The sequence below is a fragment of the Phocoena sinus genome, chromosome 5 (genome assembly GCF_008692025.1).
Source record: "Phocoena sinus isolate mPhoSin1 chromosome 5, mPhoSin1.pri, whole genome shotgun sequence".
Taxonomy (NCBI): Eukaryota; Metazoa; Chordata; class Mammalia; order Artiodactyla; family Phocoenidae; genus Phocoena; species Phocoena sinus.
The window spans coordinates 52,661,723-52,720,453 of record NC_045767.1 but is presented as its reverse complement, the minus strand read 5'-3'; the positions used below and the strand labels follow the sequence as shown (position 1 = coordinate 52,720,453).

The 58,731-nt window shown below is 37.9% G+C and overlaps 1 protein-coding gene across 4 annotated transcripts; it reads right to left on the bottom strand.

The window, feature by feature from the left end:
* Window positions 1-7,367: 7,367 nt before the first annotated feature.
* Window positions 7,368-56,014, bottom strand: ZCCHC4 (zinc finger CCHC-type containing 4). Of its 4 annotated transcripts, none has more exons than XM_032633369.1 (13): window positions 55,852-56,014; window positions 54,953-55,071; window positions 53,947-54,029; window positions 37,141-37,416; window positions 36,535-36,615; window positions 28,536-28,608; window positions 24,202-24,352; window positions 22,539-22,639; window positions 15,200-15,321; window positions 14,879-14,954; window positions 13,137-13,188; window positions 12,481-12,625; window positions 7,368-8,053 (listed from the first exon to the last, which is right to left on the bottom strand). In XM_032633369.1, exons 1-13 carry the CDS (start codon window positions 55,976-55,978, stop codon window positions 7,918-7,920), a joined length of 1,542 nt encoding a protein of 513 aa, XP_032489260.1. In that variant the 5' UTR covers window positions 55,979-56,014; the 3' UTR covers window positions 7,368-7,917. The 4 variants fall into 4 exon arrangements, 3 of the variants coding, with proteins under 3 accessions (XP_032489260.1, XP_032489261.1, XP_032489262.1); XM_032633370.1 differs by lacking the exon at window positions 55,852-56,014 and adding an exon at window positions 37,515-37,596 and having other exon boundaries at window positions 54,953-55,013; XM_032633371.1 differs by lacking the exons at window positions 54,953-55,071; window positions 55,852-56,014 and adding an exon at window positions 55,802-55,820.
* Between the last annotated feature and the right edge of the window lie 2,717 nt (window positions 56,015-58,731).

Here is a 58,731-nt window from a genome sequence, read left to right as displayed (position 1 = left end):
AGTAGAAAGGAGGCAGGATCTTCAATTTGCAACAAGCCCCGTCTTCCTGCCCTCTGTCTGGATCTAGCCCCTGGGACGAAGGTGACAGAGGTAGACTAATGCATTCAGCAACAAATATTCGAGGCACTCTTTTGTGCCAGGCGATTTGTAACTCCTCATATTTACCCTGCTTCCTGAGATGGGCTTTTTCCCTTGCCTTTTCTGCAAACAATTTAGAATGTCCCCCAAATTCACCCACAGGCAATATCCTAAGGTGAGAATGGACTTAGCTTTGTTATTCATGAAATGCGTTTTTGGGTATTATTTAATGTTCTGGGGTGGTGTGTGATTGCTAGCACAACTGATGCCACCTTGGGCACGTACAGTTCCTCCCGTCCTTCCACTGCCCTACCCAAGACTGTACTGTGCGGTAATCACTTCTCTGTCAAGGGCATTGTAGTTAATTGTTTAATAATCATTAGGACCAGGTGGCCTCTATGCTCTGTTAGTCCCCAAGCAATGATGAAGACCTTCCCTGACATATTCCTGGCACCCACAAGACTAGTTACCCATTCATAAATCTTGACTTAACGAATGCACTTCCTGTTTCTCCAGGTGAACTATAAAATTGTCCCAGTGGTCCTTTGGCGATGCCGAGTGCAGCTGTGAATGCTTCCAGACCGTTGTCTGCTTGATCCCATCCTGTAAGTTACTGGATAAGCGTATCCATGGATTATATAATAGCTTCCTGCCTCATAGTCTGATCTCAAGATACCTTCTCCATCCTCCAACAGGTGGCAATAGATAACCTACATGGTGGGGGTCCAATATCTTTATCCACTTAACAATCTTATGAAAACTGAATGCCATTTTCCTGAAACTTATCCTGAATATGAACCCTCATACAACACATGGAAAGGACTGTTAATAGAACTATACACTCAGTGCTACAAGACAGAGAGTAACTACCTGTATATTATGAAACCTTCACAGAAGAGTATGAATTACCCAGAAGGCATGTATAACAACACAGGAAACAGCATAGGTGTGAAGTTCCAGATGTGGCCATAGCACCTCATGCGTGTCAGTGGGAGTGGGTGCCAGGGATTGTTACTGGAAATGATCCAAAGTAGCCATAGGACAAGAGCTATCAACACACGGTATCTCCAGCCTTTTCTTTTTCTCATTGCCCCATAAAGGAGACTTTGGCTTTACTCACTCCATTTCTTTGCCTTCCCCATTCTCTAAAGAAAACACTGCTTAGTCAAATTGGTTTACTTGTGCTTATGTGGCACAGGATCAAAAGGAAAAGGGGGAAAGGCCCCGGGATCAGGCATTGGTGCTTTTTAAGAAGGCAAAGACGGGAGATACAAATGTGCAGAGTGGGAAGTGGGAAAGGGGTGAGGGAAATGAAGAGAAAATAGACTTTAAGAATTCCCATGATGTATATTAATGTATCCTCTTCCTAGTGCTTGAAAAGAAAATGCAGTGGCTAGCTCTTTTGAAATAACTTTTTGGTAGCTAGGCTGTTTCTTTGATCACTACACCCCTTGGGCTAGCTCACACCGACGGCACCTTTCCACGTGTTATAACGGTGTGGGGTTAGATTCTGAAAGGCAGGAAGTTGAGAACAGAGGTTGTTGGCGGTGGGGTGTGTTGTTGACGGCATCACACTGGTTCATCGGTCATGCAAGACCTTAATTCTTGTGCCAAGGCTGATGATGGGTTAGAAAGGAAGGAAGACTAGTTGGGTAGAGGCGGAGGAGGGGAGACGGGGGTTGCAGGAGGTGATTCCAGAGACATTTCTGAAGTAGGATAACATGAACAGATTATTGATTAGATCGGGGGAATGAAAGCAAGGGAGTAGTCAAGACAGGTTGGGATATTTGGGCGCACAGACTCAGGGAGTAGAGAACTGGTTGTTGTTGGGTGGGATATGAGGGAAGTATGAGGGGAAGGGAGGGAAAGCAGACCAGAGCAAAGGAGTTCAGTGGGGACTGAGCAAAGTAGACCAGAGCAAAGGAGTTCAGGTGGAGGTGTGGTGTGAAAATCCATCTGTGATGGCCAAAAGGCAGCTGAAAAGGCAGGTGTGAAGGGGAAAGCTCAGGGCCCGAGCAGAGATGTGGGACTCACAGTGTACAGGGATGGAAGATGGAGTTGTGTGGGATGTGACTGATCTAGGCCAGGTGGAAAGGCTGTTATTTTGAGAGGCCTATTTTGAAGTCAAAAAATAAGTGAAACATACAAAATAAGCAAATTAACTGGATTTGCTGGAAAAAGAAATAAATGTTAGTGATAGACTCTCTCTGCCCTGCCATGGTCACAGTGGCACAAGTAATAACTAGAATGTGTCGGCTCATGTAAATTACAAGTCCAGTCATGGGGCCAACTTCAGGGCAGACTAGATCCAGCAACTTGGAATCACCAGGGACCCAGCTGAAGGTGTGCACTACCATAAAGCTGGCTCCCCATGTGTTTGCTGGAAGACTGCCGACAGCACCTGGAGCCGCAGGCTTCCTCATTCAGAAGGAAGAATGAGCGTCTCTTCACCAGTCACAAGACTAAAGTACTGAGCTGCGTTGTAATTAGACCAGCCCCTATCCTGAGCCTCGCTGAAATCACTCACAGGTAAAGGGGGTGGAATTATGCCCTATAAAAAGTCCTCCCCAAGAGCTGGAGCGGATGTCAGTCAACCCTCCCCCAAATCCCACAGCAGGCACACGATGGAACGGGTGGGAGTGACGGTGGCGAAGCGGCCCATCCATAGTGTTCAATATGACAATCAATCATTACTACTCAAAGGGTGGTTTTACGTTTGAAGCGCGTCTGGGAGATGTGGGTCTAGACTATCAGTTCGTGGTGCTTTGTCTCCCACGACCACTTCAGATGCTGTTCGGAGACCAACTCATGTGACTCCCATCTGGAAAAAAAGTTCTGAGAGCTACAGAACCAGTATTTGTATATATAGGAACTTACCTTAAGGAAATAAGAAAAAATTTGAGTATAAGTATGTTCACCATAGAGTTGTTTACACTAGTGAAAAATGCAAACAATTTAGATGTCCAACCATGAGACTGATTAAATACAGTACATGCATACTGAAGAATAATACCGTTGTTATAGGTATAAATTGATGTTCACAACATGTTTATGAGGAGAGGATTACAAACAGTATATTTTAATAGTTCCATTTTTGTGGGGGAAATTTTAGAGCGTCTATATAGCTTTTACACGAGAAACAATCTTTGGAAGGACACACACGTAAGTGTGACAGCGGTTATGTCTGGGTGGTAGAATTAGTTACTTTTCATTTTATTTGACTCACCTGGCTCATGTATTAATGGTAAAGTTAGCAGGCAGCAACTTCTCCTTTTGTCCTCTAAGCATGTGGAATGTTTAGGCTGTCTATCTCTAGTTTTCTCCCTTTCCTCACCTCCACATTTTCAGATGAAGAAGCTGGCCCATCTAATCAGGCTTTGTTTCTTAGAGATCACCGGATGTCACACTGCCAGTCTGCAGGGCTACTATAAGCAACACAGTAGTGTGAGAATCTTGCAACACAGTAGTGTGAGAATCTTGTGACTGTCCAGCTAATGGGATAAAACTCACCCCTCAGATCTCTGCGATCTGCTTGCTTATTTTTGGTGCTTTTTTCCCCCTCAGTCTTGCTGAGTTAACATTTATACTAAGTCACTTGAAATCAAATAGTAGAGTTCTTATCTTCACTTTTTTGCAGTGACCTTCTAGCTAACCCTCAAGTAATTTAACCCATGTCCTAATGTTCCAATTAAAACCGCATCAAGTAAGTCAAATTGGATTTTCCTTTGCATTTTTTTAGGCTTTTCTTCCTTGGGGAGCTCTAAGTGTATTAGCGTCTTACTGTCAGGCAGCACAGTTGGGTTTGGAGGCGTAAGTGGCCATCTCCATTCACCCGGTCCGTATTTAGGAGCAGCTTCTACTTGGAGGGTGGAGAACGGTGTTAGCCTGGGCGCCTGCTTCCCAGGCTTGTAGGAGGAGGAATGAGGCCATGCATACTGCAACTGGTTGTCTCTGATATCACCATGTGCAAGACACAGGCTCTGGGAGCCAGTGAACGTTCACGATGATGTCCACAGGCCCCTGCCATCAACGAGTTTCTAATCTACACAGGGGAAACAAGCACAAAGAGTTGTTCTAATGCAGGACATGATTTAAGTACCTGAAAAGAAGTAGAAATGAAAAGACACACAAACACACACCTATTTTTATTTCACTGGTAAGAGACGTACTGTTCCACTGGAGACACCAACAAGGACATCATGAAGGAGGTGGTATCAGACAAGCACCTTTTTATAGGCTGTGATTTTATATTTAAAAATTAAATATCTTGTTTTATTGTGCTTTGTAGATATTGTGGTTTGTTTTACAAATTGAAGGTCTGTGGCATCCCTGTGTTATGAGATGATGTTTTAGCATTTTTTAGTAATAAAGTATTTTTAAATTCAGGTATGTGGATTTTTTTTTTTAGACAATGCACACTTAACAGACTACAGTGTGGTATAAATGCAACTTTTAGATGCCCTGGGAAACCAAAAAATTCATGCGACTCCCTTCACTGAGATACTCAATTTATCACGGTGGTCTGGAACCAAACCCACAATATTTCTCTGATGTCTGCCTATAGTCAAGCTTCTCCCAGATGCCTAGTATTTTATAAATTGCTTCAAAAAGGGCAGAAATCAACTTAAGTGTTTTTCTTAAAATAACCTTGAAAGCTGAATTATTCTAAGTTTAAAGACTTCCAGATAAGGCTGCCGATCTCGCTCACACAGCACATCCCAACATTTAAACCCTCCTGTTGGCTCTGAATTCCTCCCAGTATTGTTTAGGTCTGTCTTCCTTTTTTCAGTCCTTCTGAGAAAGAGAAAAAAGCAAGTCCTCTCCATATCTTAGGCATGCTTACTGTTAGGGAATGAATTGTGTCTCCCCAAATCTGCATGTTGAAGTCCTAACCCCCAGTAGCTCAGAGGGCGACTGTATTCAGAGACAGGGCCTTTAAAAAGGAGATGACAAGTAAAATGAGGCCATTAGGGTGGGCCCTAATCCAATCTGACTAGTATCCTTATACAAAGAGGAAATTTGGACACAGAGAGACACCAGGAATACACACACATAGAAGAAAGACCATGTGAGGACACAGTGAGGTGCCATCTGCAAGCCAGGAAGAGAGATCTCACCAGGAAATGAATCAGCAGACACCTTGATCTTGGACTTCCAGGCTCCTGAACTGTGAGAAAGTTAATTATTGTTGTTTAAGCCACCCAGTCTGTGACTTTTTGTTATGGCAGCCCTAGCAAATGAATACACCTACCACCTGAAAACCTCTAGAAAATTCCATGTTTTCATCAACTTTTTCCTAAGCACCTACAATACATAAGAAAGACATGAGAGTGTAAGAAGTGGGTACTGACCTGAAGAAACTGAAACCTTTCGGGGAAACAGAATCTGTCAATATAATCACAGAATAATACATGAAAAGTGCCTCAAATGTGGCGCAGAATAGCAAGGGGTTTGGAGAGGAAGGTACTGGCTGCTATCAGGGACTCATGTGAGGCTTCCCAGGAGAGAGTGGGACTTGGGCCAGGGCCTAAAGGCTCCATAAGACTTTAACAGACGGCTGTATGGAGGGAAATGTTCCAAACAGAAAGAAGAGAATAGGATGAAAAGATTGGGGCACACTGGAGAGATAAATTAGTCTAACTATCAGACTAAATGTAGGGAAAAAAACTGAAATCCGATCATCCAGGGCCTACAAAGTAACTTTGTATTTCATTACATTTTATAATATAAACAAGAAGTAGAATGAAATTTAGCTGTAGTTATTTAAGAAAAATGTCCTTTTAAAAAGCTTAGAAAGTTTTATCTGTCAAATTTCAGGAATTTTCTTCTATTGCTATTTTGAGTAAGTATCTTAATGTTCAGATAGGCAGATTTCTAATTAGAACAAATGACTTCATCTCCCATCACACTTTACCTCCCAGAGACATTTTTACATTCTATTAGTTTATCCTCTGAGAAAAGAAAGGGATTAAGTCCTTAAAATTAGTATTAATTGAACAAAAAAAACCAGAACCATCAAATTTCCTATTTTTAACTCTCTAAGGAGGTAATGAAGTTTTTAAGTACAGAATTCCTGATTATAAGTAATACCCTATTTGCTCAATACTAAGATGGACATTTTTTTCACATTTCAATATTTCTGAAAAAGAGACATCTAAAATTTAATATATACAATTAATGAGATAAAGGTGTTTTCTCCCTGAAAAGCTATGATTACATCGAAAATGCATTTTACAACTGATGGTATCTTAAAACTAAGAAAATATGGTGATGATAAAAACCATTGGCCATCAGGACCCAATTCTTCAGCAGTCATGGTCCCGCAGCTGTCTGAGTTTCGGAGGACATTTCAACAGATTTTAACCATGGTATTGTGGACACCATGAAAGTCAGGCAATGTCCACATCTATGCCTGAATCAGAGAGGGGAACTCTCACAATGATTGTACAAGGTTCATATCTCATCCAATCACATCAAAATCTGCCCCTCCTATCACCACAGGAACCCATGTTAAAGAGGGGGCAAGAGAAGAGTTTTCTGATGCTTGTTAAGTCCAGGAGCTTAGCTCATTTTTTGATATAGCCTGATCTACCAGGACCACACTGATCAGGGCCACATGTGCATATTCCACATCAGGCAACAAACCATCCTAACTTAAATACCGGGTGGAATTTAAATACCAGATGGAGTGCAGTTCTTCTACCTTTACTCTCAGGGTTCTAGCTAAGCCCAAGCAGAGATGCCTCCAAACCTGCTCTAAAGCAGTCATTTGGGAAAGAGAGAAGAGTCATTGTGCAAATGCAAGCCATTCTAAACTACTAAGTCTTAAGGAGACGATGAACTGTTTGTTCAAACTACTCCCTTCCATGCTACAATACCTGACCACCCGGTGATTACCATTAGTGCTCGTAGCCATCTTCATTTGTTAACATTTCTCACGGGTGGCAGGAGAGCTGAGAGCCAGGGGCATGTGCCTCATTTAATTTCACCACAAACAAACCTGAGGTCTAACTATTATTGTCCCCATTATAATAACGAAGAAACAGTAGCTTCTAGAGAATGAATGACCTGGCTAAGGACATACAACCAGAAAGTGTTAGAATAGGAATGAGGACCACCAAAATGATCACCAAAATATCCTGCCTTCTGCTACTACTTGTACAAAGACAGAAACATACTGCCTAGGTTAAAAGACACTAAGATGACAGAGCACGTCATAATTCTAAAAACCTCGCTCATTCAACAAACATTTAGGTGATTCTATATCATCAAAGGAAAACTGCAAAAAGTATTTGAAAAATAAATATTTAATAATGTAACCATAATCATAATCTTTATATCTTTAGACTGCCTTTGTCAAAATTCTTTCCATCATCTTCAGAGTCTGTCTAAAAAAAAAATTAAACATTGTATTTCTCTTTACAAGTGGGGTTTAAGCCATTGTACAATACTTTAATATTTAAAACATCGAACTTAACATACTCTTATGTTCAATGTAAACAAAACCTCAGGTTTTCATTCTCATTTTCTTCTTTCTTCTAGCAAAAGGACGCTTTATGCCCATTTTTCAGATAAAAGAGGCTAAAATAATATGACTGGAAGAGATTTAAAGAGAGAAAAAAGGCACTGAGAGCTGGCAAACCAGCTAAGGATGAAACAACTCCCCAGGTCTCCAGAGGGGCTGCTGGGGGTGAGGAGGTCTATAAACCACCTGCCTACTTTCAAGCTTAGAGAGGTGCATACCTTTGAAAGCAACAGAATTTAAGTCCAGTGAGGCACTTTCAGAAAATGGCATCAAATAAATCTATAAATCTTTCTTATTCGCAAGCCACTGGACATTTAAGAGCACAGATATTGATGAGCTCTTTCTCTTCTTTTCTTCTTCCCTGTAACAGTTGTATGATTCATGGACTGTCCTTTAGTGGTCTCCATTTTCATCTTATTGCTCTTTCTTTGCTTCTGTTTTCTGACAGCTCTGAAAAACAAGGTGCTAAATTATTTTGTAGAATGAGCACAGTGAATTATGTAATTATGTTGAAGTTTAATTAACTAGCTAACCAAATAAGAAAACAGAAGGGGAAGAATTTACTGTATTATAAGCATAAATCCTCAGAATCCTAACCATAATAACAAGGAGATAGAGTCCTGACCAAGCAAAATGTTTGAGAAAAGAAATTTCTTTGAAACATGGTGACTACAAATTTAGAACAATCTATTCAGGACAAACACGCCACAGAAGTAAATAGTCAGGCCAATGAGTTGGGAGGTTTTTTGGTTGGTTTTTCTTTCTTTCTTTTTTTTTTTTTTTGGTACATCTGTACTGCTCAACTCAGCACTTCAATCTCCAAATCCCTGAATTACATTTTTCAGAAAAAAGACCAACACACTGGCAGTTAGCAGTGGTAGAAAAATGAAATAGCACAATGGAAAAAACTGAAAAGACTTAAAGAGGCCCATCTTATAGTCCTACAGCTAATTTTCCTTTCCTCAGTAGATCTAAAAGTCCTGACAAGTGCCATACAAGATGCCAACATTTTGTGGTCTCTTCTTGAAGACTAGCTTCAAAATGAACAAGGTGAAGCCACTATGTAGAACAGTATGGAGGTTCCTTAAAAAACTAAAAATAGAACTACCATACGACCCAGCAATCCCACTACTGGGCATATACCCTGAGAAAACCATAATTCAAAAAGATACATGTACCACAATGTTTACTGCAACACTGTTTACAATAGCCAGGACATGGAAGCAACCTAAATGTCCATCGACAGATGAATGGATAAAGAAGATGTGACACATATATACAGTGGAATATTACTCAGCCATAAAAAGGAATGAAATTGAGTTATTTGGAATGAGGGGGATGGACCTAGAGTCTGTCAGAGTGAAGTAAGTCAGAAAGAGGAAAACAAATACTGTATGCTAACACACATATATAGAATCTAAAAAAAAACAGTACTGATGAAGCTAGTGGCAGGGCAGGAATAAAGATGCAGATGTAGAGAATGGACTTGAGGACACAGGGTGGGAAGGGGAAGCTGGGATGAAGTGAGAGAATAGCACTAACATACATACACTACCAAATGTAAAACGGATAACTAGTGGGAAGCTGCTGCATAGCACAGGGAGATCAGCTCGGTGCTTTGTGATGACCTAGAGGGATGGGATAGGGAGGGTGGGAGGGAGGCTCAAGAGGGAGGGGATATGCGGATATATGTATATGTATAGCTGATTCACTTTGTCGTACAGCAGAAACTAACATAACGTTGTAAAGCAATTATACTCTAATAAAGATATTTTTTTAAAAAATGAACAAGTTGAAACTCACTCTCTAAAAAACATTAAATCACACCAGGAAAAAAAAACACCCAGATCGGGCTTCCCTGGTGGCGCAGTGGTTGAGAGTCCACCTGCCGATGCGGGGGACACGGGTTCATGCCCCGGTCCGGGAAGATCCCACGTGCCGTGGAGTGGCTGGGCCCGTGGGCCATGGCTGCTGAGCCTGCGCTTCTGGAGCCTGTGCTCCGCAATGGGAGAGGCCACAACAGTGAGAGGCCTGCATACCGCAAAACAAACAAAACAAAACAAACGAAACAAACAAACAAACAAAACCACCCAGATCCTTTGTTTCAGGTGATCTCTGAACTACATTACAGGCAATCTATAGCTGAGGAAGATTACTGCTCTATCCATTCACTTTCTCCAAGCTAGCAGAATCATGCCATTTATCATATCATGAACGAAGGGATGGGCTGGGGCTGCCAGTAATGGCAAACCTGGGCATTTCCATGGCTTCCCAGCAATATCAATTGTTAGATTCACTTCTCCTAAACCACCACGAGTCCTAGGGAAATGCTCCTTCTTGATCTTCCCAGAACCAAAACCTGGGAAAGGAGCTTCATAAACAGTATATAATCTCCTATATTACTACCAAACTCAGCCTCTCCTTTTGTTCATTCCATATACATGTTAAGTGTTGGGAATACAAAAATGAATGGACAAAGTCTTTGACTTCAAGGAGCTGGGAGACTGAGCCAAGGCAGATGTCACCCTTCCCTTTCCTTCCCCCCCCCATTTTTTTTAGGGGAAGAAACAGAGGCTATGAAATCATCCATGAGAAAGTGGCAGAACTAGTTTGATTCAGGAAATTGTGTTCTTAATTACCTTGATACTACATACTCTACTATAAATTATTCAGGTATGTAAAATGCTAAGCATACAGTAATTAATAAATAAATATTAGCTATTATTAGTAGCTCCACATGACTACTACTCAGAATTTTGCTTGGCAATTTTATATTTTTCCATGTTTAGAATTTTCACCATGGACTGGGGTATCCTATAAGTTCAAAATAAAACAGTCATCTTTATACTCTTTAGTGCATGTTACATAAATCTCCTTTCCCTCCAGCCATTTTTTAGAAGTAGGATAATGTCCTGATAAATGATGATTTAGCAAATTTTTTCTTTTTCTTTTTTGCGGTACGCGGGCCTCTCGCTGCTGTGGCCTCTCCCGTTGCGGAGCACAGGCTCCGGACGTGCAGGCTCAGCGGCCATGGCTCACGGGTCCAGCCGCTCCGCGGCATGTGGGATCTTCCCGGACCGGGTCACGAACCCGTGTCCCCCGCATCGGCAGGCGGACTCTCAACCACTGCGCCACCAGGGAAGCCCAGATTTAGAAAATTTAATGAAGTATAATCTCTTGATGGCAAAGTCAATGAAGCTATGCATGTCTGTATACAAAATTTAAACAAATTTTCTTTGGTTTGTCCACTCAGAAGAAGAACTAAACGTGAACCAGATTTCACTAGAAGATACAGTAAACAAAAACAGAAAGAAAATGTTCATTTGTAATATGAATAAACAAAACTTTCCAGAGATAAAGTCTCTCAACAGTGATAAACTGAGTATAATAAACTGATTGTTTCATTTTGCCTTAAAATTAAATTGACCTAGTATTTGTCCTCTAAATTATAGGTATTTATGTAACTGATAAAATGAGCTCTAACCACAAGAGGGAGCCAGCATCATTCCAGATCACAACCACAGGAAAATTAATACCAAGGAAAACCAAATTAACATGACAACTATAAAACATATAAGATGAAAAGATCTTTTATGCCATATATGCTAAAAAAGCTATTAAAATTATTTTTTACTATTATAAAGAAAAAATTTTGCATTGTCAATTTCATTGTAAAATTTTTTTGAAAGCAGTATCTGAAGATCACGGTTCACAGTTTAGGAGTCTTCTCTGAGAGAAGAAAGTGGTACTATTTAATAACTATCAGGTATACCACATCCTAAGGAATTTGGTCTTGAATTAAAATTGATAAAATCAAAAAAAAATAAAATAAAATAAAATTGATAAAATCTAGTACTAAGAGATACTACATGATTTCCCTCAATGAAAACAACATATTACTATCAAATAGACTAGTCAAGGCTATTTAAGAACCAATAAAGAGCCTACACTGTATTACCAAAATGCAAATTCAGTTTCCACGTGTCATAAGATCACAGAATCAAAGGCTGAGCATGTTGTTTGCAAGGAGAATTACATTGTAATAGTGCAACAGCCCCAGATCGATCCTTTATTAGGTTGTATTCTATTCTTAAAGCTTTATAAAAAAATATTTTATAAGACTCTTCAATACACCTCTTTAATTAATTTTTAAAATTCCACTTCTACCCTAGATTACTTAGTGGAAATAATTATTTAAAGTAAATTTGATAAAAAGTAATGGAAAAGGTAGTTTAAATACTAGGCAGAATTCAAGTGGCTGGGCTTTAACGGAAAAAATGATTTCTACTGACCAAAAAAAAAACAAATGGAAAAGAATTCTAATACAATCACAAGTAGCTACTAAACCATCAGATACTTCTAATAATAATAGATTTTTTTTCATCACAAGTCATATGATAGCTCAAAATTTTTATCCTGATCTCAAAGGTCATATAATGTTAGACTTGGCTATCTGGTTTTCACATCAGTAAAACAAGAGGACTCAATAGCTATAATCCCTTCAGTTTAAAAGGAAAAAAGTGTAACATTCAAGTTAGCCCAGTTGAAATACCAATAGTTTTTCTAAATATACTATTGTCATTGGTATAACTTTGCTCTGAATTACACAGCTATATTACACAAATATATAGGAAGTGAGTCACTTTCTACCTTATATTTTGGTTATTTTCATGCCTTACCTGTAAAATTTTAAGCTCTTTGACTCACCTTCATATCCTCCCTCTCCCCATCTATGCAAACAATACCTAACAGTGAAAGCAACAATTAATTTAGCATTTAGCATTTCTGGATCCTCTGATTATTGTGTACTTCGGTGGATTGCTCTGTACAAATATACAAGGAAAATTTTTTCTTGTAAATAAAAGAATTCAACTAACTTGTTAACTTTCTTAGATGTAAAGATGTTAGGACAAGTACTCCGTTTATGATCTAATTCACCACAAATAAAGCAGCCATCTTTAGGGCCGTTGCAAGAATGATCTGGAAGAGCACAGTGATTGCAAATGTTACAGTGGATCCAGGCTGTAAAATAAAAATTAGGTATTAGAAGAGGTTCATTTAATATAATTTTTCATTTGATTAACCTTTATAAGGAAGCGTGAATAGTGTTTACTTCAAATATTGTGATTGCTTTGCATAGCTAATTATAATTTGGCTAAAGAGGCCAAGGTTAAGAGGTTGGAATTCCATGTAAACCAGCTAACTTCTTTCTGATACATGGCAACAAATTCAGCCCTTCTGCCCTGAGTCATGAGCTTAGAGCCACTGACAAAATGGGGGCTGGCTGAGTGATACAAAACCCTGTTAAAACAAGCCAAAGCAAATGCAACACTGAAACAGGGTTAAAGTCATGTCTCTCTTTGAAGGAGAGAACGTACATTTTGGCAAGTGTAAAAATTAAAAAGCAAGTAAATTAAGGCAAGTCTCTATTATTTTTTTCTTTTGTAAATACAGTTAAATAAAAACCCTATTTAGATGAAGAAAAAGTCAAATATTTTCAGAAGATCTCAAACACTTAAGTCTGAATACTTACAAGGCTTTACACACTTTTTGCAGAGAAAGCAATGATTCCATTTCCTGCCATCCTACAAAAACAATTTTTAAATTATGTTTAACTTGTCACTAAAAATCAAATTTCCACAATTAAAAATTAAAATGTCTTATTAAAATCTGTGTAAATTATTCATTCCTTATTTCTCACTTTCCTGGGCTTTACTATTAAATACTTTGATTTTAATTTATGCATTTCTCTACTCAACTCAAACGCCTCCTTGATGGGCCCCAATTTCCTTAACTCTAAAACTGGAGGATTTATCTAAATGATCTTGAAAGTCCACTCCAGATCGAGCAACCCAATCTGCATAAAGAAGGACTCAATGAAAATTTCAAGAGAATTAATGATTCATAGTTTTTATGTGTCTAGCTGGTATAATCCTTAATAACATTCATATTTGAGAACTTAATGTAATTTACAAGGATAGAGATTACTATTTGAGTAATTTAAAAAACTGTGAAATAAAACATACCTAAAAAAGTACATGAGATGCATATGTCCAGTTTAATGAGTATTATAAAGTGAACACTGATGAACCCAACAAGTCAAGAGAAAATACCATCAGTACTCTAGACACTTCCCCACATGCCCCTTCCCAACCCAGCATTCCTCCTTCCCCACTGAGAAACACCTATCTTGGTTTTTGTGATGGTCACTTCCTTGCTTTTGTTTATTTTTTTCCAGTTACGTGTGCATCTCTAAATAATAAAATTTTGTTTTCCTCATTTTGTACTTTGTATGATCTGAGCATAATTTTTTTTAATGAAGAATACAGATAATTTCTAAACTAATTGGAAATATAAAATCAGATGTGTTACCATAGTTAAAAACCAGTATAACCAGTAATATAATTATAAAGTTATAAAAAATGTACTTTCCAATAGTTATAAAAATATAGCCTTTCGGGCTTCCCTGGTGGCGCAGTGGTTGAGAGTCCGCCTGCCAATGCAGGGGACGCGGGTTCGTGCCCCGGTCCGGGAGGATCCCACATGCCGCGGAGCGGCTGGGCCCGTGGGCCATGGCCGCTGAGCCTGCGCGTCCAGAGCCTGTGCTCCGCAGCGGGAGAGGCCACAACAGTGAGAGGCCCGCGTACCGCAAAAAAAAAAAAAAAAAAAAAAAAAAAATATAGCCTTTCCTCTGGCGAATAATATGTGCGTATCAGGCAACTAAACTTCACATGTTCTTTCTGACTGGATTTAGTTAAAATAACCGAGTAACCTAAAGGTGATCCCACCTTCCTAAAAAAATAACTAGGAGGTATGTCCCCTGTAGTCCTTCCTCATCTGTAAAAAGCCCTGTCTACTAGTGCTGTGAGGAGTAAATACACAGCACATGTTATCAATTATTGCTTCATCAGAACAGTGATGGTATCTAATAGTTCAATTCCTTATTCGAAACACCTTAATTTTGCCCTCAACAAAATTTAGCCCTTATTTATTAGTGCCTTATTTGAAACACTAATAATTTTAGCAGTCATACAGTACCATATAAAAATAACTCAAATAGTTGTTAATGATGATGAAGGCAACTAAGTATTTTAAAAGCCTGCCATACTTTATAATTAGAGAAAAAATATTATATTAAATTATAATTAATAAATAATAATACATTAATACAAATTAAAATATTAACAAAATAACATTAAACAAATGTAATGAAACTAGTAACCTAAAATAAAACTACTATGTTTGAGTAAAAACACATTCTAAAGAAAACTGTACCTTGGATGTGCAAGAATTACAGTGTTCACAGTGCTGATTCTCTAGAGAAACATATCGTTGACACAGAGGGCAAAATCTAAGGAGAAAAGAAAAGACTCGAAGAAATCAGCTGCATATACTTATTGAGATTCACAAGGTAGATAAAAGTTCACAAGGCATTTGTTACAAAAATTCGGTATAATTCAAATTAAATTCAATATAACATCATAGGCCAAATTTAAAAGTAATAAAAGAACTACATGAGTCAGTATGAAAGGCATTTGGTGTTAGATATATGGAACTTTATTTTCAGTGACTTGTGTACTTCAAGGTCTCTCTTACCTGTACCCTTCTTCAATAGGAAGGATTATTTTGTTGGGTGGGATATTGGTGAAAATACGCACAGGAGACTGTTTCCGTCCTGTCTTTCCATGTTTATAAAGTGCATGATTATCATAATCTACCTAGAAAGTTTAAAAAAATTAAAAAGGAAAAATTTCTCAAATGAGTCAACATTCGTTAAGATTCTTTAACCAATAAATGAACAAACTGATGCCAAGGTACAAATTAAATCAGAGTATTTAATAAGAAGTTCTCAAAAGCAGAGTTTACTTATTAATCAACAGCCTCAGAGGGGCCTCTATGAGAGTAAAATTTCATTATAAAAAAAGTAAAATTTGTTATGACACATTCATGTTACGTAGGATTCAAAAAACAACTCTAATCTTTTATCCAATGCAATAGACTTTGCAGGAAAGGCTTTTATATAATTAAGACTTTAGCTTTGGTCATTAAAACATTCCACCTTTGATGATCTGTGCCAGCTTGTATAGGGCTTTTCATTTTTTGCCTGTGAAATTCACTGCATGCCGGTTTTCAATTCCCCAAGGCTCAGTGGAGCCTCAGTGTGGCCCTCCACCATCACTCTCTGACACAGCCAACCCAGCATTCCTCCTTCCCCACTGAGAAACACTTATCTTGGTTTTTGTGATGGTCACTTCCTTGTGGGGGCCAGGCAGTGGCTCTGCCACTCACTTTTTATGTGACCTCAGGCAAGTCTGCATCATTTTCATCTGGAAAAGGAGGTTACTGATACTTACCTTAGAGTTGTTATGAAAGTTAAATGAGACAATGTATGTAAAACACTGAATTCAGGACCCGGCAAATGGTAGAGACAGATAGAAGGATGGAGTGCAGAGGGAAATCTATAACTATAGTTGTTTTCCCCACAATGACTATTTCGAATGTTTACCTCTCTCCTCAAGATCCCTAACTCAACTTTCCATTTCTGCAGATTATCTGGAAAGTAAACTGAGGCCAACAAGCATGATTTCTATTAGCTTCTTGCTCCCGTCTCCTCCTCCACCCTATCATCCATACACATTCTCAATTTGGTTTTAAACCTGCCATGAATCCACCTGGCCACTAAGTCCATCCATCTTCAGATCAGTAATTCTCAAAGTTTGGTGTCTGGATCAGCAACATCAGCATCACCTGGGACCTTGTTAGAAATGCAAATTCTTGCCCCACCTAGGACCTAATAATACAGAAACTCTGGAGGTGGGACCCTGCAATCTGTTATTTTTAACAAGCCCTCCTGGCACACTAAAGTTTGAGAGCCACTGCTTTACATGACCCACAAGAATACCATGGGATTTTTATAAGGTTAATACAGGTAGATTGCAACTTTCAAGTAAGTTGTAATAAATTCTTTAGATTCTAAATAAGGTTACACTTAAGAATTTACAACAGAACTGACTTGCAAAGTAGCTATTTAATGAGAGAATTACAAAAATGTAAGGAATCGGTGACAATGGAAAGAGAGGCCTTTAATGGGAGGGAGATTCCTAAGCTCTCTCCATGGCTATGCCAATGCCTGCCAGATTTACAGGTGAACAAATTTAGGAAGACTGATTAACAAGCTTCAGCAGTGGGAAAAAAATAAGTACAGGATGAGGAGACTCAGCTAAATGAGAGACAGTGGGGGAAAAGAAAAGCCCTAGGGCATTCGGCATGTGAGCACGCACAGTCCAACGTGGGGAGTCCACAGTCTATCACAAAGGTGTAAGACTGGTGTGGGCTCACAGCCGGCTTACACAGAACTTGTAATATCGTAACAAGGAAGGGAGATGAAGTTAGATCACATTTGAAGCCCTCCATTCAGCTGCTACATTTTAAGAGAGACATCATTAATAAAGCCAGTTCATTTCTATTGAAAGTAATGGGAATAAATAGGGCTTATAGTTTAACAGGTTGGGGGTGTTTATTCAGAAAAGAGAAGACTGGGAGGATCTGATAGCTATGTTATAACTGAAGGGGTGTCATGTGGAATAGAAATTAGACTTATCCTTTATTGCTTCGGAAAACAGAAGTAGGACCAATGGTTAGAAGTTAATAGGGAGCATATTTTATCTCCATATGAGAAAATTTTCTAACGATTAGAGCTATTAAATAAATTGAGTTGCCTTGTAAGGCTGTAGGACTTTGCTCAGGGAAAGCATTCAAGTGAGACTAGATGACTGCTTGTCATGAATTTAGTGGAAAGGATTATTACATTGGGAAGTCAGCCTACGTTAAGGCTATGCATCTTTACAACTTTAAAATTCTATGAATATACGTTACCTATTAGAGGCTAAGATACAAAAGTAGATTTTACTTCAAAATCACCGTAAAATAGTACCTTAAGTAGTTTTCTTTTAAAATGATTTAAATTCATAATTTTTCCCTAATGCACCTTCTCTATGTATTCAGTAAATATATGGTACCATATTAAATTCAACGAAGATATTTTGAACATTTATGAGTGTCATAAGAAAAAAAATTCTTCCCAAGAGAATCTTATGAAGATTTTCAAATGCTGGAAAAGAGTATCTCAGAAAGATTTTTAGTAAATGGAATAGTCCATGCAATATAATAGATAGCAGATGGAAGAGAGGGGAAAAAAAAGAATTTCTTTATGGTTACCTAAGGAGTCAGAGAATGTGTGCGTCAGGGAGCTGGTTGATTACTTGATTTTGCATAACCTAATTGAGATTATTATTATTTTTAAATGTGGGTTTGTTGTGCTAATTAACTATAAACATATGGTATGTAAAATGCATGCTGCTAGGGTAAATTAATGTACCTCTAACATACATCCATATTTCATAGCTTCATCCACACAAATAAACCTCCTATGGAAGTGCTGTAAAGCAAACACAATTTTGCAAATTGCGTATCACTAGTGGTAGAGCTGATACACCATTTTCCCATCATTATCCCTGACATTTCACTCACAATGATGATGAGAGGCATTTTTGAATAGAAAATTTCTCTCATGGAACTGATTAATGTGATGAAGTACTGTATAGAAATGAGGGAAAGCACAAAATCTCTGCAATTCCTAACTTTTAATTTTATCTATACACAAATTTCTTCTGCAACATGAGACTGAAACTAGTTATACGGAAAACAAGACATTCAAGTCGACAAACATTTATTATTCTGCACCTACTATGCTCCAGGTATCATGCTAGGAAACAAAGCTTAAATAAAACAGAGTACATGTTTGTATTTTCATAAATCCCTAAAGTGTGTTCTGTTTAATTTCAATATATTCAAAAGATTCCAAGTGAACTCTTCAGCTCCATCAATCAACTTCTACCATAGCAATAAGGTTTTTTAGTCACACCATATTCCATGTAACCTCTTATTTTAAATATCATATGTATTACACAGACATACACATACATATATGTGTGTGTGTTATTCCTCATCACTTCAAATCCATTAAATGTTTTATGTTTATTGAATTTTGAGAATTTCACGTGTCACCTTATAATTTACAATCATTTCTGAGAAATTCCTGTCAAAACCTCTTCATTTCTGAACATGAAACCAGACTCGAATAACAAACAGTTTTCTAAACAGGATGTTTTTAAAAAGACAGCTTTAAAAAAAAGCAAAGATCTCTACTTTTAACAATCCAGACAAATGTCCCAGATTAAGCAGAAACAAGAGATCAAAGCATGTTCAAGGTGGAAGGGAAGTGAGAAGATCTAGTTCAGATATGGTAAATACAGGACCTGAATGCCATCACTCCCTGACCCTGACCCTGTGGCAGACATCACTAATCAGTCACGCTACTCTTTGCCACTGAGCCTGGTATTCTCAACAAATTCTCCAGAAAGTCACTACCAATTTATCAGGCTTAAGTCTAAAAGTAAAACTTATCCAGCATCCTTTTTCTGGTTCAGTCATTTTATTTTATAGGTAAGGAAACAGAGACCTGGAAAGATAAAGTGACTTCCCTCAAGATTATATTTAATCTTCTAAAAGGCAGTGCTAAGACTCAAACTTCTTCTGACTCTAAATCAGAATTTCTTTTCATTACCAAATCCTTCCTTTCTAATCTGCCCTTAATAAAGCTCTTGGTTTTCTACGTCTTTGATAGCTATTTTATTCTGTACTCATCAAGTGATTTATCACTGAAGAGTCTACATGATTTATAGTTTATGAAGATTTGCAGCATTTCCGCCTTCCTCTTACCTAAAAAAGTTATTTCCAAAAAAAGAGATTTAGTGATTTTTTTTTTTTTACTGCATTGTGGTTTCGGGGCTTATAATCATCTCAGGCAAAGTCAGAAAGAAGGCCTAATCAAGGTCTATGAGAAAAGACCTGTGAAGGAGGAGAGGAAACTTTCAAATTTTTCATTTGATGAAGGTGGCTAACATAAAAGGAAAAAAATTACCACAAAATGAAGTTAAAGTAACAAAAGAAAAAAAAAAAAAGAATGCAAAAGGCTCAGAAAGGACAATAAGTTCAGAGAGAGTTTCAAAAAAAAAAATAGTAGAAAAATCAAAAGTAGAGGTACAACAAACAAAGTTTACATATACCCTAGGAGACCTGGCAAAATCAGTTTCTCCCACTGAGCATGTAATGGGCAGTAGTGTTCTTATATTTAATAGGAATCATGAAAAAATGAAGATTTTTTTTTTTGTTTTATAGGTTTTATTCTAATTCTTCTTCTCAAAGGTTGGCTTTCTCTTTATTGGAAAGACTGCTTTTCACCCTGATACATGTGGCCTAATTAGAACATTTTCCACCAATGCACTGAATCATGATTACTTTCAGTAAGCTTGGACCTTGGAACTAGTTCTTAAAATTAAAACTACAGTATTTCCAAAAGTTCTTTCCTAGTAACACAGGCTGTCTAAACAAATAACTGGTTACTACACATTAATAATCACTCTCATCTGCTTTATTCTGGATCTGCCTTCTTCTGCCTCCTCACCAACTGAAACTCTTGCCCACAGTGAAAACTCATCTCTAAATGTGGATGAAACAGTTTTCTGAGGAACGATGTGTTTTGCAGTTAAAATAATGTGTTTTCTGACATAAAAATTGGAGAAAAGTTTTACCCCCATTCTGGGGCCATCTGAATGATGACTATAGTGATGGTTACGACAATGCTTATAGCAATAACCTTTTTTCTATATTTGCTGTGTGTCAGGGATGAGGCTAAATCTTTTAATGTATTATCTCAAATAATTCTTAAAACCTTATGAAGCAGATATATTATTATTATTCTCATTTAACAGGTAAGATGAGTTTCAGAGAGTTAGATAAAATGTGTAGGACTAGCTAGTAGGTGGCAGAACCAACATTATAACCCAGTTCCTTTTCAACTCCAGAGTTCGTGCCCTTTTTCATTCAAATATTCATTCAACATGTACAGGGCACCTACTATGTGCCAAACATTGTACTAGATGATTATTCACTGTCAAAGGCAGCAGGTGCTCCTGGAAACCAGAAATAGTTTACTTAGTTAACGTCTTTAGGATATGTCAGCTATCTCTGCATTGCAAATGTCCATATTAGAAGCATCCTTCAGATAAGAAACAGAAAACTGGATGCCCTAAAAAGAAAGTAAACCAGCTTTGAGAAGATATATGGTATGGATTTGCCTAAAGCAGAGCTCAAGAAGTCAAGGTTAAAATGACTTGTGCTACACACTTTTGGAAAGGACACTGTTAATATGGTTCAAGAGCCATAAAAAAGTCCATGAAATTTGATAATGTAACTTTTATAATTCTATTTTAGTTTTGGAAATTTATTTTAAGGGAGTTATGGAAAATATGGAAAAATTACATGAATAAAAGATGTTCATGGCAGTGTTATTTATAGTACCTTAAAGGTGGGAGCAACCTCTAAGTCCAAAAAGAAGAGAATGATAACACAGCCTATTGATGGAACAATTTACTTATTAAAAGCATAAGATTATGTAGCTACATTTTAAAATATACACTTATATAAGGCAGAAATGAAGAAAGCAGAATTCATATTCATCTTCTATGATTACAAATACGTAAAAGTGTTTTTTAAAAAGACTGGATGTGAATACAGCTGACCCTTGAACATGGTTTGAACTGCGTGGGTCCACTTATACGTGGATCTTTTTCAATAGTAAATACTGAACCAAAGTTGGTTGGATCCACAGATGTGAAACTGCAGATATGGAGAAACCTCACATACAGAGGGCTGATTATAAGTTATACACCAATTTTCAACTGCACCCATAATCCTCCTGTTGTTCAAGAGTCAACTGGACCTCAAAATTATAATATTTGCTATGTGAGGTAGAATCACAGGTGGGATCTATCCCCTCATTTCTGGTAACACTGTTTCATTATTTCTAAATAATTTTCATAACAGTGTATATCTTCAAGACTAGAAAGGTTAGAACCAAGTGCTATAGGGAATTATACCCATTATCTTGTAATAGCATATAATGGAATATAATCTGCAAAAATACTGAATCACTATGCTGTACACCTGAAACTAACACAATATTGTAAATCAACTATATATATATAAAAAAAGAAACAAGTGCTATCTTGGAACAACTAGTGAAGACGTTTACAGCTCTAGAGCTGAAAAGCCTGAATCAGAGGCTAGTCAACTGCTCAGAAAAATCAAATAGAAAAATGTCATTACAAAAGTGGAAGCAGTGCCCGCTTGGTGACCACACATAGTGATGGCGACAACAGGGTTAACCTCAGAACCCAAGGAAATGAATCCAGGAGAGTGGACATTGAAACAGAAGGAGTTGAAGGACAAGGATGCAAAGGAGGAGGTCCAGTCAGTCTGCCCTGAATCAGCACACCCACACCTCAGCATCTCTGCTTCTCTGACACGCCACAACCTTGGGCACACCCCTCATTAGAGATCCTGGCATCCTCTGAGCAGCAAAGTTAAGTGTACATGGCGTTCCACCCACCAGAAAAAGCACTTTACTTCTCTACAACCTCCAAATGGAGAAAACCCATGTTCACAGTGATGACCCTGGGGTGCTGCACAATCTTCTGGTGATGCTGAAAGATCAGATCGTTTGGTCTAAACCTGGCTACAGCTCAGAGTCACCCGGGAAACTTGGTAAAATATTTTTTCTTAGGGCTTTACCCTCTGATTTTGGTTTAGTAGGTTTATTTTGGTACCTAAGAATCTATATTTTTAGTAAGCACCCTAGAGATTACAGACATTTAGGAACTACTGCACTAAGTGACATATGATGTAGTTTTAGTGTTTCATGCAGCTTATAGTGTTTGCATTTACTAAAACCGATGAATCATCTTACCAGAATATTTATTTAAGCAGAATATCCATTCCCCAACCATGTCAGAAAACAGAATATTTGCTATACCTGGTAATCCAGCATGCAGAAGCTTGGGAAAAACTGACAAATTCGGGATTCAAAAAAATAGGGAAAAATCCAGAATATGGGTAGTTCTTTGTGACTGTTATCTAATGGATCACAAAAAAAGAGAAAAGAAAATAAGAAACTGATATTAAAGAAAAAAATAAAGTAGAAAGCTGTTACTGAAAATATATGGTATTGGGAGAAATTGTAATCCTTCAATACATTTAAATCATACAAACGAAGAGATGATTTACCAGGGTACCATTTACAACTTGACCTTTCCCAAAAGTCAATGGAAACATTCTTTTATATCTAAACACAGCTATACATGGTATGTAAAAGTTATCTTTACATGCATATCACTATAGTCCAGGTAAAGGCAAAGATATTACAAAAAAAGTGGGAGATAAAAAATGAGCATCACTTTGAAGCACAAAGGTGGTTGTGATATGGTAGAAGGAAACCTGGACCAAAATGCAGAAGGCCTTAGGTCTGAATCTTAGCTCTGCCATAACTCACTATGCCAGCTTTCAGGGTGAATCCATCTTTTCTGAATCATGCAAGATTCTTATGAACAATTTTATCCAAATTAATTTTTATGAGAGACAGGGGACATAGCTATTAATTACAGAGCACCTGATACAGGCTAGTACAATGCTAGGTGCTTTCTGTATGTTATCTCCTTAAATAACCCCTGGAGTTAGGTGTTAATATAGTAATCTCATTTCACAGATGCGGAGACTGAAGCTGCAAAATTTAAGCAATTTGTTCAAATTCATGCAGCTAATAAGCAGCAGAATCGGTTCAAGCTCACAAAGCTTTTTATTGCTTTCCCAACAATAATGACTTTATCCACTCTGATAAGTAGACTTCAGAACCAAAAATAAGTGGAATACTTAGCACTGTGAGTCATGTTTTAAATTTCATTTGCATCCTGTCCCCAAAGCACACTATTTATATAGCACAATTAATGGAGAAGCTTGATCACAAATTCCTGACACTCTTACATTTATCAACTTGCAGGTTGGAAACTGAAAAATGATTATACTGACTAATTAGATAATTACATAAAATACTTTGAAGTCCTAAGCCATTTTAAGCTGAATATCCCCCAGTTATTAACCCACTTCTAAGCTTGGGTATCCATGTGACACTGATAACCACTGTTAGGCGCCTGGACAGCCAACCTTCCCACACAAATCCTGGCACAGTTTAGAGCTGTGGACCAGGGGCTGGGTGCCTTCCTAGAGTTCTGGGCAAGACTTTTGGAATAGGAAATGTAAGGTCTAAGTGGGCAGAGATAAGTGTCTGTCTTGTTCACCCTTCCATTCCCAGCACCTAAACAGTACCTGGTACATAGTGGCCATTCAGGAAATATTTACTGAAGAAATGCCAACAGTTCACTGCTATTCTTCATAATGTCCCCTTATGCCCACCAAAAACAAATACTTTACCTATGAGCCATTTTTAAAACACATGATTAGAATAATACGAAGTGTATCATGACGATAAAGTTATTATCAAATAAGCCTATTTTTAAAAAAAGAAGAGAACGCAAGACATGTATATTTTATCAGTGCTCTGATTCACTGAGCTCTGCTAATATTTGACAGGAAGTATATACATAGATACATGTTTATTTTGCAGTAAGTAATAAATTACACACCTTGGCTTTGACCTTCTTTCCACATAGCAATTAACTTCTTGAATGTAACAGCCAGAGGTTCAACCAAGCCACCAAAAGGAGGATCTGTCACCATAATGACTCCTTCACCTTTATCCTTCTGTAAAAATGTTCTGCATACTTCAAGGGCAGCCTGGAACAAACAGAAATTCATTTCTAAATTAGGACTAAAGGGAGGTACTTCATCCTATTGGGAGGAGAATGCATTAGGCTCAGTCTCACTCTTCGGAGTGAACTTCACCCAACCTGCCACCCCAGAGTCCCTCAGTGACATCCTGAAGCCTCTCTCATTCAGCCCCCGTAAGATTTTATCTTTGGGTTCCTTGGGTTTTTAAAATTGCAAATTCAAACACCATCACTGTCAGAGGACTACACATTCAAATGGTTAAATTAAAAAGCTAAATTTAGTAACCTAAAAGAGAGAAACTCATTACCCATGAGGACTATCTAAAATGCTAAATTCAATTGAACAAACAGAAGCAAGGACTGTGCTAAACACTGGAGACACAAAGACGAATAAGACATATTTTTTCCTGTCTGGTTTGTCCACCACCATAAGTTCAGGTTAATGAGAGCCAAATTACCAGTTAAACATGCACATGTTTTTGAGTGCCAGGTAAATGACAGGCACATTTGAACATGCAAAGTAAATAAATGAAAGCTCACAAATAAAGCTTATCCAGGCCATGAAACCATGCCATTAACACATTTTCCCAGCAAGCTGATGTGTTTTTAGTGATTGCAAAGTTAACATTAAAAACTGTCTAGGATATTTATCACTTCTTTGCTTTGGGAGAAGTCAGTGAGAGACAGACCTGTAATATTAGCTCTAATCTACTGACTTTGTAGTTGCTTTCAAGTACTTATCTATAAAAGCAAATCAACACAGTATACAAAATGGCAGAAGATTTGAAAGCTTAATGGCATTTAAACTTTAATAAACCTATATGTACTTTGTAATAAAATATATATTGCTTTACTACTAAATCAACTTAGAAGACCCAACTGATGAAAGGAAAAAAATCACAACATCCTAATCCCTTTTCTCTAGTAAAGTCTTTATTAACTTCCTCCTGAAAGTCCTACAGCAAAGGATGGTGTCAAGAAGGTTAATCATTTTTCAAGTGCTGCCTGGCACTTCCTTAACCTGCCTACACGAACAAGGACTAAAAGTACAGATGATGTTACTGAAAAACTTCAAATTCCTTAGAGTAAACCAGCTATACTCCAATACAAATTTTAAAATAAATAAATTAATTAAAACCCCTTAGAGTTAAAAGTAGAAAAAAGAAAATCAGTGAACGAGGCCTGAACTCTTAATCAAATTAAAAAAGAAATTAAAGAATATCTTCCCAGGTAAGAATCAATGGTGGGATGTCCCGTCTAGGTTGCTGAGGGTCCTAATGTTGACCACCTACGGGAAACAGACACTTGCTTACGCCACCAAGGTTGACAATAACTTAACTCTGTTCTTCATCTCAGTCATCAATAAAAAAGTGCTCAGCATTTTAAATAGCCACTCTCTGTACACACTTTAACCGCCTTACCAATAAGGCGTATGACATTTTTTATTACCCAAAAGACTATATTATTTGCTATGAAAAAACTCCTGTGCAGAAAACTCCTACTTTTTAATCCCATGAACTGTGAAGAGCTTCTGTGCAGTGGCAGAGGCTTAGATCCTCAAAGGCACATGGTACCTCAAAGGCTTATATGCCTTCACAGACAGACACCTAGTAGACACTTAAATGCTTTGGTGATTGATTAGTAGATGGTAATCGCTACTGAAAACCCTGCCTCCGTAAGTAGGTAGAAAAAGGGGAGACAGTAAAATCATTAAACAATAGTTTTCTGTAGGTCATTCTCTACAGTTGCAGTGCCATTTAGTGGCTGCTCCTAAAATACAGAGAAAGGAGAGCCTGAGCTGGATGACTGTTTTCTTCCGTGAAACAGAACATGGAGCTCAGTCTTGGCAGCTTATTCCAACTGTTATTCTAGAAACTTGTAAGGTAATTCTATAAACTCTCAATAAAAGTTACATAGAATTTCCTAGAAAAGGCTACTTACATGTTACTTTCTTAAGATATATGAAATTGCTAGCCAGCTCTTCGGTATGTAAATGTAATTTTACTCTTGTCTTTATTGTTCAAATTAAAAAGCAAAATCATGGTCTGGTATTAAAAACAAATAAACAAATACCTGACCCACTACTGCAGCATCAAGCAGTAATATGAACTAAGTTCCTTCCTCAGCTGTGTCACCAGTGCTGACAACCCCCCTGAGCTCAAAGCCCCACAGTTTCAAGAGACCACACTGGACACTTGCACGTCGATGTCGTGCCAGCCCCACAAATTCAACATTTCCAAACGTCGCTTCCACACTTCCCTACTCTCTGTTTTGAAGAATGGAAGATGAATCCAGGTCACGGCCCCATGTTTTTTTTTTTTTTTTTTTTTGCGGTACGCGGGCCTCTCACTGTTGTGGCCTCTCTCGTTGCGGAGCACAGGCTCCGGACACGCAGGCTCAGCGGCCATGGCTCACGGGCCCAGCCGCTCCATGGCATGTGGGATCTTCCCGGACCGGGGCACGAACCCGTGTCCCCTGCATCGGCAGGTGGACTCTCAACCACTGTGCCACCAGGGAAGCCCCCCATGTCATCTTTGACTTCACCCCCGGTACACTTATCACCATGTCTTCTTTTTTTTTTCTTTTTTTAATTGAGGTATAACTGATGTATAACGTTATATTAATTTCAGGTGTACACAGAGTAATTACACCAAGTCTTCTGGTTTCCATATGGGAAATGCCTTCAGAATCCACTTCTTTCCTCTCTTTTCCCCACTGTCACTGTCCGAGGTGAGAAGCCCCTCTTCATCTTCTGTCAAGCGGTCTTTCAATTCCTCGTTCTCCTTCATGCTCATCGAATCAGTTCTCAAATTCTAATGCTTATCAACCACACAAGCACTTTGGGAAACAGTGAAGTCTAATTCTAACTGTTACTTACTTCACTACTTGGTTTTCATAGCTTTCACGGCTGAAAAATATGTATCCCCATGCTAAACGGATTCTGATGGAAGGAGTACATCACTGGCTATACTTACTAAATCTCATTTTTCAATAAGTCTCATTTTTTCAATCCCAACCAACAATTTAGAATCTATTTTCATTTCCTGAATGCTTAGTTTTTTAGTCTTGCTTGGTTTTCATTCTATCATTAGCTAGTATCTTAAAGCACAATATATACTTAAAACATGACTCACAATTCTTTAAAAATTGATATATACCCATAACATATATGTATGGATATGCTTCAAGCAGTCTTGATAATTTCAAACATTTTTGACCAACCTCCTGTCAGGTGTGATTACTTGGTTGGTTATAGATTTTATTTTGTAATGGGACTGACAAAGAGCTCAAATTAGGAGTAGAAATACCAGCTCTGCTATGTTGTTTATTCACAATGATGTTATTAACATCATATTGAAAGATTTTTTTAAATCACTCTCCCTTTTTTATAAGGTTATTTTTTTAAGAGTAGTTTTAGGTTTACCCCAAAATTGAGAGGAAGGTACAGCGATATCCCACATACCCCCTGCCCCACACATGGATAACCGCTCCCACTATCAACAGCACCCACCAGAGTGGGACATTTGTTAGAAGTGATGAACCTAAACTGACACATTATCACCCAGAGTTCATAGATTGGAGTTAACTCTTGACACTATTTTTTAAGGATTGGTTTAATAAAACCATAAATCCCCTTAACTGGGACATGAAATTTATCAGGAAGGCAGACAGCAAACAACTAACTACAGAATTATTTAATTACAGCATCATAAATCTACAAAGGAGAACCTGACCTTGTCCGAGGGCCAGGGGAGGCTAAAGAAAGTGACTTGGAACAGGGTTCTGAAGGATGAGGTGACATCAACAAGGCAAAGAGAGAGTAGAAGGTGGAGGGAACAGCATGGGCAAAAGCCCCTGTGGTGGAAAGGCCAGTTTGAGATGAAGGTCATATGTCCTGAACATGAGCAGCAAAGCAGGAACAGGGAGAGGACAGGCTGGAGAGTGGCAGGGGTCAGACCACAAACAGCTACGTGAGTCTTGGTGAGAAAGTCGCTCTTCACCCAAGAAGCAGTGAAAAGTCATGAAAGATGAATAACATGATCACCTCTAGGTGCTCAATACACACTCAGTGAATGAACAAAAATAAATATCAATAAATGGTAGAAAAGCCACCATTTGCTCTTGAGGGACCCTAGAAAAATAATGAAGGAAATACAATAAAAGAAAGAGATAATTGTCATAATTCTTACCTTTCCATCAAAGAAGTGATGGTTAAACATGTTATAATGGCAAAAACTATCTTCCATATAAAATTGTGAATACCTGTAAGATAATTTGTTTATTACTGCAGTTACTTGTCTGGTCATAGTTATACATAAATAAATAAATAAATGTAAACTAAATTTTAAAACTATGAAATCACACCTTTAATAAAATCAATTTCATCATCCTTTAGTTTTTTGAAATAAAGAATACTTTCCCAAAATCTCAAGAAGTCAGCAACAGAGGATGAATAACAAACTTAAATTATGGTCCCAAGTTTAATAAACCAGTGGCAAAACTACAGAACACTCATATATAAAAAATACATATAATCTTCTGGTTCCTACGGACCAGAAGATTCTACATAAATAATCATGTCCCTGATAGATTATTATGCAACTTAAGCTTGAGATGGGCTGGCAATTAAAATACATCTCTCATAGTTAATAATTTTAAGGAAAATACTGAATCAACATTTCTTCTCAACAGCTGTTAATTATTTTCTTCCGTGGTTAACAAAAAAAGGTATTTAATACAGAGTTTTTCTTGTCTATTGTGAATTAGCTTAATAAAATATGCTTCTCAATATGTAAGAAAAAAGAAGTACGCACATTTCATATATAGTGAATTAGTGCCAGGAAAGAGGATATTTATTTACTGATTGAATCATTTTATTCTTCTAACATACTACTTTAAAATGCAGTCAGTAATGAATGAGAGTACCAGCTTCGGGTATTAACATTTTATAAATTTTCGCTAATTTACTAGGCAAAATTCATACCACATCATGGCTTAAATTTGCATTTATTTGACTTCTTACAAAACTGAGTTTTCTTTATTCCTTAATTTTATTTGTACTGCCTAGGTCTGTTTTTCCCATTTATGTCTATGGGCCTTAATGTCTTTCTTGCTGATTTCTGAGTTTTTTTTGTATAATATAGAAACCTCTTTTACCTCAATAGGATTTTGAACTTCCACAGTTTTGTCATAAACAATTCACATATGAACCACACCATCCTTCTACAGAATTCATAACCTAGTGGAAAGACTGAGAAAAAATCAGGGACACATCCTTACTTACACAGCTTCTTTGCTTCTACTTCTACTCAAAGTTATTTATGACCATCTATAACTGATCACCAACCATGCTGAGTATTTAATACAGCGGACAAGCCTAGTTTATCCTCTTCCTATTACACTGAGGCTAAGAGTACAGCTGTACAGTCAGGTGGTCTGGTTTCAAACTCTGGGTCTCTCACTTACTAGCTGTGTAATCTTAGTAAGTTATTTAACCTATCTGAGCCCCAATTTCTTCATCTACAAAATAGTAAAATAGTTTCTATAATACTTCATAGGACTTGGTAAGAATAAATAAGATAAAGTATGTAAAGTGTTGAATACAATGCCAGCTACACAGCATATACTGAAATGTCAGGTATCATTATTTTAATAAATACCAGCTATAAAGATGTATGTCTCAGTGACTCTAATATTAGGGAATTACACTTATGCCCAATCAAGATATCTCCTCCTATAATTTAAATCCGTTTCTTGTTATTCTGTGGAGATGGAAGAACAGCTGTTCGCCATTCTCAGTACAATATCCTTTAATATCACTTAAGATACTGTTAGTACATCTGATGATTTCATAAAACAAATTTGCACTGAAGAAATAAACAGAAGGTTTGAATAACTGAAAAATATTTAAACTATATACTGTAACTCAAGGAACATTCCAAAACACTGTGGGACAATGTAAATTACCATTAATAAACAAATGTCTTCCTCTTTAACCAAATCCCAAATAGCTGATAATATAGCTATATCAGTTAATTTACACATATATATTAATACTAGTACAGCTGTGGATCAACCATCATTTGAGAGTGTTCTTCGCTCTTGCATTGCTTTGTGTGAGCAAGGGAAAATACAATCTCTTTTTAAATATATTTCTACCACCCTCCATTTATTTTCATTGCTTCATGATGCAACAGTCATTTTTTAAGATTAAAAAAAAATTTTATTTACATAAAATTCAGCATAGCACACTCATCCAAAATGTTCTGGGCAGCAGTGGGCAGAGCCAGAGAGAGAAAAAAGCCAAGATTTCAGCTCTAAGTTTCCATCAAACACAAACAAGGAAGCTTAATTATTCATATTTTAAATTATGAAAAATCACTCAACATCACCCTCTTAGGATGAAATTGGCCACAAAGAATTATTCTGTCCATTGAATAAGGCAAACAAAACCAATCAGAAATGCATGCACTTGAAAACTGCTCAAAAGGACATTCATTTAATTTGGTCATTCATTCTCTTTAAATCAGAGTCAGTTACCAAGTATGAAACATGTTCTACACAAAGGAAATGTAATCAAGAGCTGAATAAAACTAGTTCATGAAATAAGCCTAAAAAATACATTTTTGATACAACTTTATTTGGACGATAGTTTGCCAAACAGTGTTTCATATCTTTCATGCTAAAGTTAGAGCATATAGAAATCCATCTTAGCAAATGTTAACTTCATATCTTAGACCCCAAGAAAAGGACATTTACCGCACATTTACATACAGCCCTGGAGTTGAGGCAGTTCTCTGCAGCCTTGCACAGACCTTACGTAGGGCAACAACAAGCCAAAGTCAAAGTGCCAGAAGGAACTATTCAGTACCACTTTATACCACAAAGGAATGTTTCCCTGATTTAACTGTGGTCCTTGTGAGAAATCTGAACCAACCCCACACTCCATCATAGTGTAAATACAGGCAACAGGCTGAGTTCATTCTGGCTACAAACGTATGTTAATAAACCAGCTCTATCTTAGCACCCAATGTTGACCTTTTACAGAACTGACTCAGAAACAGAGTAGCTATCAAGGAAGCTATGCTAGGATACTACAGTACTATACCTTCAGCTTTTGTCTGCAACACACACACACAGGTTTACAGACACAAAGAAAAAAAGCATCTGTGTATTCCACAGGTTATAAAACAACTTTATCCACATCCCCTACTCCCTATTCTGACCAGGGGATTTGAACTACAGGCTCAAGAAAGGTAAAACTTCAAGGCATGGCATTTAAGGCAAAAGAGTTAAAGGGCCATATAAATCTTTCAAATTAAAAGTACATCAGGTAAGATGCAAAGAGTTCTGGAAAATGTGTACAACGATATGAATGTACTTCACTTACTTAACACTACTGAACTATACACTTAAAAAATGTTTAACATGGTAAATTTTATATTTACTATGTGTACTTTATTGTAATTTTTTAAAAACAAGTAAACAGGGCAGTAGCAATGAACAATAGATAATAAAATTTTAAAAAACAATTTATTTACAATAGCAACAAAAAGAATAAAGTGTTTAGGAACAAATTTAACAAAAGAAGTACAAGTCTTGCACACTGAAAACTACAAAATATTGTTTAAAGAACTTAAAGAATATCTAAATAAATGGAAAGACATCTCATATTCATGAACCAGAACACTTAATATTAAGATGAAAATACCCCTCAAATTGATCTATAAATTCAATTCAATCCCTATGAAAATGCCAGTTGGCTTTTTTGTAGAAACTGAGAAGGTAATTCTAAAATTCATATAGAAGTGCAAGGAACCCACAATAGCCAACACAATCTTGAAAGAGAATTAAGTTGAAAGACTCACACTTTGCAATTTCAAAACTCAGTACAAAGCAACAATAATGAAGATAGTGTGGGACTGGCATAACGACAGACATAGATCAATGGAATAGAATTTAGAGTCTACAAATAAATCCATACATTTATGGTCATTTGGTTTTCAATAAGGTTCCAAGACCATTCAATGGGAAAAGAATAATCATTTTAACAAATGGTGCCAAGGCAACTGGATATCCACATGCAAAGAATAAAGTTAGACCCCTACCTCATACCATATATAAAAATTACTCAAAAGAAATCAATGACCTAAATATAAGAGGTAAAATTAAAAACTCTTAGAAGAAAACAAGTGTAAATATTCATGACTTTGGATTAGGCAATAGTTTCTTGGTATGACACCTAAAACACATGCAACCAAAGAAAACAGAATGATTGGACTCCATCAAAAGTGAAAAAACACAAAGAACGGGAGAAAATATTTACGAATCATATATCTGATAGGGGTCTAGTATCCAGAATATATTGAGAACTCTTTCAATTCAACAATAAGACAAATAACCAATTTTAAAAATGGGCAAAGGACTGAATAGACATTTCTCCAAAAAGATAAACAATTGACCATAAGCACATGCTCAACAACATTAGCCACCAATAAAATGCAAAACAAACCACAATGAGACACTACTTCAAAAAGACAGAGAATAACAAGTGTTGACAAAGATGTGGAGAAATTGGAACTCTCATACATTGCTGTTGGTAAAGTAAAACAGTGCAGTCACCTTGGAAAACAGTTTGGGAGTCCCTCAAAAAGTTAAACACAGAATCACCACATGACCAAGCAATTCTACTCCTAGGTATATTTATGGCCTCAGTTGTGTCCCCTCAACTAATTCATATGCTGAAGCACTGATCCCTCAGTCTCTCAAAAGGTAACTATATTTGGAGAGAGGGCCCTTAAAGAGGTAATTAAATTAATTTTTAAGCATTTATCTTTTAAAAAATTTTTTAATTGAAATATGATTGATGTACAATGTTATGTTAATTTCAGGTGTACTAAGAGGTGACTAAGTTAAAAGGAGGTCATTAGGGTGGGCCCCAATGCATATGACTGGTATCTTTATAAGAAGAGGAAATCTGGACACATAAAGAGATACCAGGGATGTGCACACACACAGGAAAGACCATGTGATGACACAGAAGGCAGCTATCCGCAAGCCAAGGAGAGAGATTTCAGAAGAAACCAAACCTGGGACTTCCCTGGTGGCGCAGTGGTTAAGAATCCACCTGCCAATGCAGGGGACACAGGTTCGAGCCCTGGTCTGGGAAGATCCCACATGCCATGGAGCAACTAAGCCCATGCACCACAACTACTGAGCCTGTACTCTAGTGCTTGCGAGCCACAACTACTGAGGCCGTGTGCCACAACTACTGAAGCCTGCACACCTACAGCCCATACTCTGCAACAAGTGAAGCCACTGCAATGAGAAGCCCGTGCACCACAACGAAGAGTAGCCCCTGCTCTCCACAACTAGAGAAAGCCCGCGCACAGCAACGAAGACACAACACAGCCAAAAATAAATAAATAAATAAATAAAATAAATTTAAAAAAAAAAAGAAGAAACCAAACCTACTGACACCCTGATCTTCGACTTCTAGCCTCCAAAACTGTGGGAAATTTCTATTGTTTAACCCACCCAGTCTGTGGTATTTTGTTATGACAGCCCTAGCAAATTAATACAATACCCAAGAGAGATGAAAACGTATGTGCTGCTGACAACTGACATATATTGTCTTGAATAATTCAGTTGTGGACATCTTTTTTTTTTGTCTTTTTTTTGTCTTTCTAGTACCTATATCTCCCCTTGTTTCAGTCAAACATCCATTTCCTATGGAGAACCCACTCCTTAGCACTCTATCTGCCAGGCCACAGTGATGATTCTGGGATGGCTATGTAACCCCAGGCAAGGTAGGCAGAGTACTCACTGGAGTTTTGCTGCTGGAGCTCTTGGGAAAGATTCTTTTTCTACTGGGCAGTTCAGCTGAGACTATGTAAGTTTAAAGCTGCTGCCCACCAAAGTCCTTGGCAGAATGAAGGAAGCTGTCTGAAGAATAAGGCCAGTACAGACAGAAACACAGAATGAGAGATAGAGAGAGAGAAAGACAGAGCTCTAAAAAACTGTGAGGCCCAGGATCTCAACTGGACTGAAGCCTGTTATACCCTAGACTCCAGTAGTGTGAGCCAATACATTCCCAGTGACATAAATGGATTTCTGGGACTCTAATGAAAGAAAGATTCCTGACTAATATGAATGCCTGACTCTAAATACATGAATAACCTGGAAACCAGTTATTAACGCATTTGAAAACTATTGTGGAACAAAGCATGGGGATAGGTGGAAAAAGGGCAACCTAGAAGGATGACAAGAGAGAAATATAGGTTATATAAGAAAGGCTTATATACACTTCCAAAAGCAAAGTTATTTCCAGAGGATAATTTAATTTTGGGGGCCAGACTGACTGGGTTTGAATCCTGAGCTGGACATTTATAAACTGTGACTTTGGTCAAGTTATTTAATTTCTTTGTACCTCAGTTTTCTATTCTGAGGAAAAGGAGAATGTTAATAGTATCTGCCTTATAGGTCTGTTGTGAGGATCAAAGGATTTAGAATAGGGTTTGACAAGTGACAAGTACTCACTAAATACTAGTCATTGTTAATATTGTTATTATAAGACCTCAAAAGTTAAATTTCTACCTTTAAAATAATACATTTATAATAATTTAACAATAATACTTTAGGAAAGAAACATGGTAGTTAAAAAAGAAATTGAGATATTCATACAATGGGATATTATACAACCATAAAAGGAAGTACAGTTATATGCTATGACATGGAGGAATTTTGAAAACATTATGCTAAAGTGAAAGAGGCCAGACATAAAGGTCACACATTGTATGATTCCATTTATATAAAACATCCAGAATAGACAAATCCATGGAGACAGAAAGCAGATTAATGGTTATTAGGGGAAGTAAGGAGTTTCTTTGTAGTGTGATTAAAAATGTTCTGGAATCATGGGTGATGGCTGCAAAACCTAGTGAATATACCAAAAACTGCTGAAATACACACTTTAAAATGGTAAATTTTAGTGAATTATAACTCAATTTAAAAAAAGAATTTGAGTTTAAGAAGAAGTCCATATTATCACTTATGGAATTCCATTTTCCCGAGGATTACTCACATCAAGCAGGTATTTGTAAAGTGTGTGCTAGTCCTGTTAATAAGGGATGAGGGTTACAGAAAGTGTGGGTTATTTCTGAGAAACATATGTGCTTATATTAGATAACCTAAAGTTGACTTGGAAGTCTAAAGAAAAATAAATAACGAAAGCTGTACATTTTATTGTGACTTTCTACACTTTAAAAATCTGTCTGCCTGTTTTTAGGGAGAAAAAGCATATGTAATTTCATAGAGAAGCTGAGTAATAATACTAGAGAGAATCCAGCAAATGCTGGAATATTGGCCAAATAGACTCTATCAGATTAAATAAAAAGAAACTCAAAGCCCGATTCCTTCAATACACTCAAGAACAAGTAAAATATACTGAGAACACGGTATCTTACAGACTCACCATGAACTCCTGGAAATCAAACAATTACAGACACTAGGAAGAGTACTTCAAGTTTACAGAATCAGAGAGTCTGAGGATGGACACATTTGCCATCCTGTGTTGTAAATCAAACGTCTGTATCTTCTCAATTACCACCAGAGGGGGGACTCAAGATGTGGTCCACTATCTCACCTGTTTGTTCCAACACATCAGGTGCCATTTAATTCTGACCCTCTCCCACAAAGCTTATCTGTTTGTTTATCCTCTGCCTCGGGACTTTTCTATTTCCTAGTTAGCGCTCCCTTCACTTCAGGTCATGTCCAGTGAAAGACAGTATGCATATCATCCAGTAAAAATATTAAAATACATGTCTTATCACACTTAAAACATCATGATGAAACAAAATTCTGGAGGAAATTTGGAATTACCCTTGAAAAATAAGTATATTAGAAGAAATTTCACTCAATTGAAATGTATCTCTAAATTATAAGCCAAAGACAACTAGACCTATTCACAGAGAAAATTTAGGAAACACACTAGCAAAAGGAGAAATCTACCACCTCCCTGTTTGAAATATGGAAGATTACATGTTGTCTATATGACTAAAATGATACCTTATAACCAATCACTACTTCTAAATGTTAAGTAAAGGATTGTAATAGGATTAATAAGACGAAAACATTAAAAAGAAACAGAACACAATGAAGGAGAATAAATATTATACTTTGTAAACCTACCGAAAATCAATATCCAATAAAAGGCTTTTAATGTTAGACTTCTTGTCATCTGATGCTTTCAACCTGATCAGCTCATGCAACCTAAAGCAATTAGTGAAAGCAAATTTAATAAGAAATTACAAATGCCATAGATAACAAGAAAACAAAAAACCCATCAATGTTCTCCTGATATTTCTAATATTTCAGTGAAACACTGAAGAAAATTTGGCAAGTATAAGCAAGGTTTAAATTTCACAAATATTTTTAAAACAGTGGATGGATCTCATCTGAAACAGAAAACTCTAAAATAATAAATAACTTAAGAATCAAATCAGAAAGAATCTCCTATCATGTACCAGAAATCTACAAAGATTTCTCTCAAATGGAATAAAGATTACAAACTCCTCACAGAGGGACCATGCTTTATATTTCCTTTGTACACTTGAAGCTTCATGTCGTAACCTGCACATAGTATTGGGTTGGACAAAAAGTTCATTTGGGTTTTCCATATCTTACGGAAAAACCTGAACGAACTTTTTGGCCAACCCAATAAATAACTACTTAATAAATTTTCTTACAGTTTAAATAGTGGTGATGGGAGAATGTTTAAAATACCATATAACATACCTTGGTGTCCCGACACACAGTACTCTTCTGAACCCAAGGGTAGAGAGTAGGTCTACCAAGAACAGACAGCTCCTATCAGCAAACAAATACTGGGCATTTGTCTTCTTGTTTTCCAATGGATAAAGGAGTTGACTGGGCCTTTTTAACTGGGTGATAGAAATATCACCCACTATCTGATGCTTGCGATGCTTTTCCTCATCATCTGGCAACAGCAACTGCTGACATCTTTGACAAAACTTTCTCTGAGACAAGGGCAATTCAATAAACTTCAAGTACCTTCAAGACACAACAAAACACAAAGGAATACATTTTAAGTTTGTTGCTTTAAAGACAATTGATTTTCGCCAGGTTTAACATGCAAAAAGTATTATTACCTCCTAAAGAGTACTGCATGAAGAAGCAAAGGTACGAAACAATCTGTGGAATGTTGGCTAGGATTTATGTCTGGCTGCATACCTACAAAGTGGAAAAGAATCAGCGATTTCTTAAAAATTGAGATGCTCCAATTTAGTCACTGGCTGAAGATCAATATCCATTTAAAAATGTGAATATAATATATTATTCAAACAACCTAGTAGTAACGGAGACTACTATCACCTTTAAATTTATTGACAAATCCATGTGTTCTAACTTGGAGGTGTTAAACAGTCTGGCTCAGTAAGACAGTCATTTTCAAATGAGAAATTAAGATCATTCTTCAATTTCTTATGGCATACATAGCAAGAAAAATTACCTCCTAAAAGAAAAAATGTTCCCACAAAGTTCCTCTATTCTTAGCAGTACTGATGGAGGCAGTTCTGAGAAGCTCACCCCAAAGCAGCAAAACAATAATCAAAGCCTTAAGAAATACGATACCAGATAGCCTATTTGATCCCTTTCAAGTCATCTTTATATCTGATTTCAAAGCCACTACTTTGGGTTTTTTCCCCCCTCTTTCCATTTTATTACTGATGATTAAAGAGAGAAGACAATCACAGTACGTTTTTAAAACTGCTGATTTTGTATATGCAATCCAGCTAAGAATTCACAGTAAGATGGACTTCCCTGGTGGCGCAGTGGTTGAGAATCCGCCTGCCAACGCAGGGGACGTGGCTTAAAGCCCTGGTCCAGGAAGATCCCACATGCTGTGGAGCAACCAAGTCCATGCACCACAACTACTGAGCCTGTGCTCTAGAGCTCGCGAGCCACAACTACTGAGCCCGTGTGCCACAATTACTGAAGCCCGCGTGCCTAGAGCCCCTGCTTCGCAACGAGAAGCCCCTGCAATGAGAAGCCCGTGCGCCACAACAAAGAGTAGCCCCCGCTCACTACAACTAGAGAAAGCCCGCTCACAACAATGAAGACCCAAAGCAGCCAAAAATAAATAAATAAATTTTTAAAAATTTAAAAAAGAAAGCAGAATAAGAAAACAAAAGAAAAATAAGTAAGATTATCATGGCTCATAGAGGGTCAGAAATGTCTAGATCTAAGCATGTCAAATAGTGCACTAAAGGATTCTTAGAGTTTGAAAACAGTCATATGATTTCAGTTGAACTAAACTCTGAACTGCACTGTAAAAGCTGTGAACTTAACATAGAATCAAAGTGGGTATTAAAACTTTCTGTATATAAGCACAGTTTCACTTCAAAGCACCCAAGGCAGTGAGAAATAGGTATTCTGAATGGCGATAGCAAGAAATAAGCTCATCATGCTGGTAATTTGTTTCTATTTCTATGATAACTGTTCTTTTGACAGCTTTATCTATGACTGGAAAGAGAAAGGAGCATGATATTAGAAGAAACTTTAATAGTAATTCAAAGTAAGAGTGTCAGTAGAGAAAAGGGCCCCTAAGACATGAGATGCAAGTGGAAGGAACCAGCACCTTCCTTGGCAACAGACACACTGAATTTACTACTATTACCATTCATTAGTAGCTGTTCATTGTTGAAGACTTCCACATTCAGCCACGAAAAAGCAAGAGACCAGATTTACCATCCTGGCCCTCAAAAAAATTGATAAAATATATGAAACCACAGTTTTAAGATACTGGACAAAAGAAAAAAGTAGGAAAAAAAGATATCGGACAACTGGCAGCCCAAAGAGCAAACGCCGAGAGAAGGGAAGAGGTGAGTGAGCAGTACGGCTGCTCAGCTTCCTGCCTGTGGAGAGCTGGCTGCACAGGATGGAGGCCCCAAACACAGCACAACAAGTTGATGAGGTAGAGTTTTGAAATCGTGGAGGCCTAGGCAGCTGGATCCACAAGGCAGAGCACTGGATGGTACGCATGGAGTACACGGAAGGCAGACAGCAGACACTGAGCTAGTGATCCAAGGCCTGCTGAGATTCCCCTCCAGTCTATGCTGAGCACTGATTAGCAGGTGCGTGAAAAGACTACCTACCGAGAGAGAGAGGACTGCTGGAAATGAGCAGGTAGAACAATCACCCAGGGCCCAGAGTGAGAAACCTCTGAATCCACAAGGATGAGGTAGGGCGCTCAGGACATACAGCCTCAGGAGTGGGAAGAAATCAGCCCTACCCCAAGGCTGCTCTGGTCCTCCAAAAGGCTTAAAGATAAGCCTTCAAAAGCAAGGGACTATAAAGGATCAGACAGTAAATATTTTGAGCTTGGCAGGCCATCCATTCTCTCTGTCACGACTATTCTATCGCTGCAGCACAAAAGCAACCACAAACCTGAACAGAAATGAACAGGCAATGGCCAGATTTGGCCTGCAGACTGTCGTTGGCCAACTCCTGCTCAAGAGTATCAAACATTAGCCAAGTAACTTAACTGTATCTTAGAACAAAGCTCAAAAATAGGTAAAGGAATAAAAAATATCCAGTATACAACAAGGTAAAAATCACACTGCCAGCACTGAATCAAATATAACCAGGTATGCAAAGAAACAAGAAAACATGACCCATGATTAGAGAAAAAAAAAAAAAAAAAAACCAATCAATTCAAACCAACTCAGAAATGACAGAGATAATATAATCAGTAGGCAAAAACACTCAAGCCATTTTATTGTAACTATATTCCATATGTTCAAGAAAGTAGAGGAAAGCATGAGCCTAAGGAAAGCCATGGAAAATACAAAAAGACCCAAATCAAACCTATAAAGATTTTTTAATTGTCTGAAATGAAAAATAACCTTGATGTGACTAACAGCAGCTCAGACACTACAGAAAAAAAAAAAAGCATTGGTGTACTCGAAGGCACAGCCTTAGAAACTATCCAAAATGAAACAGCAAAGGGCCTAAATACATGAAAATGGACCCCTGAAAGGGGGGAGGGGGAGGAAAATTTTTTGAAGAAAATAATGGTTAAAATTTTATAAAATTACATTCAAAGATCAAAGAAGCTCAGTGAACCCCATGCACAAGAAATGAAGAAAACTATAAGATACATTATAATAAAATTATTTGAAGATCAGTTGATAAAGAGAAAAATCTTAAAAGAAACCAGAGGGAAAAAAGACATGGAAGAACAAAGATAAGAATGATACCAGATTTCTCACTGGAAATTAGAAAACAGTGGAACAATACCAATTCTGTACAAATTCTTCCAAAAAACAGAAAGGAGGGTATAATTCCCACTTCATTTCATTAGGCCAACATTACTCCAATACCAAAACCAGAAAAAAAATTATAAGAAAACTAAACACCAATATACTTCATGAACACAAACTCAAAATTATTAACAAAACTTTAGTCAATCAAAAACACATATATAAAGATGGTAATACATCATGACCAAGTGTAGTTGACCCCAGATATGCAAGGTTGCTTTAATGTCTGAATTCAATCAGTGCAATGCACCATATTAAAAATCAAAAAAATAAAAGATCTCATTAGATGCAGAAAAAAGCCCTTGACAAAAATCAAACATCCATTTGTGATAAAGAATCTCAGAAAACTAGGAATAGAAGGGGACCTCCATAACCTAATATAGGGCATCTAAGAAAAACTTATAGCTAACACCACTGATGAAAGACTGAATGCATTCTTACTGAGACTGGAATAAAGCAAGGATGTCTACGCTTACCATTTCTACTCAGCACTGACCAGGGATTCTAGCCACTTTGATAAGACAAGAAATAAAAGGCACAGATTAGAAAGGAAACATTAAAACTTCTTTACTCACAGACATGATCATGTATATAGAAAGTCCTAAGAAAATCTTCAAAAAAGCTGTTAAATAAGTAAGCGTATCAAGTATAAAAGATAATATACAAAATCAACTCTATTGTTACAGACTAGCAATAAATAATCAGAATCTGAAATATAACAATTTAAAATAGCATTAAAAATATAAAATATTTAGGAATAAATCTGACAAGAGACATATAACCCCAGTACACTGAAAATTACAAAATGTCATAGAGAAAAATTAAAGATGACTTAGTAACTGGAGAGATATACTATGGCTATGGATTATAAAACTCAGTATTATTAAGATGTCAATTCTTTCCAATTTTATCTATAAATTCAACACAATTTCAATTAAAATCTCAGCAGGACTTTTACAAGATACTGAAAAACTGATTTTAAAAAGTTCAAAAGCCTGACCCTATTTCATATCATATTTAAAAACTAAGCAAGGATTTCCCTCCCAGTCCAGTGGTTAAGACTCCATGCTTCCAATGCAGGGGGCATGGGTTCAATCCCTGGTCAGGGAACTAAGATTCCACATGCTATGCAGCACAGCCAAAAAAAAAAAAAGAAAAAAGAAAAAGAAAAACTAAGCCAAAATGCATCATAGACCTAAATCTAAGAGCTAAAACTATAAAACTTCTAGAAGAAAACATAGGAGAGAATAATAATGATTGTATTTGGCAAAGATTTCTTAAATAGGACTTAAAAAGCACAAAGTATTAAAAAAAAACCCCAATAAATTGGAAATCAAAATTTTAAACTTTTCTTCAAAAGACACCCTTATCATAAGCAACAAAAGAAAAAATAAATTGGACTTAATCAAAATTAAAAACTTTTGTTTTGCAAGGGATACCACCAAGAAAGTGGAAAGACAACCCAAGAACGAGAAAATGTATGCAAATCGTGTATCTGGTAAAGGAACTGCATCCACAATACATAAGAATACTTACAACTCAACAATAAAAAGAATTAGACCAACTAAAAAATGGCAAAGGAAGTGAACAGACATTTCTCCAAAGAAGATATACAAATAGCCAATAAGCACATGGAAAGATGCTCAACATCATTAGCAATCAAAGGAAATGCAAATCAAAACCACAATGTGATACCACATCACACTTAATATGACGACTATAATTTAAAAAATAATAATAAGTGTTGTGTAGAATGGGGAGAAACTGGAACCTCATAAATTGCTAGTGGGAATGTAAAATGATGCCGCTACTTCGGAAAACAGTTTGGTAAGGTTAAACACATTTATCATATGATCCAGCCATTCTACTCCTAGGTATTTACCTAAGAGAAATAAAAACATGAGTCCATACAAACCCTTATACACAAATGTTTGTAGCAGCTTTATTTGTAATAGGCAATAACTGGAGGCAACCTGAATGTCTACAAACAGGTGAAAATATATCCATACAACACAGTATTATTCAGGAATAAAAAGGAATAAACTAATGATACAAACACTTAAACATGGATGAACATCAAAAATATTTATGCTAAGTAAAAGAAGCTAGACACACATCCCCTCAAAAAATACTATATACTGTATAATTCCTTTATATAAAATTCTAGAAAATGCAAACTAATCCATAGTGACAGAAAGCAGATCAGTGGTTATCTGCGGCCTTTGGGGATGGAGGAATATAGGACAATGGTAGAGGAGGAAACTTTTGGGGGTACTGGATATGTTCATCTTCTTAATTGTGGTGACGGTTTCATGAGTAGATGGTTTCATGTCAAAACTTATCAAACTGTAATTTTAAATACATGCAACTTATTGTACATAAATTATTGTACTTCAGTGAAGCTGAAAATTTTGGGGAAAAAATGTTAACTTCCCCCTAACAACCCACATTCCTCCAGGGTGCCCATACACCCCTGTTTGCCCAGGACAGTCCCAGTTTACATCTGCTGTCCTGGAGTTCCATCTAATTAGTGCCCCCTTTTACTCACAGAAAGTATTCTGGCTTGGATTAAAATTATATGGGCACCCTACCTATAACTTCCATCATATTGTAAAAATTAAATCAAATTCAAACAGTGCTATACCAAAAAGAATAATTTCAATTAACTAAAAAATAACTAAATTTTTAAAATACATGTTTTCATAGTGATATTAAAAATACAAGAACAATGACCCTGATAAGTCAACTCTGTAAGTAGCTGGGGTACCGAATCATTATTCTGAAAACAGGCTGAAAACAAACAATAAGAGGGGAAGAATTAAACATTTATCTTGACTTCCCAGATGAACTGTAAACACGGTTAAGTCAACAGCTGATGAAACAAAGTTCTTCTTTAAAGAATCGCAGCTAATAAATGCATGAGCGATGACAGGAATTTGTAAACCCTTATAACTCTAGGCAATGATCATCAATTACTGCTGAAATCATTAGAAGAAACAGTGACATAGAACTTTATAATGGATGGTATAGGCTGGCCTATACCTATATGACCTGAACACACAACCAATCTTATAACACACTAAGTGAACAGCCAGACATTATCTGCCTTTTGACGTGATATAAAAGGAAACAGACCACACAACTTACAGAAGAGGTTGCTCCTAAAACTGAACTCGATTCTGGGGACGCCTCTACTTTCCAAGAAATACAGGGGATAGAATAAATGTTAGCTGACACTATAGGATGCAATCAACCAAATTCAGAATATGGAAATTTCTATCAGACAAATGACTCTGTTTCTTCAATGAATAAAAGATTAAAGATATCAACCAACTGCCATGTGTAAAGCCTCTATGGATCCTGATTTGAACAGACGAATTATAAACTGGCATTTATGAGGTAACCAGAGAAACACTGAACGCTAATGCATGCTATGTAATATTAAAAAATTGTTTATGTTTTAGGTATTTTAATAGTATCGTGATCATGCTTTTTTTAAAGGCCTTATCTCTTAAGATACATAGAGAAGTGTTTCCAGGTAGAACTATATAATGTCCAGATTGGAGGTCGGGGTAGAGGGTACAGGGGAAACAAAATTAGCCTCGTACTGATGACTGAGGAAGCTGGGTGTGGGTGCAGGACATTCTTAGTATACTGTTCTCTCTGCTCTTGCGTATGCTTGAAATTTTCCTAAATAAAAGGTATTAAGAAGTGCTTTAAAGGGAAGGGAAGAGTTAAACTCAAAGAAAACAAAGACAACTCCAGAAGATCACTAAGCAAGAACTGGGTTGTACTCTGCCCTAAAATCATGTGAGACTTGGTTTTTCATTCTTTGGCAATAGGGACATAATCTGGGAAATTTCTCAGAACTCAACAACATGAGTTTCCAGTTTGAAAGGATTTACCTAACACCAAGCAAAATAAAATAAAACAGACTTACATCAGATAGATCTTCATGACATGTGACATCCCTAGGAATAAAAAGATTCTAAAAAACTGACAGAGGGATTAAACAAGTCACAGGTCACACATAAGAGATCAAGAATGAACTTGTTGAACTTCAACTTCTCAACAGCTATAATGAAGACAGAAGAAAATGGAGCACTGCCTTCCAAACCCTGAAGGAAAGATATTCCCAACCTAGAATTCTATCATCTGTATAGGTTATAAATCAAGTATCCGCATACAGGTATTTTCAGAAATGCAAGATCTCAAAATATTTACTTCCTTTTAAGCATTCAGGAAAAAGATCAAGCCAACTGCTGGGTGGTCAAAATCAAACTGGCCCCAGACATCTACAGTACCTACTTAACTCTAGAACAGTGCTCCGCAAAGAGGGCCATGCACTGGAGCTGGCCGCCAAATGTTTCCAGTTCCTGATGAGACAAAGACAGACATCCAGAGTACATGTTTAGAAACTTTTATACCAATTAGAGTACTTTTAGGTCTGTTCAATCTAATAACAAAAAATGTGGGCTTGTATTTTGTATGTCTTCTCTTTTTTTCCATTTTATTTTCTAGTTATTTATTTCTATTATATTTACAGACGTATCTGATCCCAGTGGACTAGAAATAAAAATAAAAACATAAAACAAGCAAACAAGCAAAAGACTGACCCTTTAACACAGATCATTTAAGAAGTACTGCTCTGGAGGACATGAAGCAATCCTGCAAAGTCCCCAAGTAAAACATACACCCAAATAATGTTATACTTAAGTACCGTGCCATTCAAGAATAAAAGAGTTACACAGACATAAAAAACAAACTTATGGTTACCATAAGGGAAAGGTGGGTGGGGAGAGATAAATTAGGAGTTTGGGATTAGCAGATACACACTACTGTATATAAAACAGAAACAACAAAGTCCTACTGTATAGCACAGGAAACTATATTCAATATCTTATAATAAACTATAATGGAGAAGAATCTGAAAAAGAATATATAACTGAACATATATATATATATATATATATATATATATATAGAGAGAGAGAGAGAGAGAGAGAGAGAGAGAGAGAGAGAGAAAGAGAAAACCGAATCACTTTGCTATACACCAGAAACTAACACAACATTGTAAATTAAACAATACTTCAATTTAAAAAATATATATGTAAAAGAAAAAATAAAGAGATCAAATTTCTAATTTTCAAAAAAAAAAAGAATAAAGGAATTAAATATTTCTGGACTTGGAAGAACTCAGGTTATATAGTTATATTACCTGGATCCTTCATGAAGAACCTGCTGGACAGCTGGATGCCAAGGAGAAAGGGCAACCATTACAGATGGGAACATTTCTGAAAGCTCTAGGACAAATTTCTCCAAGAAGATGAAACCAATAGATTATGCTACATTTGAATGTTCTGAAAGGATTCAGACAACAGGCAGAGAGTTTGCAGTTGAATCATTTCTGAAGCACATAAATAATTAAGCAAATAGTCACTATAACAACAAATAAATTCAAAACTGTTATTAACTAGGAGGAAAATAAAAAGCTGTGTAGGAAAGAAGTTATTATGATTTATATATTTTTATATAAATGGAATCATACAATAGCCACACAGATATTTTGATTTAAATTTTTTGATTAATAAAAGCCTTTTTAAAAAAATTAAAACTGCTAGAGGATGAATTTCAGCCAAATAGGAGATGAGTGAAGAAACTACAGCAAAGGGGCTATCAGTCAGCACTAAATCTATTTGACCACAGACTAAAAACAGAAAAATTACAGTTAGAGTACAAAATGTAAATAATATAAAACCAAATAAAACTGGTATGGGAAGAGGAAGGGAAAGGGAAATCAAAAAGTGTATTGATTTTCTCATATTTTAGAGCCATCAGCCAAAAGATATAATTTAAAACTGAAAAACCAAGTAAAAGAGCTATAAGCAATATTCAAAGGCATAAAGGTTAACCCTAAAAAGAAATAACCAACTAAAATCAGAGAGTAATTGAGCCCGAGTGCCACAACTACTGAAGCCCATGAGCCTAGAGCCTGCGCTCTGCAACAAGAGAAGCCACCCAATGAGAAGCCCGCGAACCGCAAGGAAGAGTAGCCCCCGCTCATCGCAACTACAGAAAAGCCTGCGCGCAGCAACAAAGACCCAAGGCAACCAAAAATAAAAATAAATAAATAAATTTTTAAAATAATTATTAATAAAAAAAATCAGATAGTAATTATAGAGAAGGAAAGAGAGGAAGAAGTAACATATTAAGTAATCATTTCTCATTTTTAGATGGAGGAAGGCAATCTAAAAAAAAAAGAATTAAATATGGTTTAAAAAGTTACAAAGGCAACCATTAGAACAAAAATACAGAAGAAACACACATTAAAAAAAGAAAAACAGGGCTTCCCGGGTGGCACAGTGGTTAAGAATCCGCCTGTCAATGCAAGGGACACAGGTTCAAGCCCTGGCCGGGAAGATCCCACATGCCGCGGAGCAGCTAAGCCTGTGCACCACAACTACTGAGCCTGTGCTCTAGAGCCCGTGAGCCACAACTACTGACCCCGCACGCCACAGTTACTGAAGCCTGTGTGCCTAGAGCCCGTGCTCCACAACAAGAGAAACCACTGCAACGAGAAGCCCGCGCACCGCAACAAAGAGTAGCTCCCACTCGCTGCAACTAGAGAAAGCCCGTGCACAGCAACGAAGACCCAGCGCAGCCAAAAATAAATAAAAATTAAAAAATTAAAGAAAAACAGGGCTTCCCTGGTGGCGCAGTGGTTGAGAGTCCGCCTGCCGATGCAGGGGACACGGGTTTGTGCCCCGGTCTGGGAAGATCCCACATGCCGCGGAGCGGCTGGGCCCGTGAGCCATGGCCGCTGAGCCTGCGCGTCCGGAGCCTGTGGCCCGCAATGGGAGAGGCCCCAACAGTGAGAGGCCCGTGTACCGCAAAAAAGAAAGAAAGAAAGAAAGAAAAACAAATACAGACCACAGAGTGAAAGAGCATAAAAAGAAGCAATAAAAGCAGGAAGTATAAAAATAATAAAACTAAGACCAAGCATATCTGTCATATACGCTATAAAAACGGGCTAAACCCACCCATTGAAAGAAAGCCTGGGGGCTTCCCTGGTGGCACAGTGGTTAGGAATCCACCTGCCAGTGCAGGGGACACAGATTTTTTGAGCCCTGGTCCGGGAAGACCCCCACATGCCGCGGAGCAACTAAGCCCGTGAGCCACAACTACTGAGCCTGCACTCTAGAGCCCGCGAGCCACAACTACTGAGCCTGCGTGCCACAACTACTGAAGCCCACACACCTAGAGCCCACGCTCCACAATGAGAGAAGCCACCGCAATGAGAAGCCCACTCACTTCAACGAGGTAGCAGCAGTAGCCCCTGCTCGCCGCAATTAGAGAAAAGCCCACGCGCAGCAACAAAGACTCAACGCAGCCAAAAATAAAACAAATTAATTAACTAATTAAAAAAAAAAGAAAGCCTGTCAGATTGGATCACAAAGCAAAATCCAATCACCTCTAAGATGCAAACATTTTCACATTTTAGCATCTAGGATATTGAGACATGATTTATAACTGCCATCAGCCAGACTGTAGGTGGAGTGTCACTGCTATTATCCTATTGCTCAGTCCCAAAACACAAAGTTATTGTACATGCACTCAGGGACCAAAACAGAGAAATGGAGCAGAAGCACACTTTTGATATTAGAGAAGTAAACAGTTGTCATTGAATGAATGATGAAAACAATCAAGGGCTTTATAGGAAAAAGGAGAAAGGAAGCTCCCCAAATAGATAACGCTGTGCCAGCTTCTGCTACTCAAATATGGTCAGAAGGACTGCCTATCACACACCGAGTGAAGCCAACTGAAGGCAGCAGAAGCTGCAAAATCACCAGGAAGAGATGAAAGTTCAAAGCGAGGGGCTAGTGTGGCAATTCACTCACTACATGGGACTATCTTAAGGCACTAAGTTTAATTATTTTTAAATGAAGGAAAAAAAGAACAATGTTAAATGAACCTCCACTGATGTATTTTGTGCCTGGTCAAAACTGTCCTTCAGAAAGCTTCCATTGCTAGTTTATTAACCTTCTCTTGACACAAGATCAACTGAGATCTTGTACATATTTCTATTCAAAATTATATCATTATCATTGAACTGTATGACTTTAAACGTAACATTCAGACACAAGGGGTTTTTCTTAAGTTTGGTAGGAAGAACTTGAGACTCTCAGGAACTAAGGATTACTCAGTGCTCCTTCCTCATTTGTACTTACTACACATACCCGGGGGGAGAAGAAATTCATTCTGCTGCATGGCTCAGCATGACTCACAAATTGCAGGCTAGCATTTTGAAATGTCATTTTTATTGATCTCCATTTGATGTTCCATTTGACTTTCCGGGAGTAGACAAATTATGTTTATGGCATTTCCCTAATAGCAGACCTTGAAAATCTGAGTTTAAATGAGCTCTGAAAAAAACATAACCGAGTGAAATATCAACTAAACAAAACTATCGGGATGCACATAAATTAATGCTGATTTTAGCATTAAAATATATCCTCCCTAAGACTTCAGCAGTCACGATAAAGATGTCAACATACTACATAATAGAATAGCACATTTCAGGGCATGACAGGCAGCTAAAAACTATAAGGAAAGTCAAGTCTCAGACACAAAATGTAAGTCTGTCAAGTGAACACATAGGAAATATAAAGCATGGGTGAAATTAGAAAAATGAATATCAAATCCTATTCTGTAGAACCTAGAAGTCTGTGCAGCACTGCCAGTTCCATAATAAAAATCAAGTAAGAAAGGTCAATTTATCTCAATAGCTACCATTATTCCTTTCTAATAATTTCAAAACTAAATCAGTCAATGAAAAGCTATTGCTATGTCAGAGTAACAGATAAAAAGTTTGCTTTATAGAATAGGTATAATGTTTTAATGCATTTTAACACTTTCAAATATAGTAGTTATTTAATAAGATAACATAAATGAGTTGTATAAAGTTAAATTAGAAAATAATTATAATCTCAAGTAACAGTACGTCATCCTTACATCCATTTACACACAAGAATAATCTGCCAGTCTCAAGCTGAAGACACACTAAGAGAGTAATTAATAACATAGAAGAGGTAATTTAGTAAGCCTTTGGTTTTTTTTTTTTTTTTTGTAAATATATTTATTTATTTTTGGGTGTGTTGGGTCTTTTTTTTTTTTTTTTTTTTTTCGGTACACAGACCTCTCACTGTTGTGGCCTCTCCCGTTGCGGAGCACAGGCTCCGGACGCGCAGGCTCAGCGGCCATGGCTCACGGGCACAGCCGCTCCGCGGCATGTGGGATCTTCCCGGACCGGGGCACGAACCCGTGTCCCCTGCATCGGCAGGCGGACTCTCAACCACTGCGCCACCAGGGAAGCCCAAGCCTTTGGTTTTAAAAAGGCAAAATTTTTAATTTTGAGAAACGACTGATTTCAAACTTTTCACTCTTGTCGAAAGCATGTAAGAAAGCATAAGAGCATCAATTATAAAGTGATCCAGTGTAATCAGTGATATTACATTTCAAAAGCAAAAACTTTCACCCATCCTCCAAAACCTGTTCGAATACAATATCCTTAAACTGAATTGATCAGCTAAGGCACAAGTTAGCTGTAAAGCTTCTGACCTTCCAGAGTACTCAATCTTTTCTATGAATACTGTCAACACAAAACGTTCTTCTTTTGCACTGTATTATGTTTAAATATATCTCAACTCCATTACTAGCATTTTAAGTTCTTTTTGAACCCTCAACAAAGAATGAATAAATGACTGGATGGATGGAATGGATGGAGGCTTGGACAACAAAGTCTGAGGTTTTGGGTCACAGATGATTTAGGATGTTGAAAATGACTTTATTAAGACATGCTCTCAAGAATCAGCACTAAATAACAGATGAAATTATGGCCCCCAAGAAATAACCTTTTGAAAATTCTTTAATATTCCATAGTCTAGCCAGTGTTTTTAAATTCTAACTAACATGAAATGTGAATTTCAAAAATTCTTCAGTATCAAAAACCATACTCTGGTAGTACAAAGACTTGCACAGTGGTTTAGCTCCAGATTAAAATCTTATTACGCAAGGAAAGATCATCTAAATTTTCTTATAGAGTGTAACTACATCACCAATATCCTTATGTAATAATATGAAGTACATGCTTATCAGCTAAAAGTGATACGGCAGAGTACAAAACTATGTCCACATTATGACCACAATCTTGTACAACAAACCTTTGCATAGGAAAAAAGGCCAGAAGGAAGACTACAAAATGACCAAGGTGATGGGTTCAAAGGAGAAACCAATAGTGATATTTTTCTACTTTCTGCATCTTCGATATTCTATCTCATTATAATAATCTCATAATAATATATCTCTATATAACTCTTTGTTTTATATCCTTATATCCCCTTAAATTAAATCACTATACATCATATATTAATTACTATCTGCTTATATGCTTAAAAATACTGTTTTAGAATCTGGGAGACATGAGTTTGAGTCACTGCTCATTCATTCTAATAGTATGAAGATGATGAAGTCACTTAACTTCTCCAAGTCCTCAATTTTCTCATCTAAGTAAACCACCTTGGCAGGATTTAAACAATATATCACAGAAAACACCTCGCATAGTGCCTAGCTCAGTGGTGCTGTTTACATTAGTTCCTTTTTCAACATTTTTTGTTGTTGATTTAATTCCCATAAATTAAGTAGACTTAATCACTGATTAAGTACTGCAGTTAAGGGGCAATCAAGTTATCTCAAGAAAAGCCTCCCCTATCAAAGGACTTTAAAAGCTACTAAGAAGCTCAAAAAGACATTTTTAACAGATCCCAGTATTCCTTTACACTTAGCCTAGATATGACCTCAGAATCCTTCTAAACACAGCAGCCCAGGTAACCAGCAGGAGTTATCATGAGAGTGAAAACCTATTTGTCATCAGCAACCCAGACAGAGGCTTCTTAAGAAGTCTCTCCCAGCACACAAAACACAATGCCTATAACAAAGGAGAGAGATGAATTCTTTTCACAAGTTTGCCAAAAAATTAAATCTATGACTCAATTCCAGTTTACCCAATAAAACATTTTAAAAATGCAGATTTTTAGGGACTTCCCTGGCAATCCAGTGGTTAAGACTTCGCCTTCCAATGCAGGGGGTGCAGGTTCAATCCCTGGTCAGGGAGCTAAGATCCCACATGCCTCACAGACAAAAAACCAAAACATAAAACGTAAGCAATATTGTAACAAATTTAATAAAGACTTTAAAAATGGTCCATATATGGGCTTCCCTGGTGGCGCAGTGGTTGAGAGTCCACCTGCTGATGCAGGGGACACGGGTTCGTGCCCCAGTCCGGGAAGATCCCACATGCCGTTGAGCGGCTGGGCCCGTGAGCCATGGCCGCTGAGCCTGCGCGTCCAGAGCCTGTGCTCCACAACGGGAGAGGCCACAACAGTGAGAGGCCCGCGTACTGCAAAAATAAATAAATAAATAATTTTTTTAAATGAAGACTTTTAAAAACGGATGTTTACAGCTTTTAAAAGTTTTTTGTTTGTTTGTTTGGTTTAGTATTTCAAAAAGGAAGATTACAGTAAATCTTCATGAGATTGGATTTGGCAATGGATTCTTAGCTATGATACCAAAAGCACAAGCAACAACAACAAAAAAATTGAAAGCTGGGGCTTCCCTGGTGGCGCAGTGGTTGAGAGTCCACCTGCCGATGCAGGGGACACAGGTTCGTGCCCCAGTCTGGGACGATCCCACATGCCGTGGAGAGGCTGGGCCCGTGAGCCATGACCGCTGAGCCTGCGCATCTGGAGCCTATGCTCCGCAACGGGAGAGGCCACAACAGTGAGAGGCCCGCGTACCGCAAAAAAAAAAGAAAAAAAAAATTGAAAGCTGGACTTCATCAAAGTTAAAAACTCTTGTGTATCAAAGGACATCATTGAGAAAGTGAAAAGACAATCTACAGAATGAGAGAAAATATTTTCAAATCATCTGATAAGAGTGTAATATCTAGAACATATAAGAACTCCTGCAGCTCAACTACAAAAAGACAAATGACCTTATTAAAAACGGACAAAGGACTTGAATAGACATTTCTCCAAGAAGATATACAAATGGCCAAAAGGCATATGAAAAGATGGTCAACATCATTAATAATGAGGGAAATGAAAATCAAAACTACAGACATACCACTTCACAACTGCTAGGATGGCTATAATCAAAAAAAACAGAAGATAATATGTGTTGGCAAGGACATAGAAAAATTGGAACCCTCATACACTGCTGATGGGGATGTTAAATGGTGCAGCCACTGAAGAAAACAGGTTGGCAGTTCCTCAAAAAATGAAGCATAGTATTATCATATTATCCAGTAATTCCACTCCTAGGTATATATGCAAAAGAAATGAAAACAGGGGCTCAAACAGATATCTATACACCAACATGTGTTGAGTATTATTCACAATAGCCAAAAGGTGGAAACATCTGAGTGTCCACTGATGGATGAATGGATAAACAAGATGTGGTACAGGGACTTCCCTGGTGGCACAGTAGTTAAGAAACTGCCTGCCAATGCAGGGAACAGAGGTTCGAGCCCTGGTCTGGGAAGATACCACATGCCACAGAGCAACTAAGCCTGTGTGTCACAACTACTGAGCCTGCGCTCTAGAGCCCGCAAGCCACAACTACTGAGCCCCCATGCCTAGAGCCTGTGCACCGCAACTAGAGAAAGCCTGCACGCAGCAACGAAGACCCAATGCAGCCAAAAAATAAATGAATAAATAAATAAATTTATAAAAATAAAAAGATGTGGTATATGGATACAAAGGAATATCATTCAGCCATAAAAAGGATGAAGTTCTGATACATGCTACAACATGGATAAGCCTTGAAAACACAACGCTAAGTGAAATAAGCCAGACACAAAAGGACAAATATTGATGATTCCGCTTATCTGAGGTACCCAGAATGGTCAAATCATAGAGACAAAAAGTAGATTAGAGGTTACCAGGGATGGGAGGAAGGTGGAATGGGGAGTTATTGCTTACTGGTGACAGAATTTGTTTGGGGTGATGAAAAAGTTTGGAAACTGATAGTGGTGATAGTTGCACAACACTGTTAATGTAATTAATGTCACTGAATTGGCAAATGTTATCTTATATATATATTTTACCACGATAAAAGGAAATTAATTACTGAAAGTAAACTTAAAGGCACTGAGGGAAAAAAAACAACAATAGGACAATAAATGAAAATGACACAGCATCAGTACCTTTCCACACACTGCGAACGGGATAAAGGAGGCTGACATCTTCGGTTATGAGCTTCTCGGGCAGCAAGTCTGGCTCCTGACAACTGAAACAGAGCACAAAATAAACTTAATAAACCATCAAACTTGCTACTATCCTAGAAAAACTGGTATCGCATTCTGCCATCAAGAGGCCAGAAATTCGCGCAACTAATAAGCTCTAAACAAGCATTCATTCCACAGGAAAACAAAACACATTAACCTGGGAAAATTCTAGAGCAGTTTGAAACAATAACCAACATATTAAAGCACTGAGGGATTAATTCACACATAGTGATCTTAACGAGTCTACAGAAGAGTGGCATACAGACTGTTTTCCAACAAACCTAACAAAGCTGAAAGCTTTCTAGTCAAAACTTTCAGGGCTTCCCTGGTGGCGCAGCGGTTGAGAGTCCGCCTGCCGATGCAGGGGACACGGGTTCGTGCCCTGGTCCGCGAGGATCCTACATGCTGCAGAGCGACTGGGCCCGTGAGCCATGGCCGCTGAGCCTGCGCGTCCGGAGCCTGTGCTCCGCCACGGGAGAGGCCACAACAGTGAGAGGCCCGCGTACCACAAAAAAATCTTTAACTGGAGCTGAGGCCAAGAGAATTCCAAGCTCATAACTATCTCTAAGTGCCTTCATCAGTCATCCAGTAGCGGAATAAGGGATGGTCAATGCAAATGCTTCCCAAAAAGTGTTTTTCTAAAGCACTTCCTGGAATGATAATAACCTGCACTCTTTAGGGAGAAATCTATATTGGCAAAACCAATACTAACACCTCAGAAAGCTTTAAAGGGAACTCAGACTTTGAGACAGTAGTTTAAGACATCAGTAATCAGAGTAAGTTCAGAGTAAATATAAACTCTAGTCTCTCAAACCAAAAAACATGGTATCTTCATCTCAAGAGATTTATCTCATTCTCAATGAAATGTCACAGACATCAACAATTAAAAAAAAAAAATATATATATATCCAAAAAGTTGATATACCTTTTCATCTTCCCATTGAAAAAAATTACAATCTTTTCTATCTCTACAAGCTGAGCAGGCATAAAACCTCCGTGTTTCTTCTTTCCCTTGGTTCACCTTTACAAACAGAAGAGTGGGTCCTAGTTCCAGAATAGGAAAAAATAAGTCAAACAGTCATCTACCTCAAGTTCCTAGTTTTCATCACCTTTAAATAAAATTTGTTTCAGTTTTACGCACAATTTGTCACAATTAAATGCACTACTCTGTTTAATAATTTTTTTCCCCCAAAGTCACAACATTCAGGCAAAGACTACTTAAGAAATAAATTTTGAAAGCTGGTCTCTCCAGAAGGAAAATGCTATTGTCAGTACAGTTGCAGTCCACATGGTGAACGGCCTGGGTCCTGACACAACAAAGACGGAGTCCAAACAACTGAGCACTCTGCCACCTCCGCTCAGTTATCCTTTCAGTGAAAATCTGAGCTTTTAGAGTTGGACGCATTCTCTCTCCGCAAGAAAAACTGGGTCTAGTTAAGCAAGATTTCATTCTATCGTGCTCCCTAACGGTTTTTTAGTTTTAATGGAAAAGACAGTAAAACAACAAATGAAATCTTCAAGTACTTGGCAACGGGAATTACTCAATAACCCATATCCTTTTTGCCTAGCCTCTGCCTCGTCCTTTCAAAAAACATGTAACAGCCGTAAAGCCAAAACCACAACAGTGGGGACTTTCTATGACGGTTTCTTAAGTAAGTGGAAAACCACAACTTCCCGAGGAAGGAGCGTTTTCTAGATATCACTCTCGGTGGGAGAGAGGGGGGGTGGATCTGAATCCGAGAGCCCTAAAAGCCCACGGCACGTTCAGGCTCACCCAGGCCCCTTGGCTCCCGACAGCCAGGCTCAGCCCAGACGCGGACCCACCGTGAGGGCACAGCGGGGCGGGCGGGGCGGGATCGGAGGAAACCACCACCTCGACTCCCGAGTTCCCCTGGCGACCCGAGCTCCCCTCTGCCTCTACGGTTCCAAGCCGCTCCCTGAGGGCCGCCATCTTCCCGCCGCCGTCCCGAAAGCCTCAGTCCGAACCGAAGAGGCTGAGAAAGAGCGCCGCCATGACCCGCCGTGACTCAGAGCGCCCCCTCTCGCTTAGGAGGAGCTTCGGCCACTGGGGCAGAGGTCACGCCCCGAAACCCAACTTCTGCTGGAACGTCTGAGAAAGAAGCCCTAAGAGTTCCATGTTGTCATCTCAGTGATTTCTCATGTATCTGAGAGGTTCGGCTCTCTAATCTTACCTGAGCTAAGTCATGTGTCTAGTGACCGGCTGATCTAGGTTCACCTTGGCAAGAGTAACTCAGCTCTGCTCCATGTGCCTCTCATCCTCCTGCTGTAACCAGCCGGCCAGCCTGGGCACATTTCTTTCATGGGAATGACAGAAGCACAACAGAACTAGGAGAAACAGACAAGGTTCTTAAGGCCTAGGCTCGGAGCTGCCACTGTCACTTCTGTCTGGTGGTACTGTTTCCCACCACTTAAGGAGTACCTGACTCAGCAAGAAGGCAATAAGGAGAAAGCAAAACTAGGAGGTAGGAATGTATGACGATACCATGTGAGAGCCTAGATCCAACCATGCCTCAAGTTTCCAGTTACATGAGTCACAAACTGCTCTGTCTGCTTAAGACAGTTTGAGATGAGGTTGGCTCTATCACAACCAAGAATGTCCACTAATGCTCTGTGGTCACAGCACAATATTGGATGGATATACCTGTTCATTAATATGCCTGGATTCCCTTTTCCAGTCAAGACCAGCTAACCCTGCTCTCCATTCTCCCTGCTACGATCCCTGTCAGTCTGCCTGCTATGCTCCCCTCCGTCCAATCTGTCCCTTCTGGCCCTTGTGGTGGAACCCAGTCTCCTCAGCTGCCTTTTGCCTTGCTGCCCAAAAATCAGCACACAGACCTACTTCTCTTTAAGGGGAAAACTGTCAGGGGTGACAAGAAAGGAATCCTACAAAAGACTTTACCATGTCAGTCTCTGCTTTCTTGTTCTGGATCCTGACTCCCCTGCTGAAAGGGTCACTTCTGTGGACTGAATTGTGTCCCCCTCAAAGTTCATATGTTGAAGCCCTGCCCCACAATGTGATGGTATTACAGGTGGGATCTTTGGAAGATAATTAGGTTTAAATGAAGGCATGAAGGTAGGCCCCCAAAATGGGATTAGTGCCCTCATAAGAAGAGACACCAGAATGTGCATGCTCTCCCTCTCCCTCCCTCCCTCCCTCCCTCTCTCTCTCTCTCTCTCTCTCTCTCTCTCTCTTTCTCTCTCTCTCTCTCTCTCTCTCTCTCTGCCATGTGAGGGAGGACACAGTAAGAAGGGGGCCATCCACAAGCAAGGAACAGTATCCTCACCAGGAACTGAATCTTCTGGCACCTTGATCTTGGAATTCTCAGCCTCCAGCACTGTGAGAAATAAATGTCTGATACTTAATACACCCAGTCTACAGAATCCTGTCATAGCAGCCTGCACTGACTAAGACACTCATTATGCCCCTTGACTTCTTTTTTTTTTTTTTTTTTTTTTAAACATCTTTATTGGGGTATAATTGCTTTACAATGGTGTGTTAGTTTCTGCTTTATAACAAAGTGAATCAGCTATACATATACATATGTTCCCATATGTCTTCCCTCTTGCGTCTCCCTCCCTCCCACTCTCCCCATCCCACCCTTCCAGGCTGTCACAAAGCACCGAGCTAATATCCCTGTGCCTTGCGGCTGCTTCCCCCCAGCTATCTACCTTACTACGTTTGTTAGTGTGTATATGTCCATGACTCTCTCTCGCCCTGTCAAAACTCACCCCTCCCCCTCCCCATACCCTCAAGTCCGTTCTCCAGTAGGTCTGCGTCTTTATTCCTATCTTACCCCTAGGTTCTTCATGACATTTTTTTCCCTTAAATTCCATATATATGTGTTAGCATACGGTATTTGTCTTTTTCTTTCTGACTTACTTCACTCTGTATGACAGACTCTAGGTCTATCCATCTCATTACAAATAGCTCAATTTCATTTCTTTTTAAGGCTGAGTAATATTCCATTGTGTATATGTGCCACATCTTCTTTATCCATTCATCCGATGATGGGCGCTTAGGTTGTTTCCATGTCCTGGCTATTGTAAATAGAGCTGCAATGAACATTTTGGTACATGACTCTTTTTGAATTTTGGTTTTCTCAGGGTATATGCCAAGTAGTGGGATTGCTGGGTCATATGGTAATTCTATTTGTAGTTTTTTAAGGAACCTCCATACTGTTCTCCACAGTGGCTGAACCAATTCACATTCCCACCAGCAGTGCAAGAGTGTCCCCTTTTCTCCACACCCTCTCCAGCATTTATTGTTTCTAGATTTTTTGATGATGGCCATTCTGACTGGTGTGAGATGATATCTCATTGTAGTTTTGATTTGCATTTCTCTAATGATTAATGATGTTGAGCATTCTTTCATGTGTTTGTTGGCATTCTGTATATCTTCTTTGGAGAAATGTCTATTTAGGTCTTCTGCCCATTTTTGGATGGGGTTGTTTGTTTTTTTGTTATTGAGCTGCATGAGCTGCTTGTAAATTTTGGAGATTAATCCTTTGTCAGTTGCTTCATTTGCAAATGTTTTCTCCCATTCTGAGGGTTGTCTTTTGGTCTTGGTTATGGTTTCCTTTGCTGTGCAAAAGCTTTGAAGTTTCATTAGGTCCCATTTGTTTATTTTTGTTTTTATTTCCATTACTCTAGGAGGTGGGTCAGAAAGGATCTTGCTGTGATTTA

Coding starts and splice junctions, on each gene's coding strand:
- ZCCHC4 (XM_032633369.1), bottom strand. CDS start 55,978: ATGGCGGCCCTCAGGGAGCGGCTTGGAACCGTAGAGGCAGAGGGGAGC. Junction 54,030..54,952: donor TTCAATGGGAAGATGAAAAG/GTATATCAACTT, acceptor GCTCTGTTTCAG/TTGTCAGGAGCCAGACTTGC. Junction 8,054..12,480: donor ACATCTAAGAAAGTTAACAA/GTTAGTTGAATT, acceptor CTTGTTTTTCAG/AGCTGTCAGAAAACAGAAGC.